This window comes from Cupressus sempervirens, chromosome 5 (assembly GCF_028749045.1).
Source record: "Cupressus sempervirens isolate cs-2001-9-10 chromosome 5, ASM2874904v1, whole genome shotgun sequence".
Classification (NCBI taxonomy): Eukaryota; Viridiplantae; Streptophyta; class Pinopsida; order Cupressales; family Cupressaceae; genus Cupressus; species Cupressus sempervirens.
The window spans coordinates 767,789,693-767,861,781 of record NC_143122.1 but is presented as its reverse complement, the minus strand read 5'-3'; positions in this window follow the sequence as shown (position 1 = coordinate 767,861,781).

Here is a 72,089-nt window from a genome sequence, read left to right as displayed (position 1 = left end):
CATTGAACATATCAAAAGCATGTGACTTTAACTTCATAAACATGACACTTGTCATCCTAGAATAATCATCAATAAACAGTATGAAATATTTTTCATTATAATAACTTTATACTCTCATTATTCCACATAAATTTGTATGCACTAATTCCATAATGGAAATAGAAGTATGTTTCTTTCTTGAAAAAATTGACTTGGTCATCTTACTGAGTGGACATTTTTCGCACATAGCATCCTCAAGTTTATGCAAATCCAGTAAGCCTCTAACTCTTTCCTTTATACTAAATTTGGTCATATTCTCAAAATTGACATAATTTAGCTTCTTATTCCACAACTACACATCTTCAACTTTTTTAAGAAGACATATATGATCTAGGTAAAACAAATTACCTCTATTTTTCTCTCTAGTTCCAGTTATATTTCCACCATCATCATAGATCTTGACTTTCATGTTTTGAAACTCTAGCTTGTGACCTGTATTATTCAACTAAGCAACACTCTACAAATTATATTTTAGTCCCTACACCCAATATGCATTATTGCATCTGATTTTATCATTTAACATCAATGGACCTCTACCTTTCATTGGACATGGAACATTGTTACCTAGTTTAATAGATCCACCATCATATTCCTCAAGTTTATCAAACTTCTAATGTCTCTAGTCAAGTGATGTGAACATCCACTATCAATAATCCATTTTTCATTCTTATTAATATGAGAGATAAGATCTTTTCCATCCTCATACCTTTCCTCATTAAGGTCTTCTTTTACAATAAAATACACTAGTTTTACTCCTTTCTCATTTTTGTGGTCTAACTTGGTGTGCTCTTCTTCAGCAATATAGCATGATTTCTTCCCTTTGTCCTTGTAATCTTTATTATTTTAGTATTTTTTATCCTTATTATCATTTATCTCACTCCTCTTGTTATGAAATCTAGCAACACTATGACATATATCATTACATTTAAAGCATATCAGAGGCAATTTATCTTTACCTCTCGATAACCTTCTTGCTAAAAATACTTCAATCTCATTCATTTCATCCTCTAATTCTAACTCAAATTCATATTTAGTGATCTTTCCTTTCTTTAAACTACCAATGGTTAGTGAATTCTTGAAAGAATTTCCAATTTTAGGCACACTATTATCAAAATTATTTAATTCAAATGCAACCAAATGACCAAATAAACCATCAAGTGTGAGATCACTACCAAGAATAGCTCTGAATTCCTAAATTTAGATACTCTTATAGCATAGATAGGTAAGAGTGTTCTAAGAACTTTACTTATGTCTTCTTCATTGTTGATGACACCTCTTATAACATTGATAACAATCACCACTTCTTTTATTTGGCTCACATACTAGACTATATTCTCACCTTCTTTCATCCTCATATCATCATATTTTCCTCTCAAATTTTCTTCTTTTTTTGTCAATACATTCTCATCTCTACCATGCAGAAGTGCCAACTTGTCCCACATTTATTTAGCAATAGTACAATTTTTTAAATCATCAAACTCAACATCATTTATGGTAGATACAATATCAATGATCATATTGTTATGTTCTCTTATCTGACTCATCTCTTCTATAGTAGTGGGAGGGGTTGGAGAAACATATTGATTGCCTAGCCAATGTCTAACACTATCTCTAGTTCCAAATAGATGTAACCTCGTCATTTTTTTCGATGAGAAAAACCTCTCCTTGTTCATCTTTGGTACCTCTCTCTTACACATCTTTGGCTCTTTTTCTCAAGTTCCTTCAAACTTCTTCCTTCAAGCACTCAACTCTCTTACCAATTATTACATAACTATGGGGGTGAATCGGTTATATCTAGTTATTCTATAGGCCTCAATACTCTTTAGTACTAATTAAAGCTTCATAGAATTTTAGATTAATAACTCAATAACCACATCCAACATCGTAAACCAAACTTGTAGACTTTTTGCATCAAACTGTTATCTCAATGTTCCTTAGTATACCATATATTAGAGAAATCACTTGGTGTATACCAAGTTGTAGCATTAAATAATTATCATGAAAATAAACTTACAACACAATAAGAAATCACATATTTCACATAGATATTTAACCTGTAAAGGGAAAAACCACTTGGGAACGGGGAACCCAAATAATTTCACTCTTCTAAAGTGAAAATTTTTTGGAGCTAACCTTGTTAAATGTTACATGCACATTTTTAGTGTGACCTTTTTAGAGGTTTTTCACCAAAGATCATCTAGACCTTATCACTCATTGATATTTTAAAAGAGTGGCATGCTTTAAAGGACTTACAAAACATCACTATTAGATGTTACTGTATAGGATTTCAAGCACTTGTTAGATCTACTCAACTAAGAGATTTTATTTGCTACAATGGTAAGAAAGTAAAAGTCAAGTGATATATTAGGTTTTAGCACTACCTTGTTTGTTGAGATCTATACTTCACTCTATGTCTTCCTTCTAAACTCTTACTAATTGATTCACACACTTAATCTTGCACTTGGCACTTCATCTTGCTTGGTCTTCTCAATTATTTTATGTCTAGTTCACCTTCTATCTTATTCAATCTGCATCAATAATAATTATCCAATGATCAACACATAAATAGCAACAAAAATAGTTTTTTTCATCCCTTCAAATAAAAAACTTTTCCTTTCAATAATTTTCTAGGTTTTGCAGCTTAACCACAATCACAGATCTCAGATTCATTGAATTTAGACACTCGGTAAATAGTTCCACCTTGAACTTTGAGCTCTATTCCAAAATGTTAATCCTCCTTCATTAGATCTCCTTTGAATTATTCCATTCATTGATCTCATAAAAAACTTCATCCTTATCTTTTATAATTCTCAAACATTCTTGATTTTCATTAAATATCAACCTCGAATTAAATATTTTCTTAACTTTTTCTCCCTATTCAGGCTCAATGAACATTATAGCTTTACTCAGGAAATACATCACTCAGTTAACACTAAACTTTAACACTTCTTTATCAGGTTCTTGGTGATAATTGTAGTACCTTGGTTAATATTGTGTTCATTCACCATACAGTTCAATTGGTATAACTTGAACATACATGATCTTTAATATTTAATCAAAAACATTTCATGATTGTAAAATAATCAAATCAACATTACATTGTCAGTATCTAACACATTCAAATGCTCATTGAATACCATACTTATCAAAACTTTAACTTATCATACTTTCTTTGAATCCTCTTCATCATTCAAATGATATGGAACTCTATTGAATTAGCATAATATCTTACCAGTTAAGGATTGACATCAATGACAATATAACAACTAATATGACTCTTTCACATACATTAACAATATTATTAGTTGGGGCTAAGAATTGATATTTCTGTGTGGTGATTAATTTGTTTGCCTCAAAAAAAAGGTGATGTAAATTAGATTCAAAAACTTTAAAATGTATATTCATTGGTTTTTTTGAGAATATTAAATTTTGTAAGCTTTATAATCCTATAAATTACAAAAATAAGAAAAAATAGAGATTTGGTTTGAAGAGTTTAGAGTTTTCTCAAGTGAAGAACAATCAAAGAGAATATGAAGAATGAAAATATTCAACTTTTAAAAAGTCTAGAAAAAATGTAAATGTAGAAGATTAAATAGATGGACCAGATGATATGGAAGATTAATTAGGGGATTCAAAGAGTTAAAATGATGATTTTTTTATGACCGCATAGAAGAACAAGATAAACTCATTATTCCATCTTGAGTAAGTTGTCAACGTAATGTTAAGCCAATTCATAAATTGATTTTCTTTCTTGACAACTAAAAATAAACCCGTATCTCTCATAGAATGTCTCTTCTTAAAGGATAGTGAGTCACACATTAAAAACCAAGAAAAGTCAGATGGTGTGCAATGCCCCTCTTGGGAAACCCAAGAGAAATAAACCTAACATGTTACAATGTTTACTGAACTTTTTTTTTTTAAGTTTGTACAACATAACATAACAATGTGGAAGTGATACACTTATACACATGTCTCACACATATACAAATGCAATATAGATTTCATTCCTCAAGGGCTCCTTGATGTTGAGTCACATTTAAGTATGTTTATGTTAATCAGTTAAAGTCTCAAGTACAATGCCCCATTACCACAAGGAAATAACATATACACCATCTCATAAGAAAATGCATAACTGTAGCTGATGCAATATATCTAATGAATAACATCCACTAAAAACTTCATAGGGTATGTGAGAATAGATACAAGTACATCAAAATACATGATAACATAAATAAATCAACTAAATATAAGTTGTTAAGCTAGGAATAAGAATGATAATGGTGCAACTGCATCCATGAACATCCAACATCTATCAAACTGAGGGGGGCCCAAATGGTAAGAAGTCACTACCTCTCGACCATGTGGTTACCTAGTAAGGCTCCCACTCCCATCATGTAGGAAAGATAATGAACGATCTGCATATGACTAATAAATCATAAAACAAACATAGGAAAGGAGTCCTAATAGCCAAAATTATCTCAAAGGTACACAACTACTGAAGAAGAAAAGATAGTCAAACTTGAAAGGACATTCAATCCAATACAAAGTCAACATGTAGATACTAATTATAAATTGAGTATAATCAATCAAGAGAAAAAATTAATGAAATATATCCACTCCAAGTCAAAAGAACAATAACCAACAGAATCACTGAAAAACATCAAAAATAAATCATCAACAATAAGTGTACCAACAATAAATACACCACCAGAGGAAAATAGAAAATCTATAGAGGAGACTCGAGCTACATACTAGGGAGTTTCACCACATGGTCAAACTACTTGACCTACCTTGGACTTGCCTCTCATTACACTCCAGATCCTCAAGCATTGAGTTATGCTGGACTGGTCACACTAGACCCTAGACCCTCAATGTGACACATGTAGAACAAAAATACCCTCTCATGGAGACAAGGAAAACCAATCATACCTCTCACTAGGTATCATCCCATTCCCATCCTTAGCCTATACAAGTGCTCAAGGCATGGGCAAAGAAACATTTCTAACTTATCTTTTTAATATGTGTCTAAACATTTTAAATTACTATGTTATCACTTATTACATAACTTACAATAGGTCACCCTAGTACTAACCACTTCAGGTCCTAGACCCCTATTACAAGTCACTCCCAAAGATATGCACCTAGTCAACCTCTCCTAAGAATTCAAATGATAGTTGTGTCCAATACCACAACACCCATAATGATCAAATTCAATTTCTTAATAGACAACCCAAAAATAAGATGGTTCTCCAACCCAAAAAAACTAAAATTCTCCACAAAGTAAATCTCATAAAAGAAATTATCCATTTAAATCACAAAGCACATGATGACATCCAATTGGATATAAATAGTAAATGAAAAATACAAAATCCTATGGTTTACATCCTAGTTGATCATTTATACGATTTAAAAAAAAAAACTCATTAGAAAACAAATATTGTAAATCAAGAAATGACTACCACAAATCTTCAAATTAAAAACCAATAACTACAAGGTTTCAGTCATATGATTAAATCTACTTGTTTCCAACAATCTTGTTTGGCCACAAGATTATTTAAAAATAATAAAATATCCATATAACATTATTAATAGTGATTATAATTTCAATTCATTATAATCAAATTAAATTATTAGTATTAACACCAAATAGTTAATAATAAGATTCTCTTAAAAAACATAATTAAATTTAATTAAATTTACAAATTATACTTAAGTTATCATAAGTTAACTTTAGATTAAATGAATCATATTTTAATATAAAACAATGTAAATTAACTTAACTAGATTTTCAACAAACTAACTTCACACCAATTGTGTGTGTGTGTGTGTGTGTGTGTGTGTGTGTGTGTGTGTGTGTGTACATATATATGTAGTTAATTTAACTAAATTAAAATATTAATTAATTAAATAGTACTAAAATTATAGACATATTTTCAAACATTTAATAAAACTAAGTCACTTTTAGTAATGATAAAAAATTAATTAAAATAATTTTTTTTAAATTCAATAATTTTTATATAAATTTAGAATAATAATGTAAATTAAAAACTAATTACAAGCATTTAATAATAATAATTTTGAACATTTAATAACAATATTATTTAAAATAAAATATTAATCAAACCCCCCCCCCCCCACCTGCAAAAAAAAAAGGGGGTCACGACCTTGGTAGCGGCGGATTATCTATGGAAAGCCACTTATAGCCTTGACAACGTATGTTATCCTTTGGACATGTGTTGCCTTGGCAGCCGACAGGGGTGGAGGATGTTGTCTCCCCCCCCCCAAAAGAATATATATATATATATATATATATATATATAATTATTTTTAACAAAAATGAATTATTGTGGGTACAAGCCTTTAGGACCAAATTTTCTAGCGAGCTACTTTTTTTCAAATAAACTAAGAGGAAATTAAACAAACCATGGATTCAATCCAGTGATTTTTCCATAAAACCCTAGCCCATCTAATTTAATTTCTTGCTAAACTTTCCTTCTATTGAAAATCATATAAGGGTTCTCAAATCATTACATAGATTTGAGCTTAATAAAATAAAATGACCAGCAAATTCCAAACACGCATAAGACATGACACATACATATATTTTCAATTAAATAAATTATTACAAGTTTCAAACCCTACCTCACACTAATGCTAACAACCTAGCAACCTAGTGAAACCCTTGCTAAACCAAAACCCTTCAAACCTTCCAAAATTCCTTGTGCTCAAATTTTGAAATATGCTTCCCAAAACTTGTGAGTGAAATAATGACCTAAAAACCTCTACTATAGAGCCCTAACTCTCTTTTAGGGTTTATGTATCTGAAAGCCCTAAAATATAATTTTTTAATTTGATTAATCTTTTCATGCAAATTTTACTCACTTTTTAATTAAATAACCCTTTTATTTTATTTCTCAATTTTTTATTTAATGCAAACACATTAAAAATAATTATTTATTATTTTAATCAATATAGATAATTAAAGTGCATTATTTATATACAACTCTAATTAAATCAATCTTAATTAAATATTTATACTAAGACCATATTTAATTTTTAATATTTAATATTTAAATTCTTGTAAATTATTATTTTTAATTAGGACTTTAAGTTAAATCTTTTAATTTAATCAAATATTCCAATAATTACAACCAATAAAATATTGTCTTATTTTAATATTTTTTCTTTTTTAATTAAATAACATTTAATAATTCAAATATTATTGATTAATCCAAAGATCATAAATAAGCATTCTACCAAGCATATCACAAAGTGAAACCACATGAGATGCATAAGGAAAAATCAACCAAAGTGAAAATCAAACCACATACACATAGAAAGACTCATGGATTTAAAAAGGGTAGATAGTCAAATATGAGTCCTCCTTGCAGGACAAGTTTTTAGGCTATAGTTAGAATTGGACCAAATCATTATCTTCTCATTCTTACCATTAAGTTTTTGTGATAGGGCATGCTCATCCTGGCAACTTAGGGAAGTTGATGCTCAGTACCTGTTGTATATGGTGCTTTAGTATGTTAGAAACACTAAATTAAAACAATCAAAAAGCATATGCATACTAATTTAACATAACTTCATGAGAGACAAAGTGAAGTCCTCAAATGAGAATATGAGCCATGGATAGGCTCTCTCAACGAGGATGATCACTTGATGTAGAGGTGTGTCTAATAGCTAAGATGGCTTGATTATGTATGTATGCTCAAATGCTCAAATGGGCTTCAATGGAGGATTTTTGATAGATTTTGGTGAATGGATTTGATGTAAAAATGGCTTCTCAAAATGGCATTATGGCTTTACTTTCTAGATTGTGTTGTTTTTGCAAAGGGGAAGGATCCAATTTATAGGCAAGAGGCTTGAGGGATGGAGGGATAAGATGGAAGCAAAGGAGAAAGCTTATGGAGGGCTCAGATTGAATGAGAGGAGAGCACATGGATTGTGCTTTCTTATAGCCAATCAAAGAGTGACACATGTCACAGGGTGAGAGGATGGAAGAAAGGGCAAGGATGAGTCAACAAAGGAGGCTCAAGGGATAATATCTTCATAAAGACCCTTCATAAGTGCTTTGTAAGAGCATTGAAGGAGAGTGTAAGAGATATTTGAGGGTCATTTATGTTGGAGGGTGAGGAATTTCAACTTGGGTTGGATTAGGAAGGTTTTAAGCTTGCTTAGGATTGTACAAATGATTAGAGGATGGATTAGGATGGTTTAGGATTAGCTTAGGGATAGGCAAGTGGATGGCAATAAATGAGGGTGGGTGAAGGAGGAGATATTTGTTAACTTTGGTTTGGGTTATCAAGTCTTAACCCATGTTTAGGGAATGTGACAAGGTTAGGAGGGGATTAGGATTAGGATTAAAAATAAGGATTGACATCTTCTAGAAGAGTCTAGGCTTTGGATGAGGATGAAGACTTTCTAGAAGAGTCTAGAACTTCCTAGAATGAGGATAAAAAAGGGTTTTTAGAAAATAAATAAAGTTTTATTTATTTCAAGGGTTTGGGTTGAGGAGATATTTACTAAAACATTTTTAATAAACATGAGGATTAATATTTAATCTTAATTAAATATTTTGAGTTGGGATTAGGGATAGGAAATGATGGGATTAGCCTTTAATCGAAATTAAAGAAGGATTAGAAGATTTTGGAAGAGGTTAGTGGTCTTAAGGAAATTGGCCAAGTTTTGGGCAAAAAATAAATTATTTATTTATTTTGGGATTTTTGGTCAATTTATTAATTAAATAATTAATAAATAAGCAAATAATGTTTACATAAGATTTAAACATTTTTGGGAGGGATTCCTTAATTAAATATTTTTAATTAAGATAAAGGGATTTAATGGCATAAAAATAAATTAATTAATTAATAAATGATGATGTCATTAGGGACTTTTTCAAAAAATAAAAATACTTTATTTTCTAAAAAAATTTTAGGTGTCTACACCTGCAACCTCCATAAAAGATGAGCATGTGCATATGCATATATATTTAAACTAACCAAGTAATCACATCAAGTGGTACATTGTGTAGATCTTGACTAGAAGATGACTACAACTCCCTCCCTAAACCATATCAGACATGTCAAATAGAAAAGTAAAATAGACATGCACACCATACACATACAAGTATGGGGTAAGTACCATAATAAATCACAAGTCAAATCATTGAATACTTAAATATAACAATGCATCACTATGAATATAAAATAATCATCATTTGGAGACCTATCATATGATATCATCATGAGAGAAATCATATTTACTAAATAAGAATCACTAAAGCATTATTAATGCACAAGTAATCATAATCATCAAAAACACATGAAATATGATCAACTAAGTACTTCATTACTAATTTATATGTAATCCAAATCATGAAACAATATCATATAACTTTAAATTAAATATCTCTATAATTAGCACATGCATGAAATAGGCCTAAAATAATTTAGTAATGAGAATGGAAAATAAAACTATGGGTGGGCATTATATCCACCCCTTCTATAGTTAGGCTTACTCATGGAAGCTTACTAGAAAGATACAAATCTCCATACTAAAACTCAAAACTTAAATTGTAGGTCCTCATTGACCCTTCCCCATTGTAGGAGGATGAGACCCCATTGCAAACACCCTCTGATATCTACATGCATCCTCGATTGTAGGCTCTAAAGTTACAGGCCTCTAACCAAGGAATGAGGTGTACACTTGAGATAGTTTTTTCTTTTTTCATGACCACATTGTCCACAAGAATAGAAATCTCCACTAAAACCTCCCTAGGCTCCATGTGCACAAGATTGATGAAAATTACCCAAACTAATATTGTGGCTATGACCCTGAGAAACTCAATCTAATTTGTTATAAAAACTACGCTGCCACTTGCTATAATTACCTAATTGTGAACCACCACTACTTCTATGGAATAAATTTCTACCCTAATACTCATGATTATCTTTTCATAAGGTAGGAGGGTTCTTAGAGATTCCATCTCCCTAAGATTGGTTTCCCTTAGATGGTCCCCAATAAAAAGATCCTCTAGCCTAAACACCTAGTAGAGGACCTTGACCCAAAGTCACACTCACCTCAACTAATGTAGCTTGTGTAGTGCCTATCCTCATCCGCATCTTTTCTAGATATTGTTGCAACTATTATCAGACTATGATAGACTAGTTTTATGGTTGATGGATTAGTGATATTGTTTTGAGACTATCAGACATTATGTTATGGATTCAATGGTTATATGATGAGATCATTTAGACTTTACATTTCATGCATACATGATGATCATTATATTTCTTTAAGTTATTGTTGATGATTAGTTAGATGGTTTATTATCTCATGTGTTTTATTATGAATACTTACCCCATACTTGCATGTGTATGGTGTGCATGTTTTCTTATTGTATGGCATTTTTGATGTGGTTAAGGAAGGGAGTCGTAGTCACCTGCTTAGTTAGGATCTACACGATGCACCACTTTCTGCCATTGTCTGTTTAGCTTAGCATTATATATATTGTATGTACATGCATAGTTTTTTTGCAGGTTGCAGGTACCGGGTATCGACTTCCCTGAATTGCCAGGATGAGCGTACCCTATTATACTATCTCAATGATAAGAGAAAGGAGATAACTTCTCAAGTCCAAATCCCAAACCCTTAAACCATTTTTCCTAGTGAGGTAGGACAAGTATCTGGATATGTTACCCACCGAATGTGTCAGATGACATAATTCGTGATTTTTAACCCTTTAGACTAATTTTGTGTGAATTGCTCTATGATGGGTTTTCATATTTTATCTTTGAGGTCTATGGTGAATTTTCTATTAATTAAGTTTTAATAAATAGATTTAATTAATAAATTAATTATTTTAGAAAATTAATATAAAATATCATGATCTTTGATATTTTGGTTATAATTAATTAAATATGAATTATTGAGGAAAAAGAATTAAATAAAAGAAAATTAGAAATTAAAATTAATAATAATAATAATATAATAATAAAACTAATAAATAAATAATAATAATAAAAGTTATAAAAATTAAAATAAAAGTTATAAATATTTAAATAGAAATTGTATAAAAAGTAAATTGGAGTTATAAGCTTGCATGGGAGTTATAAGCACCTTTTCTATTTCTCTTATGTCAACAACACGGGGGTTAGTGCATCAATTAAGCACATGGTGTCTACAACCTTATGACTCATCTAGAAGGTTGGAAAAGACCCATGCTTAGTTGGTGACACCTTATAGCTATTTCTAGAGACATTCTAGGGGTTTCCTAAGAGCTCTTTATATTCAGGCATTCCTAGAAGCTTAGACACGGCATTGGAGAGCAATTGGAGCATTGGAGGATTTGAGAACTCTGAAGAAGGGAGCTTGCTCTACGAGTTTTCTGAGGAAGAGTGAACTAGCATCAGAATCCAAGTAGATTCTTGTGATTTTACTTATGCTATTTCCGCATCTTGCATTCCCTGTCTTCTTCATGTCTTCCATATGTCTTCTGAGGAATTTCATATTTTTATTGTATGCATTCTCAATATGGGTAGTTAATTTATTTAAAAAATTTATATGCATAGATCTGAAAAGAATACGGGGCTAGGGTTTAGATTCATAATCAAACCCATTAGATTAATTATTGGAAAAAAAAATTTGAGATCAAGGTTTATGAGAAAATTCTGAGAATTGGAATTTATATATAAATACAATTATATATAAATATGTCTATATGTTGTGATATTTGATTATACTCTGTACACACACACACACACACACACATATATACACATATGTGTGTGTGTGTAAATATATACATATACATATATATATATATATATATATATATATATATATATATATATATATATATATATATATATATATATATATATATATATATATATATATATATATATATATATATATATATATATATATATATATACATATACATACATATATATATATATATATATATATATATATATATATATATATATATATATATAAGTTGAATGACATATATATTTCGCAGCGAGCGAATGTTGCATCGCGGATTACATTGGAGGGATGCGTTTTAATAAAATGCAACATTTAAAAAATATATATGATAAATTTGAATGGGCGAGGGGGGGAATATATTTCCTCACCCCCGCCGATGGCCACGTTAATGCGGACTACGATACCGCAGTGTACCTGCGACCCACAGGCTATATGTATTGTATCGGCAATCATTAAACTCGTCGTGTGATGTTAAATAAAAATGTTTTATTGATTCATTTTTTTATAAATCATTTTGTAAGTTAATAAATATGTATGTATATGTATTTATATATATAAACATATATATATATATATATATATATATATATATATATATATATATATATATATATATATATATATATATATATCTATATATATATATATATATATATCTATATATATATATATATATATATATATATATATATGTATGTATGTATGTATAAGTATATATATGTATATACATTACTAATAATTAATAATTAATATATTAATATATGTTTGGAATTTAAAGAGTAATTCTTTAATAAAAAGTTATTTTATAATGTTGAGCAATATAAGCTTCCAATTTGGAAAGATGAATATGAAAAGAATTTAAAATATTATTTGGAAAATGATGGGGGTCATTATCATCAAAATATGTATATAAAAGACATTTAGAACATTTAGAAAATTGAGTGTAATGGTTTTTGGGGAGAAACTTTTATCTATCAATACGAAACATGGGTTAGGTAAAATGTGAAATTTCTCCACTTGATATTTAAATTAGAAAATGTAAACTAAAACCTCCACATTGAAATTCAAGTTTGTTAAATTAGAAAAACCAAAACATGTGTTTGCATTGTGTATTCTTTATGCTATTGTTTTGGGTTTTGGGTTGACTAGTGTTGACCAGTTATAGGATGTCTACCAGAGGCTTGGGAGTTATGTGATTGTGATGTCATGATGATGTTTTAATCTCGATCTTTATAAACCCAACCATGGTTATGTGATGTAATGCTCTATGTATTGGTTGTAATTACTGATTGTTATAGATGACGTTCTTATGTATGAGACACTTGACTTAACCATTTTTGGTCATCGATCAGTTATCCTTGGTTATTTTCTAGTCACCATGATGGGACTGTAATGTGGATTTATTCTTGATAATGTCATGTTGTGACATGTTTGAATCAACCATTTTTAGAGCCTTCGATCAGTATGAATGAGATATATTTTGGTTATTGAGAACCATTGGATACTTTTGATTATCAATGATACTTAAGTTGCCAATAGAGAGCTGTTGTGGTCATGATTTTCTATGGATGTTTTCTCATGGAGATTTGATGCTTTTATGCATATTTAATGATTTTATTATGGATTATCTTTTTTGATTTTGAGATTTATGATTCCATGATCTTAGGGTAGGATATATGCGTGTAGTATCGGGAAGTGGCTTGAAATGGGGGCCGAGGCCCTAAGAGGCTGCCAGGGTAACTCATTGTAAGTTGGATTAATAAGTGAAAACATTCACACCTAATACTAACTGAATGAACCTAAAAAGATAACAGTTTTGGTTCTCACCCATGCCTTGAGTGCTTGTACAGGCTAGGATGGGAGTAGTGAGAATGCATGGTTGCAACCTTGCATTCCATAGTATGCCTTGTCAGTATGAGAGGATACTAGTGGTCGCACGAGATTAGTATGGACCCGTGGAATTTAGCCAACTACCAGGGTCACTTGTACGTGATAAATGCAATAACACTTTTCTGCTTGCATAGTAGGTTCCTACATGTCATTGTGTGCCTCTGGGGATTAGATGTCAGATTTTGTGTTTTGAACCTTTGAGTTAGTATACTTTTAGGATTCCTAGATTTATAGAGATTTGTGTTGTGTTTTGGATTGCCTGTTTGGGACTTGAGATTATCTCCTGAGCACGGTGGGAGTGGACCACTTAGATACCACGCGGTCAGGTAGTAGTGTTTTTCCACTCTTATCATTTGAGATTTATTGAGACATCGTGGCTGATGTGTCCTTCATGATGGTGAATATGTATCCTTTCATTGATGTTTAGCATATGTTAGATGATGTTATCTTATGCTTATATTTGCATGTTAGATTAATTTTTGCATATGATATAGTATATGTTAGGAGTGACATTCCTACTATGTTAATACCGATGATCTCTTCGGTGATTTGGAATGTTACGCACAGAGGGATGGCTAGGATCCACGATGGTCTAATGATGCTATTTACGGTTGGGAGGAACCGTGCACTTAGTTTATTATGTTTGATCTTTATGATGGATGTATATGTCTTCTATGATGATGTATCATATATATCATGTGATTATCTTTACTTTGATGTATCATGGATTAGAATAGGATGATGTACCTTATTCTACATATGTATATTTTTTGAGCTTTTCATACCCTGTGACATGTACAGTGGATGATTGAGCATCTGAAATGTAATGTATAAACATTGGACTTATCATTATTATTTCATGTGGATGTTGCACTAGATGGATTCATGTATTTTGGATGTTTTAGATGTAATTCAACGTTAAGGGATCTTAGAGAATGTAATTTGTTATGTATGTTATGTTTACTTTCATATGGACATTGCTATTGCTTTCGATATTGTGCATAAGTTATATGTGGTATTTACTTTCATGTTTTAAAAAAAAAATGCTACCAAACTTAGTGAAATTCTTGGTTAATTCTTTGGATCCCTTGGTGGGGCATTACAGCTTGTAGAATGACATCCTTAAGGTTTTTAGGTTGGAAAACCTTAACACCCCCAATGATGCCATCATTAAATCCTCTAATGAAATGTTGGACCATCAGCAATGAGTTGTCACTAATTCCTGTATAAGGCATAAGCTCAAAGAACTTTCTCTCACACTCCACAATGGTCATGGTACCCATTCTCAAATCATGAAACTCATCTTCCCTCTACTAATGTCACTTCTCTGATAGGAATCACTCACAAATGTGTTCAAGGAACAATTCCCACATTATAGTATGCATATCTACCCCAAGTTTATTTTTCTCTATCTTTCACCAAGTGGCCACAAAGACCTTTAAGTAGGTGATGGCATGTCTTTCTTTAACATTAGAGTCAAATTCTTGCATGGAAAAATACCTATCTAGTGTGATCAGATAGTTCTTAGCATTATACCTAGCACCTTCTCTATCAAATACTTATCAAAATAAATATTAAGGTGGTTCCATTAAGGAAAGTTATGAGTATGACCCAATTAAGAAAGGAAGGCCCTAGCCAATATTCAAGTATTGGGTCCCATACAAAGGTTAGGAAGAAATTTATACTTCACTAACAAACATATGTAAATATGTGGGAATCAATAGTTATGTTGTAAACATTCATTTTACATTTCTTTATTTCATTGAGACAAGGAACACATATACAAGCTCTCTCTCTCTCTCTCTCTCTCTCTCTCTCTCTCTCTCTCTATATATATATATATATATATATATATATATATATATATATATATATATATATATATATATATATATATATATATATATATATATATAAATAATAAAAAGTAATAAAGGATTGAATTATTATAATAGCTTGATCAAAGCACAAGCTTGGTGGGAGGTATTTATTTTGAATGTCATAATGTAATCCAAGCTATGCTTGGTGGAGGGAATTCATTTCAAATGTCATAATGTGATTCAAGATGTGCTTGGTGGAGGGCATTCATTTCAAATTCCATAATATTATCCAAGCTGTGTTGTGGAGGGCATTCATTTTTGTCGTAATATGATCCAGGTTATTCTTGATGGAGATCAAAATTCATTATGAATGTTAAATTAGATAATTTATAAATGATATATGTTTGCATGTAATAAAGGATGAAATATTTAGTTAGATATTACAATTATTACTATCATAGTCTAATCCTAATGGCTTGGCCATTACAACCTATCTCTCTATCCATGCTCAAAATGATATGACACCTCTTGATGAACTCTTTCATGCAAAGGTAAGCACTCTAGGATCTCTTTAATTAAGCATCTAGTGTCAGGCCCCTTTGACCTAGCATGATTCTCAATGCTATTGTCCCCTCTTGTCATGCCCGAAATACTGGGGGCAAAAACACATGGATTTTTTTTCTAAGAAAGTTAATTAATCTACTATGCTAAAACAAGTTACCTAAAAAGGCTATGAGAAATTTAGAAATAAAATCCAGTTGTCATTCAACAAGATGTAAAGTCGACATCTTAGGTAGAGAGTGATATCATAAATCAAGAAAAGCATTAGGTTCCTTGCTACTTGGGTCCCAGTTGAAATGATATGGTTGAAAAAACACCTAAGTCACACTAGGTTTTGACATGATTCAATATATTCATTTTACAAGTTAAATCTATAGGTGTGTTGAAAAGCATACATAGGATTCCCTAGCAATACCTTAACACTTCATCGTGGTTAATAACTAATCATGTAGGATTAAATCATTACATTTAAATATTCATTTATTTAATCAATTTCAACATCTATTTGTATAACCTTAAAACCTATAGCACTCATTTATTAAAAAAAATTAAATATACAAACCTAAACTAACAATAAATATATCTAAAACATTTCCTACCTACTAATTACTAATCTTAATTAATTGAATGCTAAACCATAACATAATATATTCCTCCCCAAAATAACATTTAATATCTTATAATCTATTTATCTAAAAATAAAATTAACTAATACTAATTATAAATCTAGTACTTTATAAAATAAAACTTTATCTAACACTAACTACTACAACTAACCCTTACTAACTAAACACCGTAACCAATTCAATACTTATATGACATAAACATATATTAACTAAATTAAATTAAACTAAAATATTACTAATTTAAAAATACTAAAATGTTAATTCTGAACCAAACAAATCCTAAACACAACCCATACTTACTAACACATATTACCCTTTTCCTAAACATACTAATCCCTTTTACTTTAACTAATCCCACCTAACTTCCTAGCTCCTAGACCACTTAGCCAAGTGGGATTCCAACTACCCTACATGATGGGTGCTTTCCAAGTGCATTCCCATGCTATCCAATGATGGTCGACTTACCTCATTCCTAATGAAGACATGGGTGGAAGATTTAAGAGTGGGCGAGTGGGGGGGAGGGTGGAGGGGGCAATGGGAGTGGGGCGGGGGGGAGGGGGGGCAGCGGTGTCAAACATAAACCTAAATACTCCTCCTTAACTCCCCCATTCATTACACAAGGACAAGTGGGAAAAATAAAGGTAAGAGATAAGGTTTTAGAGATGAGTTTCTCCTCTTCTACCAAGTCATCATACATAGTACATGAGATCCCATGTAGTGCCTCTCATGTTTGTAGTCTATACCTTGTTTATTTTGATTGGAAAGATACTTGATACTCGTATTGTTATTTTTACTTTGAGATGACCTAAGGGTCAGATGTTATACTTTGATTTAGTACCATAGATGTTTTAGTGCTATACCATTCATTTTATTATATTTGCATGTTGATGCTATTTTGAGATGATAGTAGATCTATGATGATATCTAGTTATATGGTTTATTGGACATATTTGTTGATTATTTTATGAGCTGGATTTTATGCTATGGTTATTTACTTCATTCTTTTCCTTTGTGCTTTATGCAAACGTGAGTGATGTGAATGGATTAACTAGTTATTTAATGCATTTTTCTTTGGCTGTGATATTATTATGCAATTGCACTTGATCATCTATTTTAGTGTGCAGGAATTATATCCTTGGCAGTGGCACATGGAGTTAGTGATTCAGCCATTCATATTTTACCAATGTCATCCCTGTATGGTCAACATATCCCTATTTAATTATTTTAAATTAAAACCTTTCAGTGATTAGTAAATCTAAACTCATCTGCATTATGTGATTAAACCAGTGAGCATGTCTATGCATTTAGAGGTTCACATTGTTGCAAAAGTTGTTTAGTGATTTTCCATGATTTTGAGTTTTCAAGCTCTAAATCTTCTCTAATTTAATTTCTAGTAGCTTTTCCTTAGGTGAATTCTCATTATGAGCAATAACCTATTTTCATTTGGGTCGATTCAAAGTCTAGTTGCTTTAGGTGGCTATTTTCCCTAATCGACTATTCACTCGAAAAGTGAATAAGTATTGAAAAAGTGGTTTTATTATTCACTTCTCACCTTTTGAAAAAGAAAATTGAGAGCTCTTTTGAGAATCCTCTTCTAAAATATTCAATTTTTGCTTGTTCTAAGAGCTATGAGCATGGGTTTTTTGTGAGATTAGTCTCATTAGATCCGGCTCAAGGAGTTTTTGCTTTGACATCACTTTCAGTAGATTTGGCAGGTTATCTATTTTATTGCATGAGTTCTGGTTTTTGCCCCTTTTACTGTTAGGTAGGACCTTCCTGATTTATTATTTTTGCTTTTTTTAGCTTTTGTTTATTGTAGTAGTTTGTTAGGAGGCTAAGAACTAATGTTCCCCTCCATTTTTGTTTGCTAGTTCTGCTTGGTTGATCGAGTACGAATGTTTTCCCTATTTTTGGGATGGGTGTTTGGGGTTTTGAGCCATTACATTGGCCATTTTTTCATATGGTGTCTAAGCTCATTTATTATTAGATTTTTAGGGTTTTTTTACCCAAAGGTTAAATGGGTTTTAATTTCAAAAAAATTCTAGTGTTGGGGTTTTTACCTCATTTTACATGTCACCCTATTTTCTTAAGTTTTCTTGGCATTAGTATGGTCATGGACCTGGATGATCCATTTGGATGTCAATCTAACCATTTTTGAACTTTTATTTTTGCATTGGGATGCATGTTGCATCTTTCCTCTCGAGTCTATTTTTGATTAAGTGACTTTCTACATTGTTTTCTCATCCAGTCCTTGTGCTTTGATCTTCATGATGGTGGTGTGCCACACAAGAGTACATGCACATACATTTACCAAGTGACTTGTGAGTCCTAGTATGCTGTGATATTTTTGGAAATAAGATCATTGGGGTTGGGTTGGGAATTTGCATCCCTATGGGCAATCATCATTGGATGAGCATGGGTAGGATAATATAGCATATGAAGGGGCTTCTATCTCGCAGCCTGGTGACCATTTCTTGGTTGGCAGAGGAATTTTTATATAAGTGATAATTAAATAAAACACTAGGTGGTAATAAAATATAAGATAATTAAAATTTTGGGTTTGTGCACCTTTCATTGGGAAGAGCTACCAACCAGAGTGTGCATTTCCTATTGGGAATTTTAGCTGCCAATACTAGCTTTGGCTTGTTGATGCCAAGCAACTCTCCATGATGTTAGACCCTACTTAGTATCCCATTGAGTGTCTAAACAAGACCTGTAGTTTATGCATTGTCTATGTCTTGGATTCAGTCATCATACTACCTGGCGTGTGTGTTAGCCATGGATGTTGCTTGTGTGTGTTTTTGGTTGGATCATTATCTCCATCAACATAGTGAGTGTGGACCTATGGATGCCATGTGGTTGGGAGGTTTAGCTACCCATATCACTACTAGGGACTAATGTACAAAGATGGTCTATTGTTCTAGCATGACCATTGCTAGATGTTTTCACTTGGTTCTTTGGGTTCCTAAGTATGCTTTCTTGTGATTTATGCATTCATTGGAATGCTTATATATCATTTTTAGATGATGTTAGATTTGATACATTTCCTTATTATGATAATTAGCATGTGATAGGTGATATTATCTACTTGTAGGATTATCTTATGCTTTACTTCTAGCATGTTAGATTTCCTTATGCTTATGTTGTAGCATGTTATAGTAGTGACATCCCTATTATGATAGTATCAACAATCTGATTGATGGCTTGGGATGTTATGTGTGGGGGATGGATTGGGCCCACAATGGCCTTATGATGTTATTGATAGTTGGGAGGAACCACGTACTTAGTTAGTTTGTAATGCTCACTATGATGTTCCTTTCTATACTCTACGATGTTTCCCTTTTGTTCTTTTCCTTCACTGTATGACTAGATGGTTAGATGTTATTTCTAGCTTTCTATCTTTCAGATATGGTTTGACTATTCTTGCCTTGAAATGTGGATCCGATACTCCCTGGTGTGGAGGAATTTCATTACTTAGTTTTCTTAGCTTCCTTCCCTATTTTCTATTTTCATTTTTTGGCATGCTAACCTAAGATCTCCCCCAAAATTGCACTTTCTCATGCGAGAATGCAAGTCTTCATGTGGCATGTTGGGTTTCTTCATGCAACTTTGCACTTCTTCATGTGAAACCCAACACCAATTTATGATGTTGGAAAGGTACTTTCCCATGTGACATGGTGCACATCCTTGCATGGAAGGAACTTCCTCACAGGGCATGCTACACTTCTTCACACGAAAACTAGCAATCTGTAGACCTTGTGCGAAAAATAGGGGCTATCTAGGCTTGTTAGAGAAAAGTTTGGAAGTTGGTTATGAACAATCTTTTAGGTTTTACACCTTCCTATTTCAAAATAGATTTCCTAAGGGGTTTAAAATATATCGTCAAAGTATAAGTTGATGTATATTTAATTCCTATGTGATGAATCTTTTGAGATAGGCTCCAAACCTCTAGGGTTAAGATAAAGATTTTAGGAAATTTTAGGGCTTCAAAATGTAGACTTAGCCAAATTTTAGGACTTTAAGATTTCAAACTTAGCCAATTCTCAGGAGTTAGCTTTTGTCTTTCAGCTTGGTTGATCTCTTATGTGTTCTTGTTTATGTTTTTGTTCAATGGTGATGCTTGGAGATTCTTGGTGGTTGGATGTTGGTTAGTCTTCCATTGTGATCTTTATGATCCACGTATAATGGTTGTCTTGTGCTTTCATAGTTGATAAAAAAAAATTATCTTGCTTATATTTCATCCTTGTTTCAAGGATCTCTAGGCAGGGATTTACATCCCATGAAAGGATATGTGAGTAAATAAAGGAGGGAATAAACTTAAGTTTCAACAAAAGGGTCATCCCTTCAATCAAAAGCCCAGTCAACCAGTTGGTACACATGGGGAAAGGGGAGAGAACAGGTGATGTCATCCTATCAACCACTTACCTCACGTGGGATGGAAGGAATGGAAAATGTAGAACCATTTAATTGGTTATCCAAACATAAAAGGAGAGGAAGGAGCTAAGTATTAAAGTTTAGTGGGTGACTTAGGAGTTAGAGTAAAAAGTAGAGTTGTAAAGTTTTATAGGTGGGGAGGGATAAGGTAATAGTATTCAATTGATTTTTATTTTTTTTAACTAATTTTTTATCACATAATTCTTTATAAAATGGTATTCAAAATTTGAAAGGGAATTTTTTCAAAATATTCTTTGTTATCAAAGAGAATTTAAACTTTTACATACAAAAGGCAAAGAACATTTTTTCTCTAAAACGATAAATTTCTTAAGGATCATTTTTTCCTCACCAAGTGTTGAGTTGTCTCATACAATTTTAACATGCAATACATTATTAAAATAAAATTCATTTTCTAGGATGAATTATAGAATAGATTTTTGATGTTATATTTATGCATTTGAAGTATTTTTTTCAATAGTTACTAAAATGCAAAATGAAATAACATCCATATAAATCAATTTTCCTTTAACACCTAATTATATTCAAATTGCATAACTTCGTGTAACATCATTTTATTTAATCACAATTGATCATATGCATATGAAATGAACTATAAAGAATTCCATAAGAAATGAATTGCTCTCTTTTTTAACATATGTGGGCTAGCCACATCATATTTATTTTATTGATAAAATTGATTCAAGGATTCAATCAGGAAAGAAAACCCAATATCATTGTCATTACAAATTTAAAGTTAACAATGAATTTTACATCATGATCATTATCTTGAGGAGAAGTATCCATAAAATTTGACTCAAGAATACTAAAACTATGAATCTAGTTTTGCTCCCAATCAAGGTATCAGCTAAGCAATCTACAGATTTACATCAAGACAACTATGGAGAACAAACTAACCAAAGACAATCAAATTCCAACACATAGACACATTCAAAAAACTAATCACATCCCAAGTTTGTACAACAGGGTCCATAATGAACCAAGACTAGGGAGAAGGTGGATTTTTCTAGGGTAGGAGATATCTATCACAACACCAAAGTAGATGTCTCTTCAAAGACTAATAATCACAAAGAGCTTATGTTCTTTCACTCCTTATCTCCCCAAACATAAAATGGTTTGTATTGACAAGTAAGGGCCCATAACACCCTACTTTCTCCCTCTCTTCATTATGAGGAGAGACTTTGTACTGATCTAGAGTCTAACTAAGGCCCTCCTCTAGTACATGGCCACTTCTACCCTATATGAGGGTGATTAATGCCAATACAGTTTTCCCTACAAAATAAGATGTGAAAAATGGAAGGAAAAACAAATAAAAACCCCACAATAACTCATCCCTCACATGTTTCATCACACATATGAAATACACACACATGCAATAGGTATACTTAAGAAAATAAAAAAGTAGCATTAAGAACAAGACCATGAAGGATTCCTACCTTCAAAAATGACTATGGCAAATGGAATTTTTGAGAAGAGCTAATTCTTCTTCTTCCTTCAATCCTAGTTCTACTCTGTCTAAATGCAGAGAATGGATGAGCACCCTTCAACCCTCAAATTGGCAACTAAATAGGCTTCTAAACTCACCCACCTAAAATTGCAATAACTCCAGACTTGACTAAGGCCTTCTAGGATCTTCCAACTTGATCTTACCATTAAGACAACCTTTTTGCTAGAGTGTAAACTTGGTAAACTCATGGAGAAGTTCAATTTGCACACTAAAGGGAAAATTAGATATTTAGAAGGTCATAAAAGTCAATAAAAGGATCTAGAAGTGTGGAAAATGTACTCAACCCATACAAATGCCCCCTAGGAACTTGGTTTACATTAATTTTTGCCCCCTAGGATCATTTTAGGACCTATAAATATGCTTGAAATATTTGAACTTTCTCAAAACCCTAGGAATGCAACTTACCACTAAACCCTAATTAGGGTAATTAATATAGGTTACTAACTAATTACTCTTAGGTTACTAACTTAAACAATCTTAGATTATAAGATTACTCTTCTAATCCTAATTATCATGTTGATATACATATATGAATTACGAGTATCAAGTGACATCGTAAGATTCATTGTTACATAATATGAAACACCTTACAATTATAGAATGATACACACATTTGGATTACGATAAAAATAAAATACAAAACAATGAGGTTTGCATCTCTTCATTAGATTTGACCTTAGTTTCACAGATTGAACATAGGGTCGATATTATTGATTCTTTATTAGATTCCATGGGTAATAATCTTGCACACTCAATTCACACATTAGTAGCTTGAGAAAAATCACATGCATATATTTAAAACTCATTTGGATAATCAAATAAATCAAAACATCAAACTTTCATTTAAATAACTTGTATCTCATTTCTACTCACATATTTAACCATTAAAAATTGCATAATTAAAGTATTAATCATATTCCTAATCTTGAATTCATTTATTGTACTACACCATCATTATACATGCTTATAAAACATCAAATAACATGATTGAGCATTTAAAGTAAAGCATCACATGACATAAAATAATATAATAATGTCTAGTCCATCAAATAATGTCTCAACATATCGATTCATAATGTATCAAAATAAAAATGTATCAAATGTGCTATGATGGATCAGAGGAAGGCCTCACTTACTCCTCCACTAGGCATGAACTTCCTCTTGGAGTTCATCAAAAAGGTATGGGTACTAAGATCTTATCTATGTTTTATCCTCCCATGAAGTTGTGACCTCATCATAACAATCCCACTGGACCCTAACCTAGTCTAATTCTCAGCCTTGAAGAGCTAGGGTTTGTAGAGCAATAATACAAATAGGCTCTAGCACTAACTACCCACCTGACTCCACCTGCAAGGCATCCCAATATATAATGTGAGACTTATCATATATATCCTCTAAGTATAGAAACATGGAACACATCATGGATGTATGACAAGCTAGGTGGTAAGGCTAGAGGGTATTCAATTGCTCCAATCCTCTCTAGGATCTCAAATGGTGCAATGAACTGAGGTTTCAACTTAGAGCCCTTTCTAAATCAAATTAGACTCTTGTGTAGTTGCACTCTCAAGAAGATTCTATCTCCAACCTTATACTCTCGATCAATCCTTTTTGCATTAGTGTACTTCTTCTACCTATCATGTGCCTCTCTAAGGCAATGTCTAATCAAGATCACCTACTGTTCCATCTCTTTAACTAAGTACCTATAGATACTCTATCCTTGATCCTATCCCAACTCAACTGTGTTCTGCAAGGCCTTCCATACAAGGCCTCATAAGGTGGCATGCCTATTGAGGAATGGTGCCCATTGTTATAGGAAAACTTGACAAGATGAAATTATTCCTCCCATTTGACCTGATGCTCCATCACATACATACACAACATGTCCTCCAATACTTGAGTCACTCTCTTGGTCTAATCATTGATCTAAGGATAGAGCGATGTACTAAAATTGAGCCTAGTGCCCAATGCTATATGCAACTCTCTCCAAAAGGATGATGTGAATATTGAGTCTCTGTCTGAGATGATCTTACAAGGAATGCCATGAAATCTGACAATGTCCCACAAAAACACTTGAACTATGTCTCATGCTATGTATGTAGTATGCATGAGTGAGAAGTGGGAAACTTTGGTCAATGTGTCAACCGTCACCAAAATGGCATCATGGAAGAGAGAAGACATGGAAAGAAAAACAATAAAATCCATAAATATGGCATCCCACTTCCCTCTGTAATCTCATGAGCCTGAAGAAGCCCATCGGGATGATGTTTCTCTACCTTTACCCTCTAACACTCAAGGCATCTCGTAACAATGCTAGCAATCTACACTCTCATGCCTAGCCAATTTTATAATTGCCTCAGATCTACATGAAGCTTCTTAACACTAGGGTGCACTACATAAGGTGCTTTATGAGCCTCAAGTACAATGAGCTCATGTAAAACCCCAATGGAAGGTACATAAATATGTCCTCTGTGACACAAAGTTCCATCAGACTACAACAAATACTTAGAATACTTCCCTTCTAAGGGTCTCTAAGAATGCACCAACTGACTAACTTCTACATAAAGCTCATCTTCTGGCAAGTGATGTATGATCCTCTCTCTCAAATTAGTGCAAGTAGTCACAAATGAAAGCTTATGGAACCTTCTTATTAAGGCATCTACAGCCACATTCTCCTTTCTCTTAATGTAATGAACATCAAAATCATACTCACAAAGGAACTCCATCCACCTTATTTTCCTAGCATTAAGGTTCAACTATGTAAATATGTACTACAAGCTTTCATGATTAGAATGAAGCTTGAATCTATAACCTACAAAAAATTCTCACCATCTCACTAAAGCATGAACAACTACTACAAGCTTTAAGTCATGTGTAGTGTAATTGAGTTCATGAGTCTTCAACTTCCTAGACTCACCAGAAATAGGTTGTCCATCATACATAAGGACTTCCCTAATACCATCCAAAGATACATCTATGCACACCACAAAATCCACAGAAGGATCTTCTACTATAAGGATCAGTGCATTCATGAGGACTCTCTTGAGATCTTGGAAAGCTTTATCACACTTCTCTATCCACTCATACTTCTTTCATTTTTTTTGAAGAGATGTGATCAAGTGTGCCAATCTAGAGAATCCCACAATAAAGCATTTTTAATATCCTTCTAGTCCCATAAAACTCCTTATGTCAGTGACACTAGTGGGTGCTGGCCAATCTATGATGGCCCTAATCTTTAATGCATCCACTGAGACTCCATTATATGATATAACATGACCCAAATAATGTATCTCAAGTCTATAGAATGCACACTTTAATAACCTACCATACAACTGGTTCTCTCTCAACTTTTGCAACACTTATCATAGGTGCTCTTCATGTTTCTTCTCATTATGAGAGTATATTAGAATATCATCAATGAATATGACCATAAAATTATTCAAAAAGGTACAAAATACTCCATTCATGAGGCTCATGAATATAGCTTGAGCATTCGTGAGTTCAAATGGTACCATGATGAACTTGTAGTGATCGTACCTTGTATAGAATGTAGTCTTGTGGATATCACTCTCCACAATCCTCAACTGATGATAACCCAACTATAGAGCTATCTTTAAGAATACTCAAGCACCTTGTAACTAATCAAAGAGATCATCAATCCTAGAAAGTGGGTATCAATTATTAATGGTTACTTTGTTCAACTATTGATAATCAATGCACAACCTAAGTGATCCATCCTTATTTACAAAGATCACTGGTCCACCCCAAGGTGACACCCTAGGTTGAATATTCCCTTTCTCTAAGAGTTCCTCCAACTAAGTCTTTAGCTATCCAAGATCATGAGTAATCATCCTATAAGGTTCTTTTGATAGTGGCTTGGCTCCTTGCACAAGATCTATGTGAAAATCCACAACTCTAGGTGTAGGCATACTAGGGAGCTCTAAAGGAAATACATCTGCAATATCCTATTGAATAGGAAAATCATCGAGGGATGGCTCTCCCTTTGAATCTTCTTCTTTGTCACTAATGGTGATAGTGAACAACTGGCATCCCTTTTGCATGCACCATGTAAGCTACATAGCAGAAATCATATGAAGAGATACTAGTCTATTCACTTTGAAAATCACTCTAGAGATCCCATATTCATCCACACATTCTACCCTCTTTTGTTGAAAATTTATCTTGGCATTGTGGGCATAAAGCCAATCCATTCCAAGGACAAATAATAAGAACCTAGAGGGGTAATGCATAGATTAGGACATCATAGTCATGTCTCCAATCTAAATCTAGCTATTATGCACCATGGAACTAACTAACACTCTAGCTCCTAAGGATAACTCTACTTCCCAATTGACATCCTGTCTAACTGCCACTTGTAGAACCAGAATCAGTATGCAAAGAACATTAGCAAATGAAGTAAACATTCACAAACCAAAAACTAAATTCACATATATGCTTAGACTAAGAAAGAAAATAAGAAGTGCAAACCTCATAAGAGAAAACACTCCATGCTTTCTTGATTCTGTAGATGTGTCCTTTTGCTGTGGATGTATGCTCAAGATGCTCAAAAGCTGCTTCAATGGAGATGGGTAATGGCAAATTGGTAGCTTTGTGAGCTCTCAATTTGGCATTATAAGGGTATGGTTGATGGCTTTGGTTCTCAAAATAGCATGATAACTTTAGCTCAAAGATTGTTGATGAAATGGCTTGGGAGGGGATTCAATTTATAAGCCAAGGGGTAGAGGGATGGAGGGCTAAGATTCAAGGATGGAGGGATGGTTAAGGAGGGCTAAGATGCACTCAAAGGAGAGCACATGGATTGTGCTTGTTTAGCACCAATGGGAAGGTGACACTTGTCACAAGGAGGATGAGTGTGAGAGGGTAGGATAAGGGGTTGGTTAAAGGCATGATGAGGGAGATTGAGTATGGAAGAGGGATGTAAGAGTCATGAGTGGGCTTGTAAGAGTCTTTTATGGTTTGTAAGAGCACTCATGGCTTGGTGGTTGGGATATTTTGGAGAGGGGACTTTGATTTGGTTTAGGAAAGTTTTAAACTTGTTTAGGGAATGTGACAACATTAGGGGGTGGATTAGGCTTGGGTTTAGGATTAGATTAGGGATGTTAGAGATGTGAAAGTGGATGGCATTAATGAGGGTGGGTGAGTTAGTGGCTAAGCTTGGTTAAGATGAAAATAGATGATTAAATGACCCATAGTGGGGTCCCACCGGGCGTGCCAAAATGTAGAACCAGAATCAGTATGCAAAGAACATTAACAAATGAAGTAAACATTCACAAACCAAAAACTAAATTCACATATATGCTTAGACTAAGAAAGAAAATAAGAAGTGCAAACCTCACAAGAGAAAACACTCCATGCTTTTTTTATTCTGTAGATGTGTCCTTTTGCTGTGGATGTATGCTCAAGATGCTCAAAAGCTGCTTCAATGGAGATGGGTAATGGCAAATTGGTAGCTTTGTGAGCTCTCAATTTGGCATTATAAGGGTATGGTTGATGGCTTTGGTTCTCAAAATAGCATGATAACTTTAGCTCAAAGATTGTTGATGAAATGGCTTGGGAGGGGATTCAATTTATAAGCCAAGGGGTAGAGGGATGGAGGGCTAAGATGCAAGGATGGAGAGATGGTTAAGGAGGGCTAAGATGCACTCAAAGGAGAGCACATGGATTGTGCTTGTTTAGCACCAATGGGAAGGTGACACTTGTCACAAGGAGGATGAGTGTGAGAGGGTAGGATAAGGGGTTGGTTAAAGGCATGATGAGGGAGATCGAGTATGGAAGAGGGATGTAAGAGTCATGAGTGGGCTTGTAAGAGTCTTTTATGGTTTGTAAGAGCACTCATGGCTTGGTGGTTGGGATATTTTGGAGAGGGGACTTTGATTTGGTTTAGGAAAGTTTTAAACTTGTTTAGGGAATGTGACAACATTAGGGGGTGGATTAGGCTTGGGTTTAGGATTAGATTAGGGATGTGCAAGTGGATGGCATTAATGAGGGTGGGTGAGTTAGTGGCTAAGCTTGGTTAGTATGGATGGATGGGGTGGATTAGGCTAAATGGAGGATTAGAGATAGGTTAGGGTTTTTTTGAATTTGAGGATTTCATTTATCAAATAGATTTATTTAATAAATGGGGATTTTTGGAATTAGATAGGAGAAAAGGATTTAATTGATAAATAATAGATTATTTGATTTATCAATTAGGACTATAGATGATTAATTAAATTAATCAACTAGGGGATGACAAAGGATTAATTAAATAAGAATTTAATTAATGATGCATTTAGAGATGGCTAAATTAGATTACCAAAGTAGTGTAATCAAATTTAGGTGTCTACATTTTGCCCCTCTTTGACATAGTGTCGAGACAACACTATTTCAAAGAAGTTTGAATGAAGACAACATGAGGAAGATGTTTTAGCAACAATGTTGCCCCAGTCTCGAATAAGAAGAGGAGAGACTAGACTTAGATGATGCCCCCTCAAGAAGGCGGCGGGGAGAGAAATGAGGCTTGACGACTTCTTGAAAAGTACAAGAAATTGAGATGAGCTGAGACGCTGGTTGGCGAAGAGAAGGGGCTGAATTAGCTCAAACTCTCACTACGGGAGAATGATAAAGGGAAATCAGAGGCACAATAGTAAAGCAAGCTTAAGACTTTCCAAGATTGGGGGGGGGGAGATGGAGGAGCGGAGCGCTATAAAAGGAATCCATTGAAGCTTTTTGAGCGGGGGGATACTTCAAAGAGAAGTACCACCATGTAGTTGAGCACTAGATTTGCTATAGGACTGTTGGTTAATTGCCAAGGTTACCAAGAACATCAAGGCCTTTTCACCAACCGTCCAGAGGACTGACAAACTGACTCAAAACAAACACACAAGAATTGCCCCAGTATCACACATGAATCCCAGAGGAGGCAGCGTGGAAATGACACTAGGTAACCCACAAGCAGAAAAAGAAAACAAGCAAAAGACCTGATCAAGACCTTACGCTCTAATTGCCCCATTCGCAGCATACCATGATATGGAAGATCATGGAAACCTTGAGGAGGGAACAAGGAGATTGCTTGGAAAAGATATTTCAAGACCCAAAAGGGAAGATCCCAAATCAAAAGAAAGTGAAAATCCAAAAGAGAACTATTTGCCAACGAGATGGGTAAGACAAGGTACTAACGGACCAAGATCAGACATGAGGAAAGCTATATCCTGCAAAAATCTATCAGAGAGCACCTAAGCTGATGGATCTGGATGAGTGATGTGTCTGGCAAGCTGAACTAAGAAGGATAACACTTTGGTGATAGGAGATCTAGCTAAAGGATGCATTGGAATATCTAACCAAGGTGTGCAATGTGTGCAAGATGTTGACCAAGGATGAACTAACATGAAAGCCGGATAGATATAATGATACTAAGCTAAAGAGGATGTATAAGCTGACAGACCAAGATATGTTACAAATGTACAAGTTTGGTCATGTTTTGGTTTTTTGTGAGATGGAAATTTTTGTGAAGGATGGGATGTCTATAATAGTTGATAGGTGGACCGGTAGATGGTTTGTGAAAAGCTTAAGGAAAATGGGATTCTGTGTGTGCATGTGATAGGATACGGGCTAGGGTACAAGATTATTTACAAGCTGGAATATGGTACAAGCTTTGGACAAGATTTGGATATATACAAGGTATGGTACAAGATTTACAAGGTATAATACAAGCTTTGGTACAAGATTTACAAGCTGTACAGGAGGTATTGACAAGCTCCATCAGATTTTGGATATTTGATTGGAACACCAAGGGAACAAGTAGGTGTTTTATGGGATGGTGGGTGGATGGATGAGGGATAGGATAGTGATAGATAATGGATTAGTCTTTAGCACACAAGGCGCCTGAATTACCAGGTTTTTACCAAGGTACCTATCCAAGGCGCTTGAATTGCCAAGTTTTTACCATTGGACGCTTATTTCTCTTTACTATTTTTTTTGTATTTTTTCAAAAGCTGGGTATACCAAGGATCTTCAAGCATAGAACTTCTTGAGGTGAATGATTTTAGTGGGATCATTCAAGAGTTCTCCTTCTGGTGTAGATAATTGATAGGCTCCGGAGCCAAAGGAGGCAGTAACCACATAGGGACCAAGCCATGTAGGTTCAAACTTGCCTTTCTTTTCTCGATCTGCTTGGACTTTCATATTTTCTTTGAGGACCATGTCACCTGGCTGAAAGTGTCATGGGAGCACCTTCTTGTTGAAATTCCTTTTGAGACGAGTTTGATAGACTGTGAGATGGTCATAGGCTTGTTGTCTCTTCTCGTCTAAGAGATCTAGCTGGGTGAGTCGAGCTACTCTGTATTCTTCATCTGAGATTTGCCCTCGCAAAGATATGCATAGTGAGGGAAGTTCAACTTCTATAGGTAATACCGCTTCGGCACCATAGACTAGGGAGTATGGAGTTGTGCCTATGGATGTACGGAAGGAAGTTCGATAGGCCCATAGAGCCGGATTTATTTGAAGGTGCCAATCACGGCCGGAATCATTGACAACTTTCTTTAGGATTTTGAGGAGGATTTTATTAGTTGCCTCTGCCTGGCCGTTACCTTGTGGGAAATATGGGCTAGAAAAGCGGTGATGGATGCGGAGGGAAGTGCATAATTCTTCCATGTTGAGATTTTCAAAATTACCTCCATGGTCAGTGAAGATGGTGGATGGGATGCCGAAGCGGCAAACAATGTGGTACAAGATGAACTTGGAGACTTGAACTCCTGTAGCTGAGACTAGGGGGACTGCTTCCACCCACTTAGTGAAATAGTCTGTAGCTGTTATTATCCATTTATGTCCATCAGATGCGAGAGGGGTGATAGTTCCAACTAGATCAAGGCCCCAACAAGCGAAAGGCCAAGGTGGTGCAATAGGCTATAGATCCTGTGCTGGAGCGTGCACAAGATTTGCATGCTACTGACATGGGAGACACTTTCTGACAAAGTCACAAGAGTCTTCTTCAATGGTAGGCCAATAGTAGCCTGCTCTAAGGATTTTTTGTGCTAGGACAATACCACTCGTGTGGGCACCGCAAAGTCTGGAATGTACTTCTTTTAATGCCATCGCTAGTGTCTACCCCAAGTGTCCTTAGTAACTAGTGCAATATCCACTACTCATCTAAAAGTTGTAGGGAAAGCCAAATGGACTATACCCTAGAGAATGAAATTTAGGCCCATGATGAAGTGGTGGATCTGTAGTTTCTCATCCTTCATGTATTCAACATAAGGGAGGAGCTTGAGAAACCTACTCTTATACTGAGCTACTATGAGGCCCCTTTTCTGTAGAGAATGGAACTCCTCTATCTACTTCTATTTGAAGTGCTCAGATAGGTACCTCTCTTAGAATTTATCCAAAAATGTCTCCCATGTAAGGGTACCCATCCTCACTCCTCCTATAGATTCCTCCTATTACCACCAAATGGAGGCATTCTTCCTCAGTTGATAGACTACTATTCATGCCTTTAGATTACTCCCATAAGGGTGTAACCCAAAACACCACTATAGACTCTATAACCAAGCCTTTCCTACTGCTTTGTCAGTAGAACCAAGAAATAATGGTGGCTAGAGTCATATCAACTCTTTGATCTCATCTCCTACATGTCTAGGAGGTCTATCAGGTGGTGATCCTAACTAATGTACTAACTCACCCTCATAATCACCCTATTCCTCAACTTGCCTCAGTTTTGTGACTCCTACTCCTCTCTCTACCATCTACCTCACCTCCTCCAGGTTCATGTGCTTCCTTTTTAGGAATCTATTGGTTTGGTTGTACTATGGGTGGTAGCCTTTCCTAGACTACTCCAATCAAGGCCTGGAGGGAATCTAAAATATCCTTATTAGGGTTTGGTGGTGGTGGTGGTAGAAGAGGTGGAGGTGGTGGTTCATCCTCTTGTTTGTCTCTAGCACCTATAGCTCTACAACCTCTACCTCATTAGGTGTTTCATGTGATGGGAGGCATCCTACAAAAATAAGAATTTAGATAAGTTGAAATATAATGGTTTTAGCTTCCTAGTGTTGAAACACGGCTCTGATACCAAAATGTCATGCCTAAAATATCGAAGCAAAAACACATGATTTTTTATTTTAAGAAAGTTAATTAATCTACTATATTAAAAGAAGTCACCTAAAAATGTTATGAGAAGAATATAAATGAATTCCAATTGTGATTCAACATGATGTGGAGTCAACATCTCAAGTAGAGAGTGATATCATAATTTGGGCAAAGCATTAGGTTCCTTAGTGCTTGGGTCATGGTTGAATTGATATGCTTAACTAAATACCTAAGCCACACAAGGTTTTGACATTATTCAATATATTCCTTTTACAATTTAAGTCTATAGGTGTGTTGAAAAGCATATATAGGATTCCCTAGCAATACCTTAACACTTCGTCCTGCTTTATAACTAATCATGTAAGATTAAATCATTATATTTAAATATTCATTTATTTAATCAATCTTGACATCTATTTGTATAACCTTAAAACCTATACTTAAAGATACAAACATAAACCAATATTAAACATATCTAAAACATTCTCTACCTACTAATTACTAATCTTAATTAATTGATTGCTAAACCATAACATAATATATTCCTCCACAAAATAACATTTAATATCTTATAATCTATTTATCTAAAAATAAAATCAACTAATACTAATTTTAAATCTAGCACTTTATAAAATAAAACTTTATCTAACACTAACTACTACAACTAACCCTTACTAACTAAACACCCTAATCAATTCAATACTTATATGACATTAACATATATTAACTAAATTAAATAAAATTAAAATTTTTGGTCTCAGATTGGTTTTGACAATTGAGTGTCAACACACTTAAGAAAGAGGGGTGAGAGGACTTAGAGGAAGAGAAACATTGCAGAATCAAGTAGTTTAGAATAGCGTATCAATACTTCGAATAGAGTTATATCAAATTAGGAAGGATCAAATCAAATTGTATAGAATAAGGATCTAAAGTCAGCAATTGAAGATTGTAAGTCATCAGGTCAGTACATTCCATAATACTTTCTAGCCATTATATTAGGAGAATGAAAATCCTATGATGATAGGTAGGTTTAACAGCCATATTGTAACTCCTTAACAGGGTTATAAATTCTTTAACAGGGTGAAATTCCAAGTGAGTGTTTGTAAATCCTTTAGACAGGTCACTTTTAATAGGGTGTAAAGCCTTTAGTAGGGTAGGCCTTAGAGGGAAAACCATTGATGGTGGTTAAACTTTGTAACCTTAACCAGTTACATATTGTTGCAATGATAAGTTGTGGGTGTCATCCCCACCCCAGTTTTACCTTCTCATTTTGGAGAGGTTTTGGGTGATCAAATCTTGTATTATCTATTTTCATGCATGTCTTTACTTTCATGTTTATTAGAGATGTTAGATACATGTGATTAATTTAAGCTAAATGTTTTAGAGGGTAAAATATTGTTACTTCTGATTCACCCCTCCCCCCCTTAGAAGTAAATCTTTCCACTTGTGAATTCCAACAATTGGTATCAAAGCTAAGTTCTCACAAGGATAAGCCTTATAGCTTAGAGAAAAGATCTAGAAATGGAAGTCTACAAACTTGAGAAGATCATAGAGAACCAGGAAATTGAGATACATCTCATTCTACATTCTCTAGAAGAAGCTAGGGAAGAATTGAGGAAATCCTTAATAAAGAGAAGAAGAGAGATTGCCATAGCTGAAAATAATACACAGTAAAAGGAGATTGACACGTCAAAAGTGTTTACAAATGGAGATTCTATCATGCCCAAAATACATGGGGCATAAACACACATAATAATTTTTTTTTAAAGATTAATAATTAAAATTAAATTCACTAAGTTTGATATGTTTGTTATCACAAGATAAGGTACATGCATAATGTAAGACAAATTAGGTTCTCCTATTAGTGTCCTAAAATTTCCATTTACGTTTAAAATCAATGTGTAGGACTAGATCGTTAAATCTGAACATTTGTTGCTAAAATGACTAATTCGTTTAAACAATTCGAATTCAATTAATTGAAAGGATCTAACATGTTATCACTTTTATATACTCTTAAAATATTTAAAACATGTGGATAACCATTTAAATAAATATTGATCTAAATATTTCAAAAACATTTGAAATAAAAAGAACTTACAAATTAATATAACATTACATCCATAATTAAACTTTACTTAAAATGTATTCTAATAATAATAATATTTAAAACTATAATCTAACTAAATTTTATAACCCTTACTATTCTAAAATGTTTTAGAATAAAATAACACTAACTCTCGACAAAATAATAATAATCACTTAACATAATAACTCTAAATTATTTTTAAAAACGGATTAAGTAAAATCACTAACTTATTTTCGACATCAAATTACACCAAAATGATACTAACTTCTCTAACATAATCTAACATTAAATTATTCAAACTAAAAAAATAGGTTAACAACTAACTAAAACTTAATATGCGAACTTAGATTAAAGACAATAAAATCACATAACAATAGAATATACTAAAACTTAAATCATATCAATTTGATTACAAAGAAAAAAAAACAATTTAAACTATACTTTAAATTCTATTACCTATACACATCTACAAATATAATAAACAATACTAACATTTAAAACACATACAAATTTAAATCACTTAACAAATTAAAAACTAACTAATATTTAAACTAAAACTAATTTAATTACAACTAAATTCTAAAAAAAAAAAAATTATTAATTTAAAAAATTAATTGCAATTACCTTAATTAAAATTTGTAACAAATTCAAACTACTAACATTAAACACTAACCTAACTACCCAATCCTACAACTACCTAGTCCATGCGTTTACCAAGGCCTGCACGCTGCCCAAGTGCAAACTATGCCTACAGATCTATCCCCTCTACATGGAAGGACAAGGCCTCCAAAATGGACACCAAAAAGGAAGGAGATGGGGCAAAATTTAAAGGTTTGCACATGCCCAATCACCTTACTGCACATGCCCAATCGTACTTGTGATAGAAAGGATAGCGTACATGTGTCAAGGTAGGAGGGTGATTGGTTAAGTCCACTTCACCAAGGTAGTTATAACAAAAAGATTTGTGGGTAGGGCTTTAGGAGGGAAAAGGTAGTTATTACAAAAAGTTGTATTGTTGAAACTAGGATATTTAGGATATTTAGATTTTAGCTATTAAATATATTTCTTTCTTTATTATTATTATTTTTTTTAATTTAAAATAAAGAATCAATAGAGAATATTCTCTGTTACACCAAGTCATTTAATTTTTTTTCCATGTAAAATCTAGATAGCATTTTTCTCTAGGAGGGGGAAAAAAAAAAATTCAACGCAGAATTTTTCTCAGCGTAATTTTTTTTTCAATGCAATTTATTTTATAGCAAGGGAGTTTATATTTTTCCTTTCTAATTGAAAATGCCAAATGCCTAGTTAACCAAGAGGGCATATGTATATATGTATGTATGTATGTATTTATTTATTTATTTATTTCTTTTCTTTTCTTTTTTCTTTTTCTTTTTCTTTTTTCTCTCTACATTAAATATTGAGTTGCAAAATTTGTTAAAACCTTAATGTAAGGTTAATTTAACTCCAAAAAAAAAATCATGAAGTTTAAATCGAAGATTAAACCATAACTTAAATGTTTACATAACATAAATGAACTCAAAAATTGCATAAAATCCATGGCACCATTTTATCTAATTTTCAATACACATACACATAATTGAAACTATGAAAATCTCATAAGAAATGAAATTACTCAATCATTATTTTATTGACCACCTGATTCAAAGGCTTCGCCAAGAAAGAACCAGGAAGAAAACTTGACATGGTTGCCACTTCAACAATAAGTTTAAATACATTTTATGCAGGATTTCAATCCCGAGGAGAAATCTCCTCAACATAACTAAACTTCAATAAAAAGTTGAATTTCCTTCCTAGCCCTGAACAAGGGATCCATTTTGAATCTGCAAAACATCACGGTAATTTTGGAGAGAACAAAAATTGACCAGGAGTCAACCAAAACATAACATGAAGAAAAAATTAGAAATTCACTCCCATACCAATTTTTCACAATAGGTTTGTCATTGAACCAAAACTAAGAAGAAGGTGGATTTTTCCAACAGGAGATGTCAAGCACAACACCAAAACAAGTGCCCTATCGGAGCTATAACTCAAGAACTTCCGCTCTTCCATTCTTACATTCCAAAACTCATACATGGTTTGTGTTGATGAGTAGGGGCTCATAACACCCTACTGTCTCTCCCTCTTCTCGTCCTGAGAAGAGACTTTACACTATTGGAGTCCAACTGAAGACCTTCCCCCATACATGGCCACTTCTACCCTGTCCGAGGGTGAGTAATGCCAATACACCCATACAATCCCTTCAAAAATTCAAAACAAAACACAAAGGAAGACATCTAAGAAAACCAGTTTCCCATCCCTTCCAAACGTTCTCAACACACACACACACATACATACATATGCAATGAAACTGAAACATGAAACACAACATGAACAAAAAGAGGTGAAGTATTCCTACCTTCAAAAATTAGGTTATGGAAAATAAACAAGTTTGAGATGAGCTTGTTTTCCTCTCCTGCTCCTTCAATTTTGAAAATCCCTCTAAAACTAGAGGTTGGGTGAACACCCAAAACCCTCTCAAAATTGCCTCTAAATAAGATCCTAAACTCATAGAGTTAAGGTCATCCAACTCATGATGAAACTATTAATTTTCGTAATAAAGCAAAAATAGGGTTTTTGAGTAACCATAAAAGTCAACAAAAGGGGCTAGGGGGGGTGGAAAATGCCCCCAACCCATACCCATACCCCTTGGGTACTTAGATTCTATGATTTTATGCCTTAGAAATTAATTTGGGACCTAACAAATGCTAGAAAAAATTTAGGACTATCAAACAACCTTCAAAATGCAGATTAAACACTGATCTAGATTAGGGGTAGTTAATCTCAATTATTAACTGATTAGCAAAAAGGTCACTAACTTAGTCCAACTTAGATCTTTAGGTTACTTGGTTAACCCTAACTATCAAACTGAAATGCATATACAATTCACGAATGTCAAGCGACACTATAAAAACACTATTATGAAATGTTAACATTTACTGATTACAAAATGATACATTCATACATCTCGCAATACAAATAAAATAGAAACAATGGGGTTTCCACAAATGGTACATAGGGTTCAGTTTCATTTCTTCGTTAGATTTCTTGGCTAAAATATCTTGCACACTTATCACACACATCAATAGCTCAAGAAAATTGCATGCATATATGTATATGACGTATCATGTATATGACGTATCAGGAAAATCACATAATTAAAAAATTCATCTTTCAAATAATTAGTTGTTTGTCTCATTCTACTCATATATTCAATCATTAAAATTGCATAATCATGTGTTAATTCTGCATTCACTTACTTCATCAATATACATGTTCATAAAGCTTTAAGTGACGAAAACAAATATCTGAAAGTAAACATCACACAACATGAAATAACATAATATGTTTAGTGTATCCAATAGTTTCTCGACATATCAAGTCATGAGTATCAAAATAATAAAGTATCAACTATGCTATGATGGATTGGGGTGAGGCCTCATAGATTCCAAGGAGTTTGATATAACAATAGCAGACTTGATGGAGAAGAATAGAGCTTAAGTAGAAGAGATCAGAACTCTCGAGAATGAACAAGAATCACAAGCCATGATGCTTTGTGAAGTGATTGAACAAAAGAAAAGAGCCATTGAAGATAAGGCTATGATATAAGAAGACAAGAGAAATCTTGCCAATAGATTGGAGAAAAAGTCAATTGAGCTTGCAAGAATTTCCAACACGCAGCTAGATACCCTAAGCCAGATGATGAATGCACGTCATGAGCTGAATGTCAAGGACATGACTTGAGAAGAGAGAAAGAAATTGTAGAGAGGTTCAACAACCTAATGAAGCTATCAAGTACTTTGAACAACTTCTGAAATCACCAAGAGCCAGTAATGACACTTTAGGACTAGGATACACCAGCACTAAAAAAGGAGAATCATCCAAGACTGCAGAAGAAAGAAGTGACAAAGGTAAGAACACTAAACCCACTTGTAATTTTTGTGGTAAAAAAGGACATACTTCTAATGTGTGCCAGAGAAAGAACACCAAACAACATGAAAAACCTAAGAATATAGGTCACTGTCACAAGTGTAACAAGCAAGGTCATCATGCACATGATTGCAAGACTAGAACCATCAAAAAACCAAGATTTGAAGGTCACTGCTACAATTGCAAAAATTATGGACATAGAGCTTTCGAGTGTAGATCAAATCCTATGTGGACACCAAACCAACCAACAAAGACCAAAAATTATCACTACAATTGAGACTACAACACCAGGCAGAGCTGTTACTACTGTCAAGAGCATGGACACATCCCTAAAAATTGCATAAGAACATATTTTAGTGAAATCTACAGCAGATGGTTGATCCAAATGACATGCTTAAGTTGTTTGAAGACTAGACACATCAGCAAAAACTACCCAACAAGGTCAAAGGCACCCAACTCAAAGTTCAAAAAAGGAAAAGGAAAGGTAGATGTTGAACACATCAAAGGAGAGATGAATAAAACATGGGAGAAGAAAGATGGAGGCAACACATCCAATGAAGGGATCACTTCACCCAAAAGGTCAAGTGGTCACACTTCATCCAACTAAATAAAAAATGGTATGTGGAACTAAAATACAAAGCTTTATCTTACATCAGCTCCAAGACAAGTAAGTACTAAAAAGGAGAGATCAACATGAATAGAGATGCAAAGTTAAAATTTCAAGTTCTTACAAGTGTTGCCAAGTTGCCTTCAGATGTCAAGCAAAGGGAAACCCTAGTTGAAGCTGAGTGAGGGAAACTTTAGTATATGTCGAGTGTTTGAAAACCAATGGAAGCTGAGTGAAGAAAAATTTCTTAAGGAGCCAAGTGGGAAGCTATAAATGCACTAAGCATTAAATGCTATGAAATATGGGTATATGGTCACATTTTGATTAATTTTTCACCATCACAAACAAAGAGAAAAAGATGAGAAGAGAGTAGAATGACTTCCAAGCAGAATTTGATGGATTTGAGTCATATTTCAACAAAGATTCAGTACAATTTCAATGATTCAAGGTATTTATACATGCATCGAGCTACGCAATTCCAAAATTTTCTTCATGTTTAAACCCTAGTTTGAAGAAATGGCCTCTAGCTCTAGAAAACCTTGAGATAAAGAGTTGTTTGAAGTATAGCTTGTATCAAATGAAGTTAAGAAGCCCTATTTTTGACTCATCCCTAAATTTTCCTATAAGAATGACCATGTCAAAGCCCTATTTATAATTCCTCCTAAGGTTATAATGGTTCAGGATGATGGAAGATGTTATAATTGTAAGATTGGTGCTATAGGCGACATGGAAATTAGGGAAGCATTTAATAAATTATGTGAAAAAAAGGTCTTGAAGGAAGAATTCCAAATCATTGAGAAGAAGGGCTTAAGTTGTGTCCTAGAGTTTCCTACCGTGTTCAAGATCGAATGGATCAAAATTGTGTTGAGAAGGATACATGATGGTAGTTTGTGGTTTGAAGATGGGCCAGTCAAAATCTCAAAAAGGATTATTCATAGGGTAATAGGGTATCCAACCCTAGATCAGCCCAAAACCCTAAGAAGTGACACCAAAGAAGCTATTGAGAAGAATATTGGAGCCAAGTGGAACAAGAGAGGCATGACCATAGATACTATTAAGGATGCTCTTGTTGATTTTGATGTTAGAGTCATATCCCATAAATTCTACCAATCTAGTAGACTCAGTAGTGTTTCATGTATTGCAGTGGATGTTGGTTATGAATTTTTTTAAAAGGATCATACTTATGATCTAGTAGAACTACAATTACAACATATCAATGAAAATTTGGGAGCTATAAGGAGAACAAAGGGAGCTCAATGCAAATTCAGATCAATTTTGATATGCATATTTTTCTATGTATAGAATGAATTCCCCTCCTATGGAAAGATAAGTTGGAAAACTAACAGATCTAGAGTAGCCTAGGTAAATGAATACATAGAACAAATGGGAGCCAATTTTGAGACAATCATGACTGGTTATTTTGAAGATTTTGAGAAATCAATGAAACAGAGACTTAGGATTTCAGTCTCACTTATGGAGCAACATATAAATGATATTTGTTTTCTTATTAATGTTGACTATACTTACATCCAAGTAGCCATACCAAGGGTAAGATGGCTTAGACCACTAGGTTTTGAGATAAATATTGATGAGGCATCTGTAGCAATAACAACTCTACTTGTAGAAGAAGTAGACAAAGATGCCCAACATTTTGGCACATATGATGTAGTGAGATTTAAAGTAGATATGGAGTTGAAGACTACTTGTACACTCAAGAAAAAGGATAAATTAGTGAAGAAGCTTAAAGAAAAATTTGGAGAAGGCTCAAGAGAAGTCGTGGAAGAAGAAAATGATGAAGAGAAAGGTGAAGATGAAGAGAAATAGGGGCAAGAGCCACTAGCACTAACCCAAGGCATGGGTGAAGATGTTGAAGAACAAGAAGGTGCCAAGGAAGAAGAGGAAGCACCTAAGGCAAAGCCTAAGAGAGGAAAGCATAGAAATAGCACGTTGCTCAACCTAAAGGAAAAAAGAAAGCTAAGCCAAGCTCAGCAAAACCTACCACTAGGGCAGATACGAGGGATACAAAAAAGATGGCAAGAGAACAAGAAAAGAAGAAAGCCACAAAATAGGGAGGACTAGTAGAGAAAAAGAGAAGAAAATATGTGTCACCTCTAGAGTCAAATGAAGAGAGGACTGAGTCAAATGACAATGGACAATTCATAGTGGTAAGTCACACCACTAAGTTTGATCTAGAGAATATATGTGACAATATAAGAGATAATGCAGACTTGTCTAGATTGAAAAGTATTGACTTTAATAAATTAACTATATAGGAGCAAAACATTGTGGAAGAATTAGTGTACACTATGATGGAAAAGTTCAAGAATACTCCACTTGAACTAGATAATACTATGCCCAAGGAGCTATATTCAATTGTAGAAAATAAATGGCATTATTGCCTAAATATGGAGAAATAAATGGGAGAGTCAACATTGGCTTGTGTGATGTATGAACTAAAAAAAGGCCAAATAAGTAAGGCAAGCAAGAAGCATGGGAGAAAATTTTCACCCAAATATAGAGCCTTTAGCATTTTTCAAAATAAAATTGAATATGTTGTGAAGAAGCCCACTCTTATGTGGAAAGTAATTTATGGCCTCCAAATAGTTAAGGAAGGACAAGAAGATCCCTTTGAGGGAAGGAATGATGAAGATAATGAAGAAGAAAATGACAAGGAAGAAGAAGGAGAGAAAGAAAAGATAGATGTTGTAGTGGAGAGGGAAAGACAAAAAGATGATATTGTATAGTAGCAAATAGATTAAAGTGTGCAAGACACACAAATACCACCTCCTAACCCTCCACATGTAACACCTACACCTAAAAAAATAGTAATTGTGAAGGATGTTCCTAACACCTCTGGTTAGAACATCAACCCACTGACTGTAGAGGATCTTAGAAAGATCCTTCACCAGACTATGTTGCAATCATAGCTATGTACTAATCTAGTCTTGGTGAGTGTATAAGAACTACAAAAGGTTGTAGCTGAGATAACAAAGGAGAAGGTCAATCCATGAGAACCACCTTCACAAACTCCAACAGCTAAAAGTGGACAGCCACAAGAGCAAGCAGAACAAGATGCATCAGCAAGGGTTGATTCCATAGTTATAATCACAATGACTTCAGCTACTAAGGAGAAAGAAAAGGAGAAAATAGGATAGAAGAATACCTCTGTCATTATAGAACAAGGACAAGGTGCACCTCCTCAGATCACTATAATTGATCAAGGTAGAATAGAAGAGGAGAAGATCCCTAAGGAGAAAGAACAAGAGGCAATACAAACATTAGTTAAATTTTCTTACAATAGGGACTCCTACAATGCCTTAGAAGTGAAGCACTAATTTAGTACCACTACAAATATCAGCACAAAGCTCAAACTCTACCAAGGTAGCAAGGGTACTTCGCTATGGAGACCCTTCACTTGATGAAGAGATAGTCATTCCAAAATATGACTATGAAAATATGAACATAGATTAGATAATGAAGTGAAAAAGGGACTTGAGAGGAAGAAAAAGAAAGAGATACTTAGGAATGTGTATAAGAAAATACAAGCATTGATTGAAATCAAAGACATCTTTCTAAATGCATTTAGTTTGCAAGTACCTAATGAGACAAAGTGCATAATGGAGCAATTATCCAACATAGTGGACTAGGTACAAAATGAAGACCTAGACACCAATGCCAAATTGCTTGAATGGTCTCAAAATAAAATCCAAATAAAGGTAAATGAGAAAATATCTAGTGAGATAGCACTTTCTCAAGTAGAACTAGTAAAGAAGATAGAGAAGGTGAAAGCAATACTTGAGAATATATTCTCACTGTACTCCAACCTGTGTGATTCCTCATACTTCACACAAGAGACCAGCCAGAGGATAATGAGCTTGGAAAGGAACCTTAAAGTATCTAGCATGTAGCTACCAAAGGATCCAGCTCAAAGTGAGAAGCATTTTGTTACAACACTTCACACACAAAAGGAATTAGTTATACTCATAACAGATGAGGCAAACACTAAGGCAAAGCTAATACAAATCTAGTCTACCATAAGCCCTCACATGGAAGTTTTACACAAAGAAATGGCCTATGTAGAGAATATCTTGAAGAAAGATCCTAATCTTTCTACATTGGAAGGCTTAGTACATCTTTTCGTAGAGATAGCCATCCAACTTAAAGCACTAGAAATTACATTAGACAATTGGGATGCTACTCTGAAGATCATAATGGAAGTAAATACATCCTTTTTGGCTAATTATTCAATTAAAGCATAGAACCCTTTGACATAAGTGTCAAAAAAGGGGGAGATAATACATTTTGAGGTAGCTAATAATTTAAGAGACCCAAAGGGGGAGATACCCAAAAGGGGGGAGATATAATAAATTGGGGGAGCTAATAAAATTTTGAATTTTGAGGAGAGATAAGGAGATAAAGCCAAAAGGATACAAAAACTGCAAGGGAAGATGTGTGAAAAGGGAAGCAAAAATATAGTCAAAATAGAGAAAAGTAGAATGATAAGGAAAAGCATGGAAATAGCATGAGTCAAATCTAGCATAAGGAGTTTTGGATATAGAAATGGCACATCAGCTCAGGGGGAGTAACAAGTTTTGAGGTATATAGTCTTCTACAAAATTTTGAACAAGTTTTTGAAGTTCTGTACATATGCCAAATAAGATGTAGATTGTACTCATAGAGATCAAATTAATAATGTTTAGTTAAGTGTTTTTGACACTCATGTCAAAGGGGGAGATTATTGGTCTTAGATTGGTTTTGACAATTGAGTGTCAACACACTTAAGAAAATTCTAAGTTTGTAGCTGAGTATAATATAGATGTCGAGCTATAGTATGTGTCGAGCCAAAATTTCAACATATGGTGAGTTAGAAGTTCAACAAGTGCTTGTAGTACCTAGAAAATGGACTAATGCATAACATACTATGAGCAAATCACAAACTCAATAAACATATGCTAGCATCCTCTAGTCTACAATGAAAGCCAAACTAATAGAAAGGAAGAAAAACAATATTAAAACTCCCTCTTTCATTTGTGGCTCCCATGTCCTTCTTTCTTCTCCAAATGATGTAGCTCCAAAATTGCCTATAATGCACACAATTATGAAGTAAAAGCCTAAGATGATGATAATGCTATGAGAATACTTGAAGTTGTGATTTTAGTGTGAGAGATGAAGCAAAAGACTCAAAAACTAAGGACCAAACATGAGAGAAAGAGTGCTCATTGTATAATCAACACTCAAGGTGAGAGCATTGGATTTGTCACCCATAGATATGCAACTTGGTAGGAGATTCCTTTGAGAATCCATGACACATGTGTCACAAAATGCCAAGTGTAGGATTCTATGACACTTGGAAGTCAAATAAGGCTAAATGTGGAAGAGAATCTATGACACATCATATGACATCTCAAGCCCACTTAAAGCCAAGAATCTATGATGAATGAAGCCAAATATAGACGTACATAAGAGAATAAGAATATTGGATTGTGAAATATCTTAGCCAAATGTTAAAGGAGAATCCACGAGGTGTCATACCCTAGTGTCATGATGATGTCAATATTTCATGGAATATTTGAATTAAAAATCCTTTATTCCACAAAATAGAAATTAGTTAAAATGGAATTAATGATGGAAAATGTAACTTAGTAAATTGTGAATTTCCAAGGTTTGCAAATGATGAACCAATTAATTAATAAAATATGAATTAATTGAGGAGGTTAGTTAGGAAGAATAATTAGTAAGAATGAGAGGATTAAATTATGGGTTATTTAATCCTATAGAGAAAATTAGTAAATGATTGGCCAAAATTGATTAACTAAGTGCGACAGTATCCTTTGATGAAGATGCGATAATGATATAGATTGAATATGATGATGATAGATAGACCAAAGCCATGGTAGAATTGATTGATTGATCAAAATTGATAACATGCCAAGGACGCATTACATGAAGTGAAGATATGTAACACTTAACTGACATCATATGCTATATGATCAAGATTGATTGATAGGTTTGATCATAATAATATCAACGGACGTAGTCAATATTATTAAAATGGTTGATAATGCCATGATCTGATATTAAAAGACTCAATGATGTCAAAGATCAGATGACATGAATGATAGTTTGACCTAGCACTAAGAGCCATGATAGTAGTAAGGTCAGATTGATAATATTTGATAGATTGATAGGTTTCCAAGGCATTGAAAGCAACAATAATGCCTAGGATTGGATAGATGATGATTGATTTTAGATGTTTGATATGTTTCAAGTTGATTAGGATTGATTTTGGGTTGATCTGGGGTGATTTCGAGTTGATTTGAAATGGTTGTGAGTTGATTTGATATGATTTCTAATGATGTCGAAATGGTTCCAAAATGATGTTAAATTGATGTGAAATAGGATATTAATGATGATAGAAACTATTGAGATACAATTAGGTTGGCCAAAAGATCAAAATTAGTGGAATGAGAAAATGGGATGAACTAACATGGAAAGTGATGTCAATTCAGGGGCCTGAGAGTATTTTCAAGGGTTACCAATCAAGATAGTGACCAAATAATGAAAATTATAGCTCAATTTTCTAAAAACAAAGATACAAATCCAACACAACTAATGGTTCAAAAAATGGAGTTGAAATGCAAAAGTTATGGCCTCCAGAGTGTAACATAGGGGCTCCAGGAGCAGTTCTAAGCATCCTACTACCCCAAGTGCACCCAAAACTCACCCAAGTGCACACTTTCTAAGCCAATGTGCACCATGATAGTACCAAGTGCACCCATGGAACACTTGGGAAGCCCAAGTGTGCTTAGATAATGCAAAATGTTCCCTAGAAGGCTCCAAGGGCCAAAAGCAGCCCGGCTGGACTCAGAATGACTAGAAACTTTGTGTGAGTGTCCAAAATGGTGGAAAGAGGTTAGAACATGAGTGAAATTAGTCAAACATGGTCAAATTTGGTAAAAATTGATCAAAAAAAGGTCAGACTGAGGCTAGACTAGGTGGAAAGCCCTAGAAGGTTGACAGAGAGTGTAGGACGATGCAAGAATGTAGGAATGCAAGATGAAGATAATTTGGTGTATTAAAATGCATGATCATGGTGGTGAATAAAGGTATGATTGAAAGAAGACCAAAGAGATGAGATTTGGACTAGTTAGAATTAAGAGAATACTTTTTCTTTCAAAAGGTGTGCTATATGTCAAATGGAGCTTCATTTTGATGAAATCATAGATGCAAACCATTTTTGAGCATCTACATTTTGCCCCTCTTTGACACAATGTGATTTAGAGTATTGTATCAAAGAATACTAATGAGAAGGCCATAACAACATGCCCCAATGGGAATGATATGTATGGGTGCCTCCTCAAGAAATTAACTGAGATATGCATATGATAGGTTAATTTTTTGATAATGGGATGCAAGGTAGCAGATGAAGAAGACACAAAAGATGGAGGAGATGAGATGAGGAATTGTTAGTATGATGGGAAGACTGTTGCTTTTGTAAAGTGCACTATATGTTATTGGAGCTTTATTTTGATATGACAAATGGAATGCAACACATCATGGAATAATGGGCTAGAGCACAAAATGCAAACCTTTTGCATAAACAAACATGATGCAAACAGAAAATGACCTTTTTCTTCTTAAGGCATATATACATGCCCCAAACTCTCAAAGGTACATTTTAACTAATATAAAATAAAAGATGACCATGAACCATCCCAGCCACTCTCATAGAATAGTTTATATCATCAAGTGGCATAGGAACATGATTGAAGAAAAAAAAAAAGAAAAAAAAAATCACTCACTAAATAGCATGAGCCAACAGCTATTCTTGTCCATTATTACTTGCTTTTTAGTGTTTTAGATCGTTAGATAGCATTTGATAGGTTGATCATGTGATGGTTGTGATAGTGGATTCAGTTGATAGGTTCATAGTGACATGTTGGATTGATTGTTAGTTCACATTGCTCAAATAGTGTAATTGTCTTGAAAGTGTGGTGCTTTGAGTTTTAGCATGCAAAGTGCAAATGTTCATGCAAAAGGGGTGATTATCCACTATAATGTCCCCTTTTTGGGACATTTATATATTTTCCCATTTTCATCCATACAACTTGATAATCTTCCTATTAGATGATTATTCTCCAAAGTTGATTATATATATATTAATATATATATATATATATATATATATATATAATTTTATTATAAGAGTCACATCCTTTCATTATATCAATAATAATAATATAGTTATATTATATTGATTATATATTTATATTAATAAGTTTTTTGTTAATTAATATAACTATATTAATAAGTATATCATATATATTATTTTAATAACTATATATATTATATTATATTATAATACTTTACTAATATAGCATTGCTATATTAAACATATCTTTATCATTATTTATTATTTCATTTGTATTACTATTATAACACGACATACATAATATAATTATTATAATCTTACTTATAGCATAATATTATTATTTTAATATTATTTATTAATATTACTTTATATAAAGTATCTATTATTGTTGGAATATTCAAATATGGAAAGAATACTTATGAGAGGGGGGGTGAATCAGAAGTATCACACTTTAGCCAATAAAAATTTTAACTGAAAGTAAATTGCATGCATGTAAATACATAAAGTAAACATGAAACTAAACACATGCATCAACAACTCATAACACTGGAATTTGGTAACCCAGAAACCCTCCAAGAATAAGAAGGTAAAACTGGGGTGGGGATGATACCCACAAAAATTACTGCAGCAATATTGTTCAACCACTTCTGATGGTCTACCCTGTTAAAGGCTTTACACTATATTAATAGTGACCTGGTTAGAGGCTTTTCAAACACTTTACATGAAGTGTCACCCTGTTAAAGGATTTAATCACCTAATTAAAGGATCTACGAAGTAGCTGTTAAGCTAACCTATCACCATAGGATTTTAATTCTAATACAGTTGCTAGAAAGTATTAGGTATAATGAACCTAATAGATTACAATCCTTGATTGCTGAATGCAGGCACCTTTTCTGCTTTCTTTGATCTTGATCCTTTGTGATCAGATAACCCTCGCTTCTGAAAATAGATTTTTCTTGTGCACCCTTGTATGTCCACTCATACATTTACAATGAAATTTTTTCTTCCTTATAAAGACATTTGAGGATTTAGGGTTAGGTATGGATCTACGATCCATATTCAAACTTCATTTTCCGCTTATTATTTGCACTTCTTCTATTGGTTGCATGCCTTTATCATTTTTCTTATTGGTTGTATGTAGATTGCATAGGAAAAATAAAATATTTGATCTCATCATTAAATCCTTTGAGATTTACCTTATGTCGGATGTAAAAATGGTTTACATCATAATTTGTGCAATTACAAACTCTTATGATGATATTCTGAGTTACTCGGCTCCTGAAGTATTGCTGATACTCAGCACATGTTGTTTCCTGGATAGCTCGGCACCTAAACAAAATTGTATCACTTGGCACCTTATGTTACTCGGCACTTGTTAACACTCGGCACCTTATGTTACTCGGCACTTGTTAACACTCAGTACTTTATGTTACTCGGCACTTACACTTCACTCGGTATCTGATCTTCACTCAGCATCTGAAAACTACTCGGCACATGAAGATCACTCGGCACCTGAAGTCTTTCCTAACTCGGCATTTTTTGTGGCTCGGCATGCATGGTGTACTCGGCTCCAATGTGGAATGTGATTAAGTGTGTTGGCACTCAAGTTTCAAAAACCATTATGAGGTTAACAATCTCCCCCTTTGACATGAGTGACAAAAACACTTACCTAACCTTATGAGTACATTTACTAATCTGATTGGTATATATAGAGTTTAAAGAAAACTTGATCAAAATTTGTAGCTTACAATATATATACCTCAAAAATTTTGTAACTCCCCCTGAGTTGATTGTGCCTTGTCTGTATATCATGCTCCTCCTTTGTATCTTTTCTCCCCATTAATTCATCTCATAATATCTGTATCTCCCCCTATTATGTCTCTTTTCTCCCCCTTTTTGACACTTATGTCAAAGAATGTTTAAGGGTTAAGACCATATTTAGCCAAAAATGTGTTGTTTACTTCCATAATCATCCTGAGAGTTGTATCCCAATTGTTCAAAGCAATTTTCAGTGACTTATGCTGGATGGTAGTCTCGGCAGCAAGATGAATAAGTCCATCTGATGTAGAAAGATTTGGGTCTTTCTTGATAATAGTTTCAGCATATACTTGCTCTTTATGGAGTATCTCTAAATGTGGGGTAATGGAGGATTGGAGCTGTATTAATTTGGCCTTGATATTAGCCTCGTCTACTGTTAATATGGCTATTTCTTTGTGAGTGTGAAGTGATTGAGAAAAATGCTTCTCACTTTGCGCTGGATCATTTGGTAGTTGCATGCTTGAAATGTTTAAATTTCTTTCCAGGCTCAGTATCTTTTGGCTTGTTTCTTGTGTGAAGTATGAAAAATCACACAGCTTTTTGTACAATGAGAATATATTCTCAAGTACCTTTTTCACTTTGTCAATAAGCTTTGCCAATTCAACTTGTGAAAGTGCAATTTGACTTGATATTTTCTCATTCACTTTCCCCTGAAATTTTCTTTCTAACCATTCCATAAGTTTTGCATTTTTTTCTAGGTCTTCATTTGTCACCTGGTCAACAATATCTATTAATTGCTTCATGATATGCTTTGACTCATCTGGTGATTGCACACTGAAGGCTTCCATAAAGATGTCCTTAATCTCATATAGTGTTTGCTTTTGTTTATACTCCTTCCTGAGTATCTCTTGTCTTTTCCTCCTATTCAGTGCATCCTGCACCTCATTGATTTGATCAATGGTTATTTTTTTTGAGTCATAGCCTGATATGACTATCTCCTCATCTAATTCAGGGTCTCCATAGTGAAGTATCCTTGCAACTCTGGTCATACTAGATGTTGGTATAGATATTTGCAGTGGCTGGTGTAAAGGAGTTCCTGAGGTAGGCAAATCTATTAATGTTTGTATTGACTCCTGTTCTTTAGGGGTTTTCACTATTTCCTCCTCCTTTTGTCTACCATGATCAATTATTATAATCTTGGGAAGTGCACCTTGTGTTTGTGTTGTAGGATCAGATGTAATAGTCTGTCCTATTTGTTCTGTTCCTTTTTCTACAGCTGCACTTGGCTTCTGTATTGCAGCATCAACTATGCTTGTTGGCATTTGAAATTGACTACTAGTAGTTGTAGAGATGATAGAAGGTGGTTCTTGTGGATTCACCTTATCTTTGACTGTACTTTCTACTAGTTTTTGCAATTCATCTATACTGACCAATACTAGATCTGCACATAATATTGCTTGTTGTGTAGATTGGTCAAGAATTCTTTTAAGATCTTTTGCAGTTAATGCATTGATATTCTGACCAGAAGTATCAAGAACATCAGTAATAGTTATAGTGTCTACAGGTGAGATGGATGCTTGAGGAGGGCTAGGGGGTGGCAATTGTGTGTCTTGCACACTCTGATCTGGTTGTTGCTCTTGCTCAGCTATTCCCATTATATCCTATTTTTGTGTTTGTTCCTCCTCTCCATCTTTCTTTTCTTCTTCCTTCTTCTCTTCTTCTCTTTTATTTTGTTCTTCTTCTTTCCTTTTTTCTTCTCTTTTCTTTTCTTCATCTTCTTTCCTTTTTCTCCTCTCCTCTATTGGTACAGCAGCTTCTTCCTTGTATTCTTCTTCAAGAAAATCTCTAATCTTTTTGTACAAGTTTTTCCATGATTTCATTGTTCTTTGAACAATTTCTTCCATCTTATTTTGGAGTATGAAGAATGCCCTGTATTTAGGTGTAAACCTATTATTGTGCCTTTTGACTGCATTATTTACTTGTTCCTTAGTCAAATCTGGCAATACACTTGCTAGGGTTGATTCCCTCATCTCCTTCTCCATTTTCAAACAGAAATGCCATCTGTCTTCTACAATTTTTGACAGTTCTTTTGGCAATTGTCCATCTAATTCAAGTGGAGTGTACTTGAACTGTGCCATCATTCCATAAACTGTTTCTTCTATCTTATTTTGTTCTTCTTTAGTAAATTTACTGAAATCAACTTTATTTAAATTACTTAAGTCACCATTTCCAATCTTTTTACATAAGGTATCAACTGAAGAATAGCTTACCTTTTCAGATTGGTCTTCTTCATCAGTGTCAGGTTGAGCCACATATCTTCTTCTTTTCCTCAGCTCTTCCTATGTTTCCTTGATTTGTTTCTTCTTTTTAACTTCCTCTTTGGCCTTTTGAGTGGAGGCCCTTGTTGTAGCTCGTGTTGTTGGCTTTCGAGATGATGGTGTGGCAACTTTCTTTGATCTGGGCTTAGCTGGAGGCTGTTCTGTTGCCTTTCTCTTCTTTGGCTCAACTTCAGTTGGTGCTTCCTTGTCTTCTTCTTCCTCTACACCTTCCTCCTTGTCTTCTACAAGACCTTGAGTTAATTCCATTGGCCCTTGTTCTTGCTCATCTTCATTATCACTATCATCTTCTTCTTCTTCTGCTTCAGCCTCAATTTTTTTACCAAATTTCTTCTTAATCTTCTTTAATAATTTGTCTTTCTTCTTCAATGTGGAAGAAATTTTTAATTCCGTGTTTATCTTTGATCTTACCACATCATAAGTGCCAAAATGTGGAGCACTTTTATCTGTTTCTTTTTCCAATAATGCAGTTATTGCTGCAGATGCCTCATCAATATTAATTTCATATCCAAATGGCCTTAGCCATCTCACTCTTGGTATTACTGCTTGAATATAGGTAAAATCAATGTCAACTAAGAAACATATATCATTAGTATGTTTTTCTACTAAGGAAATTGGTATCCTTGATCTTTGCTTCATGGATTTCTTGAAATCCTCAAAATAGCTTGTCATCAAGGTATCAAAATTTTCTCCCATTTGCTCTATATATTCATTAATTTGGGCAATGATGGTTCTATCATTCCTCCATGCCACTTTTCCAAAAGAAGGAAACTCATTCTGAACATAAAAGAATATGCAAACTAGGATTGCTCCAAATTTGCATTGAGTACCCTTTGTTCTTCTTATGGTAGCTAGGTTTTCATTGATCTATTGTAGTTGCAGTTCTGCAAGATCATAAGTATGATACTTTTTCACCAATTTGTAGCCTACATCTAATGCAATACATGGTACACTGTTGAGTCTACTGGATTGATAGAATTTATGAGTGATGACTCTAACAACAAACTCAACTAGAGGATCCTGTATGGTGTGAATTGCCATTCCTCTTTCGTTCCACTGGGCACCAGTGTTCGTTTCAACAACCTCCTTTGATTCACTTCTCAGGGTTTTGTACCGATATAGGGTTGGGTACCCTGTTACTCTATGTATAATTTATTTTGTCAATTTGATGGGAGAATCTTCTAACCACAAATTTCCACCATGAGTTCTTCTCAGCACAAGTCTAATCCATTCTGTTTTGAATATGGTGGGAAAGCTTAAAACTCGGGTCAAACCTTTTCTTTCAATGATTTTGAATTCATCTTTCAAGACTTCATCTACACATAGTTTCTCATAGGCTTGTCTTATTTCCATGTCTCCTAGGGCACCTATCTTACAGTTGTAACATTTTCTCACATCTTAGACCATTACAACTTTTGGGGGAATTTGGGAGAGATCTCTGGCTGGGTCATTTTTGTAGGCAACTTTGGGTATAGGATGAAAATCAAGTTGCTTGACCTCATTTGAAACTAACTGTACTTCAAAAGACTCTTTTACCTCAATTTTCTTTAAACTTGATGCCATATATGCAAACTAAGGTTTTTACAATAAAAAGATACGAAACTGCGTAGCTCGGTACAAATGAAAATACCTTGAGATCAATGAAAAATGTGTTGAATGTGGTTGCAATCTGCTTGATACACTGGATTCTTACTATGAAGTCGCTCAACTCTCTTTCTTCTTCTTTGCTTCTTGATTGTGATGAGCAAAACTGATTGAAATTGCGATAATATACCCTATTTCCATCGCATTAAATGCTCAACTGCCAACTTGGCTTTTGACTAAATTTTAACCTAACTCATCTTGCACTACATTTCCACTTTACTCTACTTCCATTGGAGTTATCCAACTCGGCATTAGTTATCAGCTCGATCGCTGTTGGGAGCTCGGCATCTATTGGAGTTTAAGTTGGTATCCAAAGACAGCTCAGCAACAACATTTAGTTTTTGTTTTGACATCTTGTTTCATGTAGGTTTATACTTTTCTTAGCTTCTTTGTCTTGGGATTGATGTGTGATATAGCTTTGTATATCAGTCCTGTTTACTTCTCATGCTTAGTTTGATGAAGTGTGATCACTTGACCCATTGGATGAAGTGATCCCTCCACTTGATGTGTTGCACTCATCTTTCTTTTTCCAAGTCTTTTTCATTTTCCCCCTTACCTTTTTGACATCAATCTTTTGTTTTCCTTTGTTTTCTTCAGTCTTGGGTGCCTTTGATCTTGTAGGACAGTTTCTGCTAATATGACCAATTTTCAAACAACTGAAACATGTAGTTTGATTCAACCATGTTTTTTAGTTTCCTCTGAAATGTGTTCTTATGCAGTTCTGTGGTATATGTCCATATTCTTGACAATAATGACAGCTATATCTGGTATTGTAATCCCAATGATAATGGCTTTCATTCCCTTCTATTTTTGCTAGTTGATTTGATGTCCACATAGGTTTTGATCTGCACTCAAATGCCCTATGTCCATACTTTTTGCAATTATAACAATGTCCATCAAATCTCTGAGTCCTTGTGACATTGGATCTGCAATTTTGTGTCATATGTCCTTACATGTTGCACTTGTGATAGAAACTCTTATTTTTGGGTGTGTTTGATTGATTGAATCTTCTACTCCTGCACACATTAGCTATATGCCCCTTCTTATTATAGTAATGACAAGTGGGTTTTGAATTCTTATCTTTGTCACTTCTTTTCTCAGCACTCTTTTATAATTCCCCAACTTCGGTGCTATTGTATCCTAGTCCTGATGTATCATGGGTAGATTTTGGGGATTTTAGCAACTGTTTAAAATACTTGATGGCTTCACTTGACTTGTTGAGATTCTCTACTACCTCTTTTTCTCTGTTCAATTCATTCTACATTTTTTCATTCTGCATCTTCAAAGTAGAGATCTCAATATCTTTTACATTGAGTTCATGATGAAGGTTCATCATTTGGGCAAGTGTATCCATCTGCATGTTTGAGATCCTTGTCAATTCAGTACATTTTTCTTCAAGTCTGTTGGCAAGATTTCTTTTGTCATTTTCCATCATCACTTTATCTTCAACTGCTCTTTTCTTGTGTTTAGTAATTTCACATATCATTATGGCCTGTGATTCATGTTCCATCTTGAGAGATATTATCCCCTCTACTTGAATTTTATTTTTCTCCATCAGTTCTGCTATTGCTGCATCAAATTCTTTAGTATCTCTGTTGGAAAATATGTTGGTGGTATCAATCTCCTTGTAGTGTATATCATTTTCAGCTATGGCTAGATCCTTCATTTTTTTTAATGAGTTTCTCAACTTGTTTCTAAATTCCTTCAAGCTATGTAGAGCAAGTTGCACATCTATCATTTGATTTTCAATGATCTTTCCAAGTTTGAAAGCTTCCATCTTTAGATATTTTCCTCCAAGTTGTTAGGCTTTTCCTTGTGAGAATCTAGATGCTCTGATACCAATTGTTGGAATATTCAAATATGGAAAGAATACTTATGAGAGGAGGGGGGGGTGTGAATCAAAAGTATCACACTTTAGCCAATAAAACTTTTAATTGAAAGTAAATTGCATGCATGTAAATACATCAAGTAAACATGAAACTAAACACATGCATCAACAACTCATAACACTAGAATTTGGTAACCCAGAAACCCTCCAGGAATAAGAAGGTAAAATTGGGGTGGGGATGATACCCACAAAAATTACTGCAGCAATATTGTTCAACCACTTCTGATGGTTTGCCCTGTTAAAGGCCTACCCTGTTAAAGGCTTTACACTGTATTAATAGTGACCTGGTTAGAGGCTTTTCAAATACTTTACATGAAGTTTCACCCTGTTAAAGGATTTAATCACCTAATTAAAGGATCTACGAAGTAGCTGTTAAGCTAACCTATCACCATAGGATTTTCATTCTAATGCAATTGCTAGAAAGTATTAGGTATAATGAACCTGATAGATTACAATCCTTGATTGCTAAATGCAGGCACCTTTTCTGCTTTCTTTGATCTTGATCCTTTGTGATCAGATAAGCCTCGCTTCTAAAAATAGATTTTTCTTGTGCACCCTTGTATGTCCACTCATACATTTACAATGAAATTTTGTCTTCCTTATAAAGACATTTGAGGATTTAGGGTTAGGTATGGATCTACGATCCATATTCAAACTTCATTTTCCGTATTGGCTGCATGTAAATTGCATAGGAAAAATAAAAGATTCGATCTCATCATTAAATCCTTTGAGATTTAGCTAATGTCGACTGTAAAAATGGTTTACATCATAATTTGTGCAATTACAAACTCTTATGTTGATATTCTGAGTTACTTGGCTCCTGAAGTATTGCTGATACTCGGCACATGCTATTTCCTAGATAGCTCGGCACCTAAACAAAATTGTATCACTCGGCACCTTATGTTACTCAGCACTTGTTAAAACTCAGCACCTTATGTTACTTGGCACTTGTTAACACTCAGCACTTTATGTTACTCGTTACTTACACTTCACTCGATATCTGATCTTCACTCGACATCTGAAAACTACTCGACACATGAAGATCACTCAGCACCTGAAGTCTTTCCTAACTTGGCATTTGTTGTGGCTTGGCATTCATGGTGTACTCGGCTCCAATGTGGAATGTGATTAAGTGTGTTGGCACTCAAGTGTCAAAAACCATTATGAGGTTAACAATTATTATTTAAATTACTTGCCAAAATGGGGACATCATAGTCCTCCCCTCTCGAATTTGCCTGTCCTCAAGAAAAATTATTCATACACAACTCCTTCATAGATACAAACATATTTGCATACGGAAGTCCTAAAATTTTTATGAAATATACATCTTAATGAATGAAAACATGAAGCAAACATGGTGCAGACAGATGAAGGCACAAAGCAAACCCGATGAAGACACATCATACATAACCTTGGTTAGATCCTAAAATTAACAATGTGTAATGACTATACTTCTTCATTAGGCTTATGAACCCTGAAACCACAAAATAAGCATTAGTACATGCATATAAATATATATAAACTTCAAAGAAATTCAAATAATAATAAGTTAATCCAAGCTAGTTCCATACTAAGCCCAAAAGCGAAACTTTGGCCCCCTTGGCCTCGGTGACAAGTGTTAGGCATCCACATGAGGTGGTCTACTTAGTAGATTGCTTGTTTGGCTAGAAAGGTTCTTGTGAAAAAGGAGCTATTATTATCTTTCCCTTAACTAGCACTACAACAGGGTGTCCTAACTACTCTCCCTTGGTTGTAGACTCCATAGAAAAGTTGGTAGGGTGCCCTTACTATATTCCCCTTAACTAGTACTACAATAGGGTGTTCTCCCCTGATTACAGACTCCATAGGAAAGTGGTAGGGTTCCCTTACTATCTTCCCCTTAACTAGTACTACAATAGGGTATCATAGCAACTCTTTCCCAATTGTAGACTCCATAGGAAGGATAGATGCCCTTATAGTCTTTCCCTTAACTAGTACTACAATAAGGTGTCTTAACAGACCTCCCTTAATTGTAGACTCTATAGGAAAGTTAAATATGGCCTTTACCTTAACTAGTACTACAATAAGGTGTCTTAAATGACCTCCCTTAATTGTAGACTCCATAGGAAAGTTGAATATGGACTTTTCCTTAACTAGTACTACAATAAGGTGTCTTAATAGACCTCCCTTAATTGTAGACTCCATAGGAAAGTTATATACAATAGGTTTATATATAGTCTTTCCCTTAACTAGTACTACAATAAGGAGTCTTGTAGACTTTCCTTGATAGTAGATTCCATAGGAAAGCTACTTGAAATCCCTAAATCATTTCTTAAATAATCAATTTTACACCTTTATGATTACATTAATTAAGAAAACTTACAAATTCATATTTTAACTATGGTTGAACTTCCTTAAAGCTCCATTGGCTTCCCTCTCTATTCATTGACTGAATTTTATTGATATGTTATTGGTATGAACCCCCTTTTTTTAATTATATATAAATTATTTTTATTAAAATGAAAAATATCAAAAAAAATTATGATATAAAACAAAAGTACAAATATCTTTTTAATTTGAGAATCAATATAAAAACAAAAAGTTTCTTAGAACTAATAGATTAGAAGTCATCTATTGAAATCCACTTTTATTAAGAAATGAGGTCTATATTACTAGCTATGTTATATTTATATATAAAGAATAAATATACCTGTAGAGAGAAAATCCAGCTTGTTAACTGATTTTTTTTTAAAAAACATTATCTAATGAAAATCTAAAATTTTCACCAATTAGACTCTTGCATTTTCAAAATAAATCTAAATATGTTAAAAGAATGTCATACCAAGTATCCAAATGGATAAATATATTGCTTACCAGTCAAAATTTGCAGCAGCAATGGGGATGTTTTACTTGATTAGTGTGTCCACCATATCCATCCTCATATTGTTCACCTGTGTCTCAGGTCTACATTTAGTATTTCCATTATGATGTTTAAGCTTCGCTAGGAAAGCATCTAGTATGAAAAGATTACTTTTCTCTTAATATTATAGTTGTACTGATGGAACTATGTTTTTTATACCACAAAAAGTATTTTCCATTTATGTAGGTTTGTCAAGAATGAGAGATTCACATTATATGGGAGCTTTCAATCTGATGAACATGGTGAGAATTCAAGTTATAAAAACCCTACGCTGTGAGTGAGCGTAATCATTGGAAAACCTAATTATTATGTATTGGGGTTGTTAAAACCTAATTAATATGAATCCCATTATCAGAGATTTGATAGGTATGATAAAATTTGCAAGGTTTCTAGAGAGAATGGGGAAACAATGTGCAATTATATGCGACACTTCTATTCCCAATGATCACAGTCACGTCTCTTTCATCTCTGATGAACATAGTGTTGATATCCTCCCTTTATGATCTCTCCATGTTTCACTAGGAGTACTGGCTATTAGAACAAGCATTAGTGCTGCTTTCATCGCCATCTCCATTATTATTGATGCTACCTTCCATGTTTTGTGTGGTTGGGAAATGCCAAATGTGTTTTTGTACAGTTTTCTATGTAAGATCTGGTCCTTCGTTCAAGTCTGACTTTTTGCTTTGGGCCAAACAGGAATGGCATGAGATCAAGGATATTTTTGATTCTTTTTTTTTTTTTTTGCCATTATGCCAAATATGCACAGAGCTATTCATAGAACTTAAAATTCATCTTGCAATCTGTCAGGTATCTACACCATGCTTTGGACTTCTGATTCTAGATTTTGTGTTTTCATGCCTTTTTCAAAATTAGATATTGTTGAATTAATGGCGAATAAACTGGGAATCTTCATTTGTCACTAATTGCATACTTTTGAGGAACCTCATAATTGGCTTGTTACATATCCAATGTATTCTTAGAACTGCATGAAAGACCTACTTATACACATATTATTCCATTCACAAGGTGCGGGGAAATTATGTTCCAGGGGTGTGACTTCAGTTCTAACTATTGGTGAGTGTGAGTTGTGAGTTAGAGGAGTGCATAGTGTTGAATACTTTAGCCATTGCCTGTAGCAGCCATTTTTAGGAGTGTCATCAGATCTACAGTTCTTTTCATTATTACCTTTTTAAGATATTTCATTTTGGACTTGATATGTTCATTCACTCTATGCATTGAAGTGACATTTGTATGTCAATTTCTCCAAAAAGTTGAGATCAAAGTGAATTCTTATTGAAGAGATGATTTTCCTGTTGATAAAGTCCATTATCGAAGAAAGCCCTTTCAAATTATCAAAAGAAATTTGTAGAATGATGTATGATATGTCTTATTCCATTTGAAACCCAATCAATATACCCAAAAGATGGCAGGATCATGCTCTGATACCATTTGTAATGTCCCTTTTTGGGATATTTATATATTTTCCCATTTTCATCTATACAACTTGATAATCTTCCTATCAGATGATTCTTCTCCATAGTTGATTCAATATATATATATATATAATTTTATTATAAGAGTCACGTCCTTTCATTATATCAATAATAATAATATAGTTATATTATATTAATTATATATTTATATTAATAAGTTTTTGATTAATTAATATAACTATATTAATAAGTATGTCATATATATTATTTTAATAACTATACATATTATATTATATTATAATACTTTACTAATATAGTATTGCTATATTAAACATATCTTTATAATTATTTATTATTTCATTTGTATTACTATTATAACACGAGATACATAATATAATTATTATAATATTACTTATAGCATAATATTATTATTTTAATATTATTTATTAATATTACTTTATATAAAGTATCTATTATTATTTATATTACTTGCCAAAATGGGGACATCACATCCATAGTGGCTATTTACAAGGTTTATTACAAATTTTTGATGGGTTTTGTGATTTTTAGGGTTTTTGAGGATATTTGATGTTTTTGTGTACTGGTTTCTTTAGGACATTTTACAATTTTTAGGGTTTATTTCAAGACATTTTGTGATTTTTATGAATTTTTTCAGGATCGTATTTGCCATTTTGGGATTTTGTCAGGATCATATTGAAATTTTTAGGATTCTTTCCAAGATTGTATTTGAATTTTTAGGATTTTTTCAAGATCGTAAAAGCATATACAAGTGTTAGCTCCAATCTATTATGCAATAAGTCCAATGGATAAATAGTGCTTAGGGATATTCCCCCCAATTGAAGTTCAAACTCATGCACTATGTAGGTAATATGCCCCCAAACAAGACACAAACTATGTACAAAGGCTGATGACAAAGTATGTATAGACTGGTGATGCATTAGGTAGGATAACAATGGATATTAACCAGTTCATGAGCCATGGTCAAGGATCCAAGGATGTCTTGTAATAAAATGGATATGATCAGGGAATGATAAAAAGAGGGGGAGAAAACTAGATGGAATCCTGATAGATGGAGGAGCAATAACTGATTACACATGGCGCCTATTTGCCAAGATTTCACCATGGTACTTACCCAAAGCCCCTGTTTGCTAGGTTTTCACTTTTGGATAGAATTTTTGTCTTGACTCAAATTTTCATGTCAAGATGCTTGTTTACCAAGTTTTCATCAAGGCATCCATTTTTTCATGACTTTTTTCAAAAAAAAAAAAAAATTCTAGGACTTTTTGCCATTTTTTTGATTTTTTTTCAAGACTTTAAGATAGAATCAAGTGTAATACTTGTGAAGATGCATTATGTTGATGGACATAAGAAATGTTTCACCCTCTGGATTCACAAGCTAATATACGCTAGACCCAAATGATGTAGTAACTACATAAGGTCCTTCCCAATTTGGCTCAAATTTGCCTTATTTTTCTGTATGCTACTAAGTCTTGTAGTTCATCTTCAAGACCAAATCATTGCCCTCAAAATGATGACTTTGGAATTTCTTGTTATAGCTCCATTTGAGTCAATTTTGGTAAGCTTGCAAATGTGTCAAGGCAGCTTATCTCTGTTCATCAAGCATTTCTAGCTCATGGAATCTAGATATTCTGTATTTTTGATCATCAACAACATCTTGTAGGGACACTCTTAATGATGGAATTTCAACTTCAATGGGAAGTATGGCCTTAGTTATAGATAAGGGAGTATGGTGTTGCACCAGTAGGAGCGTGTACACTTGTTTGATATGCCCAAAGAGCTGGATTTAGTTGTAGGTGCCAATCTCGAACAAAATCATTGACAGTCTTTTGGAGAATCTTAACAATGGTCTTATTAGATGTCTATGCTTGGCCATTGCCTTGTGGATGTAAATGCTAGAATATCCATGGTATATGTTATATTTCTTATAGAGCTTGTCTACATCTTTATTTTGAAATGAACTACCGTGATCAGTAATAATAGCCAAGGGTACTCTATACCAACATAGGATGCAGTTTAGGATGAACCTTGAAATCCGCTTGCCAATGGTGAAGGTCAAAGGGATAGCTTCAACCCATTTAGTAAAATATTTTGTTGCTATGATAATAAATTTATGACCATCAAAGGATGGAGGAGAGATAGCTCTAATAATATCAAATGCCCATTGTGAAAAGGGCCATGGAGATATGACTGGCTACAATTCTTGTGCCAGTGCATGAATCAAATTGCTATGTATCTGACACTTATGACATGTTTTGGAAAAATCATGGGCATCTTGTTCCATGGTTGGCCAATAATATCTAGCTCTTAGAAGTTTCTTTGCTAGACTCAAACCATTGAAATGACCTCCACATATACCTTCATGAACCTCATGTAAGGTAGTTTCAGAGTCTTGTGAGTCAAGGCATCTGAGAAGGGTTTGGTCAAAGGATCTCTTGTAAAGGGTGTCACCAATGATGATGTACCTAGTGGCTTGATGGATAAAGGCTCGACGGTCATTTTTGGATAATTTGGGTGGTAGGATTTGGGCATGTAGGTAATCATAAATATCTTGATACTAGGGAGAATTGGGACCAACAAGTTCACACACAAACTCTAATTGTGGGAGCTTGAATGCTAGAATCAAAAGTTTCTCCACAAGGAATTCATAGTGTTCCACATTTTGAGGCATATCAATCATAGAAGCAATGGTGGCCATAACATCAGATTGTTTTTTGTGTATTCTTAGTAGCTGACGAAAAGAGATAGTGACAATTTTAGACTTAAGCAATTCTTCCATCTGCTTGTAAGGCATTAACTTATCATCTTTGGTTTCATAGTCATCATTGACTTGGTGGATGACCAACTGGGAATCACCAAAGACTTGTAAATGTTGAATGTTCCATTGGATGGCTATCTTGAGTCTTGTGATCAGTGCCTCATATTTTGCTATGTTTTTTGTACAATGGAATGCTATCCTATATGACTTGGGGATTATGTCTCCTTGAGGAGTGATAAACATAATGCCAGCTCTTGAACCATTTCGTGTGTGTGATCCATCAAAGTAAATCTTCCATTCATCAACTACATCTATGTGAAATATGCCTTCATATAGAAATTCTATCAACATGGGATGATTATCTGACATAGGTGCTTCTGCTAACTAGTCTGCTATCACTTCCCTTTTGATTTCCTTTCTATCCACATATTCTATGTCAAATTCACTAAAGATCATGACCCATTTAGTTAAGTGTCTAGTGAGAGCAGCCCTACTTAGGAGATACTTTAGTGGGTCAATTTTAGAGATGAGCATTGTTTTCTTATGGAGCATGTAATGTCTCATCTCTTGGGCTGCAAAGACAATAGCAAGGCAAGCTCAATCAATGAGTGAATAATTGAGTTCATAACCCACAAGTGTTCTACTGATGTGATAGATGGCTTGCTCTCTTCTGTGTTCATCATTTTGTGCTAAGAGAGCTCCTAATGCTATATTTTTAGTAGATATGTATAGAATGAATGGTTTTCTTGGAATAGGAGCCATTAAAACTAGTGGATGTAGAAGATAATCCTTGAGTTTTAGGAAAGATTCTTGGCACTACTTTTTCCATTGAAAGGATAGTCTCTTACATAAGAGGTGTTGGAAGGAGTGACACTTATCTGCCAATTGTGAAATGAATATATAGATAGACTATAATCTTCCTTGTAGTCCTTTAAGGTTTTTAGATTTGTTGGAGGAGGCATGTCAAGTATTGCTTTTACTTTCTCAAGATCCACTTCAATGCCTACTTGAGAAACAATCTATCCTAGGAGCTTTCTAGATACAACCTCGAATACACACTTTTTTAGATTTAGATGGAGCTTATAGCTTTCCATTCTATTGAATATCTTATCTAGGATGCCCAAATGATCTTTTCTTTTATAGGATTTGCAAAGTAAGTCATCAACATAGTCTTCCATGAGGATGTGAATGAAATCATGGAAGATTGTAGTCATTGCTCTTTGGTATGTTGCCTTGGCATTTTTAAGACCAAATGGCATGACATTCCAATAGTATGTTCCCCAAGGGAATGTAAAAGCTATTTTGTGTTGATCTTCAGGGGCTATTCTTATCTGATTGTATCTAGAAAAGTCATCCATTAGTGATAAAATCTCATACCTAGCTATCATGTCTACAATGATATCTATATTTGGTAAAGGAAAATCATTCGTAGGACATGCCTTGTTAAGATCATGAAAATCAGTGTATATCTAGATGCCCCCAGAATGTTTTCCTACTAGTACTAGATTAGATATCCACTCTACATAATCAATGGGTCTTATGAAGCCAGCATCCAATAATTTCTTTAATTTAGCTTTGACAAGGAGGGAAACTTGATGATGCATTTTTTTTGACTTTTTCTTTATTGGTTTCATTCCTAGTTTTAGTGGCAAGTAATGAAGGACTAGTTCAAGATCTAATCCTAGCATGTATACATAAGACCACGAAAAGTTGATTTGCCTCTCTAGAAAGAATCTAACAAATTCAACCTTTTCTCTGGTGATAATGAGGTTGCAAAGTGTATGACCTTGGGGTTGTTAGGAGTTCCCAGATTAATCTCTTCTTTCATTTCCACCAATAACGTTGATCTTTCCTTCAATGGGGGTGTGTCCAATCTTCCATCCTCGAACACCTCAGAGAGGTTTTCACCCTTAGATACGTCCTTTATTTTTACTTTTTCATGATCTAATGGTGCCTTTTAGTTTTCACCGAGAGACCTACTATTGTCTTTTTTTGCTATTTTCACAATTTTGTGACTAGAAAATAGAGTTGACTCCCCAAAATATGCCATGACATTTAGATCAATGGAAATTCTAGATTTGTGATTGCCTTGTGGTAAATTTGATGGAGCTCAAAGAATTCTACAATGGCATCATCATTTTCAAATTGGTTAAACATTGTTGGTCCTTATTGGTCCCAATCAATAAGTTTAGGGAAAACTAGGGAAATGCCATCATCAGTGTTGAATAAGCTTTGGTCAAAGGCATATATATGGATATTTGCTTTAGTGATATCATTAGGATAATGTTTAGAAGTAGGGGGGCTTGGATCCCAAAATGTTTTGATCCAAGGTGAAGAATTAGTTTGAGGGATAGGTGGATTTAAATGTTTATCTTCCATAGGTAGGTTATCCAAGTCTGCAAACATATGATCAAGACCAAGGGAGGTATCAGGATCATTAATATTAGATACAAATTGGGTGGGTTTAGGTTGGGTGTTCTCAGATGCCTTTTTATCATTTGAAGCTCTCACATCCTTAAATAATGATGACTCAGTATTAGGAAGACCCAAAAAAATGGTTTGAATCCAAGTCCCAAGCTTTGAGGTCATCTTGATGCAGTCATATGTTGAACAATGCCTTTCTTTTGAGGTCCCAGGCCACTACATCCATCATATCCCTTTTTCTGCATGATGGTGAATCTAGGTCCATACTTGTTGAGTGATATAGGAGTAATTTCTTGTTCTTCTTTAGCCTTTTCAATCCATGTAGAGGTATTTTCATAGACATGTTCTTCATTTAGTCCACCTCCACTAGTGAAATCCATAGAAGGTTTCTTTTGAAGTGGGAACTTAGGCTTGTTCTGTATAAGCTAAGGTTTACCATATGACTTGGGAGATAGAGGAAGTTTCCCAATGTGAAAGGCATGTGACATGGAGTACTCACCACAACCTTGGTCTTGGATTTTGAGCTTTCCTTTGGATGCCAATGTGAGTGTGGAAGGATCAACATACTTGGAGGACTCAAGTGGATTTGTTGCATGGTTTTTCAAGACCTAGTATGTAGTGGTTCCTCTAAGATTGGTACTAAATTGGAAGGGATCTGGATCACTTGGAATGGTGGCCTCTACATTAGTATAGGAGAATTTTAAGCATTGGTGGTATGTAGAAGGCATTTCTTTCATAGTGTGGATCCATGGGTGGCCTACTATCATGTTGTAGTTCATTTCTATATCTAGGACCTAGAATAAAGTGTTCTCAATAGCTAGACCAACTCTGATAGGTAAGATGATGGCCCCCATAGAGAAGCATTCACTATCATCATAGGCTTTGATTGTGATCCTTCAAAAGGAATCCACATCATTTTTAGAATAACCCAAACCTTTGACTACTTTAAGTGTACAGATATTCAACCCTACTCCACCATCTATCAAGACATGTCTAACTTCAACATTTTGGACAAAAACTTCAAGGTGAAGAGGATCATTGTGGTTGGGTTTGTCTTTAGGAATATCCTAAGGGGAAAAGGTGATATGTTGTGATGCAGATAGGTTCCCAACCATGGCTTGGAATTGGGCAACATCGATGTTATCTAGGACTACTGACCCTTTAAGGGCTTGATCCAAGATCTTATGATGTTAGGGAGATGCACATAAAAGGTCCAAGATGGATATTTGCACAGGGGTCTTGTCAAGTTGTTCAACAAGGATATAATCAAATAAAGTAGGAGCAACAAGTCTACTAGGGGGTGTAGGTCTAGTAGGAGTAGTAGGTCTAGATGGGGCTCCAGGTAGAGTGATCTTGGTATGGTGTGTAGTGACAACACAGTGAAGGTTTTCAACCTTTAAGGTGAATGTGGATAAGTGAGAATCTAAATCTTTGAAACAGTTGATAGTGTATTCATATTGAATGTGCATGTAATTCACATTACCTTGTGAGCTTGAGTTTGAACTGGAGGGTTTCTCTTTGTCATGATTACCCAAAGGATCTTTGAACATAGTGTGATCATAATTGGATGCTAGTAGTGATGGATCAACTATAATTACACCATCATCAATGAGGTCTTGTATTACATGCTTTAGTTGGAAATGTGATGAGGTCTTATGTCCTTTAGTGTGGTGGTAATCATAGAATTTTTTGTCAACCCACCAATCTACTTTAGTTAATGGCTCATCTTTTATCAAGGGTAACTATAGGAATTTGTTACTGAGTAACTATTTTAGTGTAGTCTCAAGAGGTATGCCCAATGGTGTGAATTTCCTATCCTTGGGTCTAGGATGTCTCTGAGGTTTGTCCTACGAAGAAGTCTCAGTCTTATGTTGTGAAGGTGATGTTTGATTGGGAGTTTGTGAATTCATAGGATTTGAACCTTTCAAAGTCAATTGAGGTTGTGTTGTGCTAATTGTGCAGCCATCTACAATGCTATCATTGGTCATATTCTTGTTTTTGGAGAGAAATTTTGTCTTGTCATTAGATTAGTTGGTGTTTGTGTTTTCCTTGTTTATCTTGAGGATTCCTTTACAAATAAGAGCATCTTCAATGCTAGCTCCTTTTTTCATTAGTTTGGAAATGGTGCTTGGACTCTTGATTTTGAGCTCATTCATTATGTCTAGGACTAAGTTTTCAATGCACAAGTTAACTTGTTGTTCTTCAGGAATGTCTAGTGAACATTGACTAACTAATCTTCTCCAGCGTAGTAAGAATGTGATGAATGGTTCTCATGTCTTCTATTTAGTTGAGCACAAGTTAGAAAGTGTCACCTCATTTGTAATGTTAATGAAAAAGTGGGAGATGAACTTGTCTACTAGATCTGACCAAGATTTGATAGTACCAGGAAGTTTAGAGTACCATTCAAGTATGAGCCCACCTAGAGAATGAGGAAACAATCTCATAAGGTAAGTGGGCTCATCACTGAGTTCAGTACAAGAGGCATAGAATTCTCAGATGTGATCAATAGGGTTTCCTTTTCCTTGATATTTTTCAAACCTTGGAGCCTCAAAGTGTTTTGGGAATGAAGGCATATACAGACTTTTATCAAATGGATTAGGATGTAGGTCCCTTTCTGTATATAGAGCCTATTTCTTTTGGACTCCCAATGTCTCAACTTGTTTGGAAAGTTGTTTGAATTGTTGCAATAGCTCTTCATTAGGGTTTTGCATGATAGCTTTCCCTTCAAGTCTTTTGTGCCTATGAGTAGACCATTTGCTATGGCGGGAGCTATGTCTACTTAGTTCTGAAATTTTGGTGTCTGATGAGTCTAGTTATGTGTCACTAGGTGGTGGAGGTATGTTGGCACCTCAAAGACAGAAAGGTCCCTATTGTGACACATGTTGGGGTACTTTTTGTGGTATTTGATGTGGCATTTGTTGTGGTATCGACTGTAATTGATGTACCATATGTTGTTGTTGTGTCATTTGTTGTGGTTTTTGTTGTGATACATCTGTTGGTTGTATGTGAGACCATGTATTTGATTATTGTTGTGGAGGTATCCATTGAGGTTGTTGTGGCACATGTTGTTGTTGTAACAAATGTTGTTGGTATGCAATTTGTTGCTCAAGGCATCTTTGATATTCCAACTATTGTTTGAGTTGCTCTTGTTGTTTAGCAAACATGGCTTGTTATTGTTGGAATTGTTGTTGATACATTGCATGGAAGTAAAGTGGGTTTATATTGGACTATGTATTAGGGATGTTGGATGTTTGTACCACTTGAGGTTTTTTTTTTGTGGTTTATTATGCTATTAATATGTGGAATGTGTGTTAAGTGAATGTAGACTTGGTTGTGGGTTGGAAGTGTTAAGTCCTTGTACCACTATAGGTTGATGTTGTCATGGGAGTTGACTAAGTCCTTATGAATTGACCACCATGTTGGTATCATTGTTTTGATACCTTTTTGTTTTGGAGGTTTCCCCTAGGGACATCATGTTGATTTGACAATGAGGTGCATTCATTTTGGGAACAAGTGTAATGTCAATAAGACTTTTCCTTTGTGCATTAATAGGGATTGTTGTAGTTGATGTTTCACATAGTGTACCCATGGGAGGCTCCATAAAATTAGACATCATGACACTTGGCAGAGTTAGGAGCAAAGTGCACTTTGTTGATTTGTCTCCAAAGGAGGTATGTCAAGCATCCCTAGAGCACAAGTCCCTAGGTGCATCTTGTTGTTGCATCATGTGACTAAAATCAAGTCTTAATGTCCTCTTGGGATATTTAGGGAGAGTCTTGTTTCCCTTCATTGGTTGTGGTTCATCAAACAAGGCATTAATATTGATGTGTTCAAATGTACTTTGGAGGATTTCAATTATTGGTTCTTGATGGGACCTTATAGGTGCCATTATTGTATTTGAAAACTCCAAAGGTTGTTTTCCCTTATCCAAGTTCAAATTGATCATGGGTTATATGTTTTCAATTTTTGTGTTTGTTTGATGTTTGGACTTAGGTCCCTCCACATTTGGGTTGAATTTAACAATTTCTTGGGCTGCCAAAAGTTTTAAGTTCTTGCAGAATTTTTTGTCTTAACATGCCCTAGCCATTTCTTCATCAATGATTCCATAGTTAGTGTTGGAGTCATCACTTAGGTATACAATACCTTGTTGTGTTTGATGTATTAGAGTTGAAGGTACTGGTGTTGGGTTTGCTGAATTCAAAGGAGTTTGTTTGCTCATCCTCATGTGTGGTTGGTAAACTTCCTCCTTTTGGTGGTATTGACATGAATATAGGTTCAAATTTAGGACTCCATTGAACAATCCCATGTGTAGGGGAAGTGTTTGAAGGAAACCTCATTGTAGACACATCGTTTAAGGTTTGTTGTGTCATAGCTTGATTATGGTGCTCTTGTGGATACATGTTTAAGGGGTCTGCAAGCAACGGTTGTGATGCCTCAATTTGGTCTTCATCAAAGGTTTGTTGGGTTTTCTTGCTCTTATTTTGTCTTGGAAAAGGTTCAATTGTGTTGGTGCCTCAAAAAATAAGGGTTTATAAAGTTCTTTAGGCCTCTAAGTTGATTGTGTCCTAGTAAGTGTTTCCATGATACCTAAGGATGTAGATGCAATGACGAAAAACCTAAATGGACTTTTTGCCCCCTAATTGAACACCTAAACTACCAACTGCACTCAAATAGTACAAGGTACACCCTCGGTACACTTAAGGCCCTGAAGGTAAGCAGTTGGTAAGTAGGAGGTATGTAGTGGATAAACAAAGGTGTTAGGGTGCCTAAAATGCAAAATGTGAATGGTTTGAGTGATTTAGAGTGTTTTGCAAGGTTTAGAGATGCAATGTAAGGTTTGGATGTGTATATTAGGGTTCTAGAACCTATAATGAAGTCCTTAATTACCAAGTGCACTCTAAAACTACCAACTACACACTTGAAGTGTCTAGTTGGTAAAACAAGGGTGCAATTGGTAAAATAGGTCAAAACTTGATAATTAAGATGTGGGTATGCAAGACATGAGTATTTTTTGGATTTTTAAGTGTTTAAAGATGTTATGCAGTGTGGGGAAATGCTAAATAAACTAGGTTTTGATTTGAAAAGTGCAAATGTCCTAGGGATTCTATGCAAATGCAAATGTAATTTGACATTTTGAAGGTATGCAAAATGAAGATTATGGTATACAAAATGAAGGTTATGGTTATGCTTTGGACTTGGTCAGGATGCTAAAGGTTGATGTATTCAAGGTGGATTATGCAAAGGAATGGTGTTCTAGGATTGATAATGACATTTAGGCTATGAAAAATGAGGATAAGTGATCAAGAAGATAAGTTGGTTGGTGGACAATTTGATAGGGTTTGGTAGTGAAAATGATGCTAAGGTTTTGAACAATGCAAGATGAGAGGGATATACCACTAGGGTGAGATTTATGGACACTAGGAATATGATAATGCTAATGATAAAGTTATATGTAACATTTCTTGAACTTAGGTGAAATCTTTTAAATGTATTAACCTAAGAGTGTAACATTATGACAACAGACTTTGGATCTTGACCAAAAAAAAAACAAAAAGTGATAAAATCAAAATGACAAAGTCATATCTTCCTTGACATAGATAGTGTTTGACCAAAGAAAATTATAAAATGACCATCGTCAATATCCATTATCAATTGACACAATGTAATACTCTAGGGTCCATACTTTTGTTCAGATTCTTGACTAAATTCAAAGGTTTTGGGGGTTCAAATTGATGTTTTGAGGACTTGAAATAGTGGTTATGCTGATTGGATATGCACTATGCAAAGTTCCTAAGCTGCAAAATGAGATTTTGGGTGCAAGATGTGGTTTTGGATCAAATGCATAATGAAGATGTACAAAGGCTTCTAGATGCAATTATAGGGTCCCAAAATGTAGTTTGGAGGCCCAAAATGGTCATGCAGGTGCCCAAGTGCGCCCTAATAGTGCCAAGTGCACTCCAATAGTACCAACTATGCCTATGGTGTAGTTGGGGCTAGTTTGGGTGTAGTTAGTAATTTTTGGGCATAGTTGGGAAGCTAGATTAAAGGTTTGTTGATTCTGAGTAGTGTGGCTACCAAATTGATATGCCAAGAAGTTAAGATGTTTGGGTTGAGGTTGTGATGGGTTAGGAGGTGCAAAATAGGGGTTATGACCTAAGGAATGATGTCTAAGTGAAGGAAATGAAGGCTAGGAGATGCAGAATCCAAATCAAGGCATGTTGAGATAGGGGGACTTATCTAGGTACCTAAGGACATTGTTGAAGCCACAAAATGTTATCTAGAATCCCAAACTAGGTCTCAAACCACCAAGTGCACTCAAAAAATACCAACTATGCCTATGGTGTATTTGGTGCCAATTTGGGTGCAGTTGGTAGTTTCAAGGCACAGTTGGTAAATTGAGTTGAAACTAAGGCAATTTTAGGCGTTGGGGTTTCCAGATTGATGCCACGGTGAGGTAAATAGCAAAGTACAATGTTAAGACTAGAATGGAGGCTTAGAATGATGTTTATGACACCTAGAATGAAGGTTAAAGTTTTATAGATGAGGGTTGGGTATGCAAGGATGCAAGATGGACAATGCAAAATGCAAGTCTTGGGGGTGAAATGCAAAGTATGTATGCTAAAGCCTAATGAATGCAATATAAAAGATGAGCAATACTAGGTGATGAATAAGAGATGCAAGATGAAGCCTATATGATGCAAGTATGAGATTTAATTTATGGTGAATGCAAGTGAGTCTATGCAAGGATTAAAGCTATGCTATGCCAAGCACATCTAGGATCACAAATGGCCATGTTTTGTAAGTGTTGAATGTATTGGACCAAAGTTTGCAAAGTTTTGGCAAAGGTTGTAACATTTTGAAAATGTGTAATGTTTTGAGAAGGTTCAAGGTGTAAATTTTAATGTTGGCTATTATCTTGATTAATGTTTCACACACACGCAAGACACATTAAGACAAGAATACATGTTGTTAAAAGTGAACAAACACACCACAACCTAGGCTTTAAGATAGTATCTTGTGAATTCCTAGTTGAACTGAAGTTTAGCTACACTTATCTAGAGTAAACAACCTAGGATCTTGGCACCACAAGCTCCTCCTTATAGTGCACTCACTTCTTGAGGCTACCAATATTCGCTTCCCAAGGGGCATGACTTCCCAAGGGACTATTGCCTCTACTAAGAACCGCAAGAATGTAGGATGTCTTCATGGGCATGGGTGATCCCTTGAGCTAGTGGATAGAAAGGATTTTGGCCACTAAAACATGATTTTTAGTAAGGGCATTATGTTCGGCAAGTGAATGATAAACTTTCATAGAAGGTATC